The sequence below is a fragment of the Scomber japonicus genome, chromosome 17, assembly GCF_027409825.1.
Source record: "Scomber japonicus isolate fScoJap1 chromosome 17, fScoJap1.pri, whole genome shotgun sequence".
In the NCBI taxonomy this organism is placed as follows: Eukaryota; Metazoa; Chordata; class Actinopteri; order Scombriformes; family Scombridae; genus Scomber; species Scomber japonicus.
This window is the reverse complement of record NC_070594.1, coordinates 900,204-972,292: the sequence shown is the minus strand read 5'-3', so window position 1 is coordinate 972,292 and position 72,089 is coordinate 900,204. Positions and strand designations below refer to the sequence as shown.

General features: G+C 41.3%; 1 protein-coding gene across 1 annotated transcript; it reads left to right on the top strand.

Moving 5' to 3' along the window:
- Positions 1 to 19,888: 19,888 nt before the first annotated feature.
- Positions 19,889 to 70,808, top strand: LOC128377449 (NLR family CARD domain-containing protein 3-like). Its single transcript, XM_053337401.1, is given in 13 exon segments — positions 19,889 to 20,062; positions 20,414 to 20,467; positions 20,650 to 20,881; positions 24,179 to 25,490; positions 30,396 to 30,406; positions 51,235 to 51,243; positions 61,887 to 62,352; positions 63,430 to 63,603; positions 64,363 to 64,536; positions 64,674 to 64,847; positions 64,985 to 65,158; positions 69,864 to 69,910; positions 70,142 to 70,808. Coding segments are annotated over 13 exon segments (3,546 nt in total). The 3' UTR covers positions 70,687 to 70,808.
- The last annotated feature ends 1,281 nt before the right edge of the window (positions 70,809 to 72,089 follow it).

Sequence of the window (72,089 nt, the reverse complement as noted above, 5' to 3'; positions counted from 1 at the left end):
ATGATCAGTGCAGCAAATAAACTAGTCATACTGATTTGTTTGTGCACTCTTGACCTTATGTATGTTTCATAGGCTGTAACCACATTGTTCTGGTTTGAGTCAGATGTCTCACTAAGTTCAGAATACACATGATGATTTTAAGAAGTGGTTGTCAGAAGGAGGAACTGAATGTGAGAACAGGAAGCTGAACAGAGACACGTGACTCTGTATGTGGTAGTGAAACGTGTCTGCAGACAGTGATACATGACTTTACATGAATGTGTACGTGACAGGCTGAACTCTTGAGGTAGCTGCTGTTTGTGGAGACTGAAAGTATGAAAGGTTTGTGTGAGCGAGGTTTTTAGAGAAACTTTCCACTTGCACATAGAAAAGAACATTTAACTGTAGGAACAAGAAGAAAACCCTTTTTTAAGTGGAGGGGAAGAAAAAAAGATGATGATGATGAATCCAGTGTAGAAATGTGTTCAAATGATCAATTCTGTCTTCAAAGAACATGATGACCTCTTGACCTTATGCAGAGCTGTCAACTTTTCAGAAAATCTTCGAGTGAGATTTGAAGGAAGTTTTCTTCAATCTGTAATTTGAGTAAAGAAACATGATTATGTACATGGACATAGGAAACATTTGAAATGTGGGTGGTACATTTTTTACTAGAGTAGATGCCTTTTTCTGTATTCTGGAGCCTTTAAACAGGTGTTTTGACACTTTGATCTGATTACGTTGTGAGAAAAATGATGGATACATTTTATAATTACATCCAGAGGAAGAGTTTGGTCCCAGATCACACATTCATTTCATACATCCAAGGATGCTTCTCCTTCAGTCATTGAGCAATGACTGAAGCCTTTGGCCAGGAGGTCCATATGTCACAGTAAATTAGAGTAATATACAGGTGAGATAGTCACTCGCAAATTCAGGTTTTAAGTGACAATGAATTTAAGGGTCCATTATTGATTCAAAGATTGAAAGTGAGCATAGCATAAGATGGTTCACCTGGGAACAGTATGATATTAAGTTATCACATTTTCATATACGTGATACTCTTCTGACTTTATTGGACACATTATTCTAAACTGTCAACTAGGGCTGGGCAGTTAATCAAAAAATAATCTAAACCGACATTTAGACACTCTAATGGACTTAATCTTGCTCATGTCAATTAATCGTGTTCACTGTTGCCATGGCAGCAAAGGTTTCATATCTTTAAGGATCATTTGAACCCAAACATGATCTTTACATAGTTCTAACCAAGTAAACTTGATATTAACCACAGCGTCACACCTTAGAACATCTTTATCTTCTCTCCCTAAAGATACTCATGTTTGAAAATACTAAACAATCATTGTTCATCAAGGAGATAATCCTTCATTAATCCTAATCCAGGTTAAAAATTTCAATGAATGGTGATTTAGATTTTTGCCGTAATCACCCAGCCCTACTGTTAAATCCCTTTCATCACTCACCACAGCATAGATCTCTGCTCTGTCTCTGCATCCTGCTCCTGTCTCTGACTCTCTCTCATACACATAGATGTCAGGAGAGGAGGAGTGATCATTATTTAGTGAGCAGTGTCTATTCTTTCATGTTTATCAGAACAAATGATGCTGAATATAAATACTGAATATAAATACAACTGACTGTAAAGTACCAGTCTGTGAAACTCAGCAGCAGGTCAAAGATTGCTCCTCATGAAGTAGAATAATTATCAGTTTTATGATCCAGTTTATAAATGAGTCAGCCAGGCTTTTATTAGTCAGCTCCTCCATCAGAGACTCAGCTGTAGTTAGCTGAAGTTAACTGATTACTACCAGTGATGACTCACTGACTTAAAAACAACCTTAAGTCCAAGTTAGCACTTCTTGACAGTTTGCTAACTGAGCAGTCTGTAGAAACAGAAACATGAACAATATTTAGTTTCAGTAAGTTAATAATGTCCTGAACATGTTGTTGTGACAGTGTTTAACCCACCTTAAGCTTCACTGTGTGTGTGTGTGTGTGTGTGTGTGTGTGTGTGTGTGTGTGTGTGTGTGTGTGTGTGTGTGTGTGTGTCTGAAAATGGCCATTTGCGTGAATCTGACTCTGATTGCGTGAGAGTTGACAGCTCTGACCTAATGTATGTTTTATAGGCTGTAAGCACTTTGTTCTGGTTTGAGTCCGATGTCTCACTAAGTTCATGCAGTTTGTCTGGTGGAGATGAAATGAGTCTCATCTGTTAGGAAAGAAGAAACAGAAAAGTTCAGAATAAACATGATGACCACGATTTTATATTTAACGGTAAGAGGGAGACCTGAATGCAAAAATAGAAAGAGGTGAAAGACATGACTCCATATGTGGAGGTGAAACGTGTCTGCAGACAGTGATACATGACTTGACATGAATGTGTACATGACAGGTTGAACTCTTGTGGTAGCTGCTGTTTGTGGAGTCTGAAAGTATGAAATGTTTGTGTGAGCTGTTTTTGTTTTTTGTTTTTTTTTAGTCGCCTTTAGCATGATACAGCAAACATGTCTGTTTGAAAGTGAAATGTGACTTTACATCAATGTGCACGTGACAGGTTGAACTCTTGTGGTAGCTGCTGTTTGTGGAGACTGAAAGTGTGAAATGTTTGTGTGAGCTGTTTCCAGACTGCAGGACAGAAAAGAGTCTTAACTGGCTCCAAAGGGACCAAAGGAGGTCCAGGTAGTTGGTGCTTTGGTCTGTGGCTTTAAAGCCACAGTGGTTTCTGGTCTTACAGGTAATCTGGGCCTGTAGACGTCCGGATGACGGATTCCAGTCCCGGACCATCTGGCTCCATTGTTGATTTTCATTGTGCTTCTCTCCTCTATCCTTCCTTTCTCTCCTATCAACCCCAACCGGTCGAGGCAGATGTCCGCCCACTTCTGAGTCTGGTTCTGAGGTTTCTTCCTGTTAAAGGGAGTTTTTTCTCGCCACTGTTGCTCATGTGGGAATGTTGGGTCTCTTTAAAGGTAAAACCTGAAGAGTTGGTTTAGAACCTGCTCTATGTGTAAAGTGCCTTGAGATAACTTTGTTGTGATTTGGCGCTATACAAATAAAGATTGATTGATTGAAAGATTCCCTCCAGATCAGATTTAAGATGTAAAATACTTAGAATCAGAATTTGTGTCTGTTGTGATTTTTATACAAAACAAAGTTAAATCTTCTTATTAAAATCCTGAAAATGTATGTATATATTTTATTAAAATACATCTACTACTACCTTATTAAAATGTACAAAAATCTGTGAATATGCACTTTTTAAAAAAAAATTCATTTAACAGCTGGACTGAAGTAGGAAATGGGACAGACAGATAACGTTACTTTTATAAAGTTATTTTAACTTCAGTTTCTCTTTTAAATGTGTTTTTGAAATATTTGTATGACGCAGAAACCAACATACAGGCGTCTGATAAACTTGTCATCATCCAGCTGAGCATATTTATTCAGACTATATCAATGATCATTTATTATACTAACATTGTAATGTCTGAGCTGTGCATTAAAATGCTCCTTGATGTGAGATCATTGTGATTATTCCTGAATAACATTCAAACTACATCAGCTAGTGTTGAGAGAAGCTCCCAGTAGAACCAGTGTGTCAAATAAAGTGCTGGGACTGGAGTTAGTTGTTGTGAGGCTGTTTGTATTCTGCTGCTCTTAGACTGTGAAGATGCTCTTTGTGAGTATTGAGAACAACAGCCTGCAGGTTTAACATGATTTATGACGAGTAGTCTGCAACCTGCTTCCATTTTAAGCTCTGTAATGTTTTTATGAATATAATTTAAATATGAAATCTCCATTGTTTGATAATGACTTCCTGTCCCGATCCACAGTTCTGATCTCAGCAGTGTAACTCATCTAGACTAGAGCAGCAGGCTGTTTGTGACTTCATCAGCAGGTCAGGTGGTTCAGAGATGCTCAGAGTTGATCAGAGTACAGCCAGCCAGTGTGTCTCAGTTCAGGAGTCACAGCCTCCAAAAACTGTGAGGTGTTCATGTTTTTTTGTCCCTTTGTCCTCCAGCTGCTGATCAACACTCTGTTAAACACATGATAGAAATAACAGGCTGACTACTCTGATAGTAAATACATCATCCTTCATTATTTAGAGTAAAATAAATCTGCATTCAAAATTAAATACAGTGGATGGATCATACTGGGCTCTTAGATGGTTCCTGTTTTCTGTTCCACAGATTTGTTCTTTATCTGCAGTGATGCTTCATAATCTCCAGTCTCAGAGCAGATGACACAAACAGAAAAGTTCAGAATACACCTGATGATTTTAATAAGTGTTTGTTAGAAAGAGAACCTGAATGTGAGAACAGGAAGCTGAACAGAGACACATCTTGTGGTAGCTGCTGTGTTGGATGGAAACTGAAAGTATAAAATGTTTGCGTGAGCTTTCTAGAAACTTTCTACTTTGAGATGAAAGTGAAAACAAACGTAAAACATTTAACTGAAGGAACAAGAAGAAAACCTTTTTTTAAGTGGAGGGGAAGAAAAAAAAGATGATGATGATGAATCCAGTGTAGAAATGTGTTGAACTGATCAATTCTGCCTTCAAAGAACATGATGACCTCTTGACCTTATGTATGTTTTATAGGCTGTAAGCACTTTGTTCTGGTTTGAGTCCGATGTCTCAATAAGTTCATGCAGTTTGTCTGGTGGAGATGAAATGAGTCTCATCTGTTAGGAAAGAAGAAACAGAAAAGTTCAGAATAAACATGATGACCACGATTTTATTTGTAACAGGTTAGAGCGAGACCTGAATGTAAAAATAGAAAGAGGTGAAAGACATGACTCTGTATGTGGAGGTGAAACGTGTCTGCAGACAGTGATACGTGACTTTACATCAATGTGTATGTGACAGATTGAACTCTTGTGGTAGCTGCTGTTTGTGGAGACTGAAAGTATGAAATGTTTGTGTGAGCTGTTTTTTTTTTTGTTTTTTTTAGTCGTCTTTAGCATGATACAGCAAACATGTCTGTTTGAAAGTGAAATGTGACTTTACATGAATGTGTACGTGACAGGCTGAACTCTTGTGGTAGCTGCTGTTTGTGGAGACTGAAAGTATGAAATGTTTATGTGAGCTGTTTCCAGACTGCAGGACAGAAAAGAGTCTTAACTGGCTCCAAAGGGACCAAAGGAGGTCCAGGTTGTTGGTGCTTTGGTCTGTGGCTTTAAAGATTCCCTCCAGATCAGATTTAAGAGGTATGTAAAACACTTTGAATAAGAATTTGTGTCTGTTGTGATTTTTATACAAAACAAAGTTAAATCATCTTATTAAAATCCTGAAAATGCATGTATGTATTTTATTAAAATACATCTACTACTACCTTATTAAAATGTCCAAAAATCTGTGAATATGCACTTTTAAAAAAAAATTTCATTTAACAGCTGGACTGAAGTAGGAAATGGGACAGACAGTTAACGTTACTTTTATAAAGTTATTTTAACTTCAGTTTCTCTTTTAAATGTGTTTTTGAAATATTTGTATGACGCAGAAACAAACATACAGGCGTCTGATAAACTTGTCATCATCCAGCTGAGCATATTTATTCAGACTATATCTTGTGGTAGCTGCTGTGTTGGGTGGAAACTGAAAGTATAAAATGTTTGCGTGAGCTTTCTAGAAACTTTCTACTTTGAGATGAAAGTGAAAACAAACGTAAAACATTTAACTGAAGGAACAAGAAGAAAACCTTTTTTTAAGTGGAGGGGAAGAAAAAAAGATGATGATGATGAATCCAGTGTAGAAATGTGTTGAACTGATCAATTCTGTCTTCAAAGAACATGATGACCTCTTGACCTTATGTATGTTTTATAGGCTGTAAGCACTTTGTTCTGGTTTGAGTCCGATGTCTCACTAAGTTCATGCAGTTTGTCTGGTGGAGATGAAATGAGTCTCATCTGTTAGGAAAGAAGAAACAGAAAAGTTCAGAATAAACATGATGACCACAATTTGATATTTAATGGGTTAGAGCGAGACCTGAATGTAAGAACAAGAAACTTTACTGGAAGGTGTGACTCCATATGTGGAGGCAGGCCCGTCGCAACAGGACAGGCAAACCAAGCAATTGCCTGGGGCCCCGAGCTGGCCGGGGGCCCCCAGAGAACGACTGGTTTTGAATTGAATGCAACGACAAACTGTGTGCGCGTCCCTTTAAATGCTGTGATGGTCAATGCAGGAAAGTGCAGCGACACTGTTATCGGAATCTACCTCAAGGGGGCCCCCCACACCGCACCTATGTTCCCCGGGTCCTATGTTCCTAGTTCCTAGTTGCTAGCTCAGCGGCTAACTCCGCTGTTAGCTCGACGGCTAACTCGGCTGCTAGCTCGGCAGCTAATTTGGCAGCTAGCTCGGCGGCTAGCTCGGTTGCTAGCTCGGCGGCTAACTCATCTGCTAACTCGGCTGCTAGCTCGGCTGCTAACTCGGCGGCTAACTGAGCTAACAGAGCTAACAGGCTAACTGTAGACGGGATCATCCCTATGTTCTCCGGTCACATACAAAGCGGAGAACATAGGACCCGGGGGAAAACATAGGGATGATCCCTGTTTATGTTAGCTACCTACTGACTCTCCCTGTGACTGTCGCCTCAGGTGAGAGGAGCTTTTCAGCTTTGAAGCTGATAAAGACATATATGAGGTCCACCATGAGCCAAGAGAGGCTCACAGGACTGGCCGTTACGTCAATTGAACGTGATGTTCGCTTGTCTTTGGACATGGAGGACATTGTGGTTGCCTTTGCTGAAGCCAAGGCTCGCAAACAGCAGATTTTGCATATTTTGCATATTTTTTAAAGGTTAATCTTATATGTGTGTGTGTACTTTTATCTATGTTGGATTTTATATTTAATACCGAATTTGCAGTTTGTTTATATGTTGATTGCAAATGTTCAAATAAAATAAGTAAAGATATTATGTGTGCAGTAGCCTATATGCAACATTTGTAAGCAGTATTTGCAATGTTAAGAAATATTTTATTGATATAATGTGTGGTTGAACTTCAACAGTGTGTCTATGCTGTGGTTCCTGTAGGCTTTGGGCGGGCGGGGTGGGATGGTGAGGCGTAGGTTTTTTTGCTGTGGTCCAGGCAGTGTCGGCGTCGGCGGGCGGTGGTGGTGGGGGGGCCTCCAAGTCCATTTTGCTTGGGGCCCCCAAATTCCTTGAAACGGCCCTGTGTGGAGGTGAAACGTGTCTGCAGGCATTGATACATGACTTTACATGAATGTGTATGTGACAGGTTGAACTCTTGTGGTAGCTGCTGTTTGTGGAGACTGAAAGTATGAAATGTTTGTGTGAGCTGTTTCCAGACTGCAGGACAGAAAAGAGTCTTAACTGGCTCCAAAGGGACCAAAGGAGGTCCAGGTTGTTGGTGCTTTAGTTATTTTAACTTCAGTTTCTCTTTTAAATATGTTTTTGAAATATTTGTATGACGCAGAAACAAAAGTAGGAAACCAAACCAACATACAGGCGTCTGATAAACTTCTCATCATACAGCTGAGCACATTTATTCAGACTATATCAATGATCAGTTATTATACTAACATTGTAATGTCTGAGCTGTGCATTAAAATGCTCCTTGATGTGTTCATGCTTCTGGCATCAAATTCTCCAAGGACATTTTTTTAATATATATTATTATTATTATTATTATTATTATTATTATTATTTATTCATTTTTATCAATCACTTATAACAGGTCTATAATACAGCATGTAGATAAAATGTCCCCATTGAAACCCATTATTACTTCATTTTTGACCCTCCAGCCAAGAAATGACTCTTTCATACATTCCTGTGTTCTGATCATTTTAGAGACAGATATCATGATTTAACTGTAATCTACAGTGCTGTGTTCCTCAGTCCTGCTCGTCCTGTTTAATGAAGCACAGCAGACCAACATGACCACAGGCCTGTACTATCTATCTATCTATCTATCTATCTATCTATCCATCCATCTATCCATCTATCCATCCATCCATCTAGACCCTCCAGCCAAAAAAATTGACTCTCTCATACATTCCTGTGTTCTGGTCATTTTAGAGACAGGACTTCACCAGATATCATGATTTAACTGTATTTTACCTCTATGGGAGAATATAATGCAGTGTTCCTCAGTCCTGCTCGTCCTGTTTTATGAAGCACAGCAGACCAACATGACCTGTGTGTTGGTCTGTGTGTCAAAGTGTGGTGTGTATGTGTGTATTGGAAAATTATACGTATGTGTGTAGCAGCTGTAAGACAGTTGCTCACAGGCTGAAGAACACCAATCACACCAGGAATCAGGATCTGGGTGTTTATTCTATAAGAGCAGCACAGGACACAGTCAGCATAGAAACACATACACACACACTGTAATAAAGAGTCTCATAGAAAGATGACTGGCTTCTCTGTATCGCAATCGCGAAATGTGCGTCGGTCAGAACGCAGCTTACAATGTTCCCCCAAGACAAGGATAAGACAGTTGATCAGGTTGTGGCGCTTTAATTCAACTGAAAGTCACCCTTACAAATATGGTTGTTCAGGTGTGTATGTGTGACTTTCAGTTGAATTAAAGCGCCACAACCTGATCAACTGTCTTATCCTTGTCTTGGGGGAACATTGTAAGCTGCGTTCTGACCGACGCACATTTCGCGATTGCGATACAGAGAAGCCAGTCATCTTTCTATGAGACTCTTTATTACAAATGGTCCTTCGAGCCGGATAAGGTAATTACGAAGTGAAAATGGCTTATGTTCCCCTAAGTGAAGATGTTTGTCCACGCCGCAGAGTGCGCCAACCTGGATGGATGGAAGAATATGAAGGGTACGCCCTACCACAGGTTGCTAGCTACACAGGACATGCTTCTGCTGTGAGTGAGGAGTCTAACTGGGGCAGGGAGAGAGAGGGATTTGCCGAGATGACACCCACCACCCAGCGCCCTACTGATTACATGGGGACACCTCCCAGTCACATAGGAGCTGCACCACCTGTGTATGTGAGCACACCACAGCCATATCATTGCCCACCTGCCATAATGGATGTGCTGCAGCGCATACAAGAGGATAATAGGAGGTTGCAGCTGATGGTGACAGACATGAAACGCCAGATGGAAAGGAGTAGCGCAGCACCACCAAGCTTGCAGCCTGCACTGCCGCATCATCTACAGGACAGTCATCCACAGCCAGTAGCCCAAGATAGCTGGCCGATACCACCACCGCCACCCCCCTCACAGGCTGCACCGACCCACCCACGAAGGGTGCTGCACCTCCCGCCTGTAGTCCAGGCCACTACACCAGATGACGACTGGCCGTTGCCTCCCCCACCAGTAACGTTTCCCAGTGATGCTGATGAGCCCCCAAGGGTTCAGCCCACACCCTCTGTGCAGCCCAATAGTCTTGTAGAGGATCTTAGAGAACGTCTGCAGCAGCTGGAAGCACGCCTGTCCCCAGCTCCATCCATGCTATCAGACGCTGATCAATATGATAGTGTGCTACAGTCGGTTGCACCCCCACAACCCCCACAACGGCTAGCCTCACAGCCAAACAGTAATGAGAGGATATACAGGGCCCGACGCCTCCGATCCCTAAGTTCACACGCAACGATCCAAGAGAGTTTGCCAGATTGAGGCTTGCACTTGACAATATCCTTCCTGCTGACGCGACGGAGATGTTCAAGTACCAAGTGCTCTGTGACCACCTCAAGTTTGAAGAGGCCCTCCTAATAGCTGATTCATACACCAACTCCTTATTCCCCTACTCCGACACCATGACCTCGTTGACCAAACATTACGGTCAGCCCCACCAGCTGTCTCTACAGCGGATCGCAGAGCTCATGGAGGAGCTCGCTGTCCGGGTGGGTGACACAGTGGCATTCAGGAGGTTTGCCTTGAGAGTCCGAGCTCTCGTCGGGATGCTGGAGCAACTGGGTGAAGAAGGGCACATCGAGTTAAAGTGTGGGTCTCATGTGGCCAGATTAATGAAGAAGCTCCCCCAAGATCTCCGTGCCACCTTCCGCCGACACCTCCACGCGAGAAAGGCGGGAATCCCGTCACTGATGGACTTTGCAGAGTGGCTGGAGTATGAGTTGGAAATTCAAGAGGGCGGAGACAGGCTTGATAAAATAGAGGACGTCCAGAGAGGGAGAAGCGGGCCAAAGAGGGAAGGCGACAAAGATAAGAGAGCCACTAGGAAGACCATGAACGTGCTGCATGGTACTGCACATGACACGGCACCCCAGGGATGTGCAGCCGAGGCTTCAGATCACCAAGAGGCCCCAGATAAGCCCAGACACTACTGCCCTTACTGCAGCAATACGCTACACTTCCTAGACAAGTGCCTGAACTTCAAGCAATTGACCAAGGAACAGAAGACGACCTGGGTGAAGTCGAATAACCGCTGCTGGCGCTGTGGACGGCACCACCAGGCCGCCTAATGCCGGTTGAGAGTCCTATGCAAGATGTGCAAAGGAAAACACCTCGAGGCCTTGCATGATGTCAATCTCCGGTCTGGCAGGAATGAACGTGCGGCAGGGAATGGCACCAGTGCAGAGTTGAAGCCAGCAACAGATGTTCTGTACCTGGATCGGCGTGCTGGCTGCAATCAGGTCCTTCTGAAGTTCAGTAAGGTGATACTACGGAATGGCAACCACACTCTGGAGACATACGCCATATTAGATGATGGCTCAGAGAGGACGATCCTTCTCCAGGAGGCTGCTCAGAGGCTGCAACTTCAGGGAACTCCAGAGAGCCTTACCCTGAGAACAGTTCGACAAGATCTGAGGACTCTACATGGTTCATCAGTGGCATTCAAGATCTCCCCAGCTAGCCAGCCAACAAAGACATTTAGGATTGAGAGGGCCTTCACTGCAGGGGAGCTAGGTCTGGCTGAACATTCTTATCCAGTGAAGGGACTGCAGCGCAGATATAAGCACCTCAAGACACTCCCCCTGCAGCCGTTCACAGACGCCCACCCACTTCTCCTGATAGGCTCAGACTGTCCACACCTGGTGACGCCTATTGAGCCAGTCCGTCTCGGTCCGCCAGGGGGCCCAGCTGCAGTAAAGACCAGGCTTGGCTGGACACTACAAGGGCCAGTCAAGTCTCTCCAACAGTGCAACCGCCCACAGCAGTGTCTGTTTGTGTCCACCACCTCCCCAGCAGCTGAGCTCTTTAACCAAGTGGAGAAGCTCTGGCAATTGGATACACTACCGTATAGAAATGAGAAGTTGGTGACTAGATCACGGAGGGACCAAGAGGCCATAAACCTTCTAGAGGTAAAGACTAAGAGAGTCGAAGTAAAGGGAGTACTCAGATATGCCATCCCACTGTTGCGTGTGAGTAATATGCCTACGCTCACAGCGCAACCTGAAGCGGTACTCCCCAGCCTACGTGGTACAGAGAAGCGCCTCAGCAGAGACCCAGTGAAGGCAGAGGCGTATCAAGCTGAGATCAGGAAGCTGGAAGAGGCAGGCTATATCACCAAAATTAGTCAGGAGCAAGCAAAGACCTCCAAGGAGTCGTGGTTTATTCCCCACCACCTGGTGACACACAACGGGAAGAACCGTATGGTGTTCAACTGTTCCTACTCCTATAAGGATGAGAACCTAAACGAACTGCTGTTGTCCGGCCCAAACTTAGGGGCATCTCTCCTCGGTGTCCTGCTGCGGTTTAGGGAACACTCCATTGCGGTCAGCAGTGACATAAAGGGAATGTTTCACCAGGTGAGGTTGCTTCCTGAGGACCGGCCCCTGCTGCGCTTTCTCTGGCGCAACCTACAGAGAGACTCCCAGCCTAGCATATATGAGTGGCAGGTCCTTCCCTTTGGGACTACCTGTTCACCATGTTGTGCTATATACGCTCTACAGAAGCATGTGCATGACCACACCAACCCAGGGGATGCAGTCCGTGAGTCCGTCGACAACCACTTCTATGTGGATAACTGGCTACAGAGTTTCCCTTCTCCAGATATGGCCAAAGACGTCACAGACAAGCTGAGGGGATTGTTAATGGAAGCGGGCTTCGAACTGCGACAGTGGGCCAGCAGCACACCAGATGTCATCAGCCACCTGCCCAAGGAGATCAGGGCAGACAGTAGTGAGCAGTTGCTGAATCACACTGACATGGACCCACAAGAACCCGCCCTGGGGCTGCGCTGGTTATGCCACTCGGACACGCTGTGCTATAAGTCACGCCTGCTGTGGAGCTCCCCTCCCACCATGAGGAACATTTATAGAGTATTGGCCAGCCAATATGACCCCATAGGGTTCCTCACGCCATACACTACGAGGGCTAAAGTGCTTGTTCAACAGTTATGGGACAAGAAGCGGGAATGGGACGACCCCCTGCTGCCTGGTGAGTTGCTCACGGCATGGCAAGACTGGGAGAACGAGTTACAGTATTTGGACAACATCAGACTGCCTCGCTGCTATGTGAGCTCAGCCATGGACCGTTCAGCCAGTAAGCAAGAAGTCCACATCTTCTGCGACGCATCTCAACGTGCGTATGGTAGTGTGGGATATCTTCGCACAGAAGATGCAGAGGGGTATGTAGAGGTGGCATTCCTGACAGCCCGTTCCAGAGTGGCCCCAAAGCGCCAGCTTTCCATGCCACGGTTGGAGCTGTGCGCTGCACTCACTGGCGCTCAGCTCGCAAACCTGTTAACCAGAGAGCTCACCCTGCAGATATCCAGAGTGGTCATGTGGACAGATTCCACAACAGTTCTTGCATGGATCCAGTCGGACTCCTGCCGCTATAAGGTGTTTGCAGGAACCCGCATAGCGGAAATTCAGGAGTTAACTGATAGCCAGGCCTTGCGCTACGTGGAGACGTCAGAGAACCCCGCGGATGACCTCACACGAGGGAAATCACTGCAAGATCTCACTGGTGAGGATCGTTGGACCAGTGGACCCCCGTTCCTGTGGCTGCCACCCAACCAGTGGCCAGTGCACCCAATCACGACCAGTGAAGACATTACGGAGGAGCTACGAAAGCCTACAATGTGCTTGGTTGCTACGGTAATAAGCACCGACCATTCCTTGCCTGATGCCCAGCAGTTTAGTACCTACAGTGAACTGGTGAAGGCAACGGCAAAGTACCTTCACGAAGCGGCTCCTGACGCTAGTGGGACTCCTACAGCAGAGGAGTTTAAGGAGGCGGAACTCAGCATTCTACGGTCCGCTCAACGAGACAGCTGCCCTGAAGAAATCCAGTGCTTGGCAGTTGGGAAACAAGTCCCTTCCTCCAGCCGCTTAAACACGCTAGCTCCAGAATATGATGCATCTTTCCAGCTGATACGAGTAGGCGGTCGATTACGGCGCTGTCAAAATTTGGAGGATGATGTGATCCACCCTGTACTCCTTGACCCGAGACATGCTGTAACCAGAATGCTCATCCGACAGGTCGATCATGATCTGAAACATCCTGGTGCAGAGCGGCTCTTCGCGGAGCTGAGGAGGAAGTTCTGGATTCTCCGTGGCCGTGAGGCTATAAGGAGAGAGCAGCGCTCATGTCCTGAGTGTCAGAGGTGGAGAGCCCAACCTGTCAACCCCAAGATGGCAGACTTGCCCCCTGCACGGCTCAGGCTACATCAACCAGCCTTCTTCTCAACGGGGATTGACTGTTTCGGTCCGGTGCAGGTTAAAGTTGGCCGTCGGAATGAGAAACGCTGGGGCTTGCTCTTTAAATGCCTCACAACGAGAGCAGTCCATATTGAAGTGCTTTCCAGCATCAACACTGACTCTTTCCTGATGGCCTTGAGGAGGTTCATATCACGTCGGGGGAAACCGTCGGAGTTGCACTCGGACCAGGGCACCAATTTCCGGGGTGGAAATAGAGAACTACAGGAAGCTTTCCAAGCCCTCCATCCTTCTCTCCAAGCCCAGCTGGCAGAGTACCAGATCAAGTTCTGCTTCAACCCGCCTAGTGCACCTCACTTTGGCGGTTCCTGGGAGCGGGAAATTAGGTCGATTAAAGCTGCCCTGACTGCTACCCTGGGCTCCCAAGTTGTCAGCGGAGAAGTGCTGACCACCGTCCTGATAGAGATTGAGGGCATTCTCAACTCCAAGCCCCTCGGCTACGTATCATCTGACGTAGCAGACCCAGACCCGGTCACCCCCAATTTGTTGTTGATGGGGCGGCCAGACCCCTCATTACCTCAGGCAGTGTACCACGACTCAGAGCTGCTCAGTCGTCGCCAATGGAGGGCATGTCAGGTGTTGTCTGATCGCTTCTGGGCACGGTTCCTGCGCCACTATCTGCCAACGCTACAAACCCAGTCCAAATGGCAGGCAGACACACCCCCTCTTCAGTTGGACACTGTCGTAATGATTGTCGACCCTCAACTGCCTAGAGAATTGTGGCCTGTGGGGAAAATCAGCAAAGTGTTCCCTGGTGCCGATGGTCTGGTTCGTACAGCGGAGATCAAAGGCAGGGACCGCACATATGTTCGACCGGTGAGCCGTCTCATCAGACTCCCTGCTGTACCGGAGGAGGATGAGCAGTGATGGACTGAGGACTGCAAATTTGCTGGAGCAAATTTGGGGGCGGCTGTTCTGAAGACTGTATGACAGAGCAGGTGATGAACACTGCCCGACCACTAGGGGCGCTGCCGCACCCGGTCAAGCAGTGTACTGCTGGGTTTTGAGAGAGAGAAGTGGAGACAGTCGGGAGCAGTGTTATTTTGTACATAAAGTGGACAAAGTTGTTGCTCTGAATTAGTTGGTTGTTATTTGATGTGCGTCCAGAGAAATGTGAGTTGAGTTATGTTTGATTACCAAATTGTTGTGCTGCTACCTGTTACCGGTTAGATTCAAGTTTATATCTGGTGCTAATGAGCGTGTCTTGGTAATGATTAAGGGTGCTAATTATCAACAGTAATGACACAAACGGTCATTTATTTTATATTATACCGTCTCTTTTCTTTCTCACTTATCTTTATGTGATATACACATAATTCTGGTGATTGTGTATGTTAGCTTTCATTTGCTTGAGGAAGTTATTGAGATGCTAAGGATAATTATTATTATTGTGTATTTTGTTATTAATGGTTATTATTATTTCTGCTTATTTCAGAACCACACATACACACCTGAACAACCATATTTGTAAGGGTGACTTTCAGTTGAATTAAAGCGCCACAACCTGATCAACTGTCTTATCCTTGTCTTGGGGGAACATTGTAAGCTGCGTTCTGACCGACGCACATTTCGCGATTGCGATACAGAGAAGCCAGTCATCTTTCTATGAGACTCTTTATTACACACACACACACACACACACACACTGCAGCAGGTCTGTCTGTATCTCCAGCAGCGAGTCACACAATATGCAATAAGAAGGACTGTCATTAGATTCAAATAGAGCTGCAGCCGTTTTTGGTTACATGCAGTTTCTTAAAGTGCTTAACAGATAAACAGAGAGCATCACAACACATGTCTTACCAGGGTGGTTTTCCAGAAAGCAGGTTATATGGAAAACTCAGAGTAAGTTAACCCTGAGATGAGGAAAGAGAGGTAACTGGAACTCAGAGTCAGTCACCATGGTAACTGGAACTCTGAGTCAGTCACCATGGTAACTGGAACTCAGAGTCAGTCACTGTGGTAACTGGAACTCTGAGTCAGTCACCGTGGTAACTGACTCTGTGAACATAACCTGCTGGCTGAGTTTCTGTCTCCTCCTTCCTGAAGCAAGCTGCCAGACATGGATGGTCTGATAGATATCGAGGCAGAATGAATTCACAGTGCCTGATGTTGGGAGATGTATTCAGAGCTCAATCAGCTGCTTTTATTCTGAGATGAATATCTGTTAGAACGGTATCACTGTTCATTACACTCAATCATTCCTTAACATTCTCCGGCCATATCTGCCTTCTTGTTCATCTTATTTAGAGGAAGTATTTTATTGTACACATCGTCACATTTCAGTCTTAAAATCAATGACTCCAATATGTATAATAAGTAAAATAGTGTAAAATGATAATCTACTAAGCAGGATATTAGATGAGAGGACATATGTGTTAAACAGCTTTTTGTTGGGGGTTTAAATTACTACATGTTGAAATTACCATTGAATTAATATTTACTTTGTTTAATAGCCTACGTCAACTATGAATAAAATCAAAGTGAGGTACAATCATAGTCCAGCAAAATGTGCCTTACTTTCTTTATTTCATTTTTAGCTGCTTCCAAACACTTTTTCACCTGTATGCTACAGTTTGTTAAGTTAATGGAGTGGTGCATTAAAACTTAAGCATTGACTCAGCAGCATTTTCCTCCCATGAGTGTGTGTGTGAGAGATAAAGAGAGACCGACATTTAGACAAAATGCTATAAATGGAGTCAATATGAAATCTCCATTTGTATCTGCATGTACACATATTTATTTTTCAATACACACATAAATTACACACTCTGACACACATACCAACACATCCAGGTCATGTTGGTCTGCTGTGCTTCATAAAACAGGACGAGCAGCACTGAGGAACACTGCATTATATTCTCCCATAGAGGTAAAATACAGTTAAATCATGATATCTGTCTCTAAAATGACCAGAACACAGGAATGTATGAAAGAGTCATTTCTTGGCTGGAGGGTCATAAATGTAGTTATAATGGGTTTCAATGGGGACATTTTTGTCCTTAAGGATCTGAGAGGGAGTTTTTTTGAATGTGACACTGTACAAAAAATAATGATAAATTATAATAAATAATAATTATACACATCATATTGTGATGTGTTTTAAGGATGTTTCATATATATAAATTGTTTGTCCTTGTTCAAATATTGTATGTTAATCCGATATATATATAGATATATCTATATATATATATATATATATATATATATATATATATATAGATATATATATATAGATATAGATATATATATATATATATATATATATATATATATATATAGATATATATGAGACTCAAAAGTAAAATGCAACCTGTGTCAAACGGAGTTTAACTACCACCAGAGTACGTGGAGTTTGTGTTAGCACCTCCACGCTAAACACCCAGGTGCAGCCAAGCGTTTTGGAGTGTGCAGCAGAGCCGTGATTGATTCCCAGTTAAGACACTCTGGTAAGAAATGCTTTACATTATGGGCTTAAAACTGCCTTGAAATGTAAAATAAGATGATTTAAACTGTTCAACAGGCAGGGATGGAAAATGAGATGTAAGTAAAATATTTCCACTCATATTTTTAATATATTGTAACGTCCCTCAATAAACACCGAGACGTTAGCCGGTTTAGCTGGCTCTTTATTCCTTTTTATTACACAGGCTACTGTGGGCCGTAGCCAACACCAAAACAACCAAACCTAATGTAGTAGCTCTTTAGCCACACACGTGCTGCCGTCTTCTTCTCAGAGGCTAACAACAACAACACACGCTGCAAGTCTCACTCTCAAGACGCGTTCACAGACACTCGGGAAAAACAGCACTTTAACTGAACAGAACAGAAACTGGCTTAAACTCTCAAATTTTATAACACAACACTGTTTAAGGGTTAAACATGCAATTAAAAATGTGATTAATCGTGATTAACTATGGGAATTCTGCAATTAATCGCGATTAAAAAAATTAATCGTTTGACAGCCCTAATATATAGATATCTGTGTAGCTGTTGCATGCAGTACACCGTGGTTGCCCAACGAGAGAAGACAGTGATGAGTAAAGGAGACAGTGAGGGGCTTTCTCAGCAGTGACAGTGAAATGTTTCTGAATGCTAACTGATGATGGCCCGACTGGGTTTTCACCCTCATGTGCAATGGTTGGTTAATTGTGGGTATGAAGACCCACAGAGGAGGAATTATATGATGTTGTAAAAGGTTCATTCTGGTAAAAAGTTAAGGAACAGAGAGTATGTGCAGTAATACACCTGAGAACAGGACATCACATGGGCGTAGCATGGGAGTGCTGGACATGGAGGACAGGTTTGGGAGCGTATGCTAGGTGTGTGGGAACATCTGTAACCTGATGTGTTTTAGCAGATGTAACTTTGCCGATATAAGATGTCATCTTGATGCTTTTGGACTTTGACTGTGAAGTTATGAGAGTGTGACAGCGTCCTCAGATTGATGATGAAGGACTGATGAAGGAGAATCAGCTGCAGCTTCTCTCTGTGTTTCCTCTACAGGTGAAGGTAGAACCACTCTGTGACCACATGTGGATCTGAATTCACCTGGTGAGTATTTTCTTCTTTCTGACACACAGCTGGATGAAAATAGATGCATGTCATCAGTTTTTAAACACAAGTGAACTATAACTTGCTGCATATGAGCTCTGTAGTGGACAAAAATACAACTGTATGAAAAGGAATCTAGTTAATGCAGTTTCTTCAACATGTATCCACAGTGGAAATCTTACAGTAATGACTAACTGTGGCGCCATCTGGTGGTAGAATAAAGAATGACAGTGTGATAGACAGCAGTGTGTGTGTGATGTGCAGCTGGTTGTAATGAATGAGCATGTTGTTGTGTTTGTGTGAAGGTGTTTCTCTGCTATGGATCAGAGTGAGGACAGAGAGGAGGGAGTCCCTCCCTCTAAAAGCTCTCTGTGTGGGGAACATGACAGCCAGACCAAAGCTCAGAGGTGAGATGAGGATCTCTAACTGTCCATCACTGTTCTCCACTCACATCACTCCACCATCATTATTCACACTCAAAGCTCTGTGTGTGTTGTGTTGAAGGACAGAGAAGCAGCACAGACCAGACTCTGATGAACTCAGCCTACCTGAACCTAAGAAGTTCAGTGATGAACATAAATCTGCTGATCAGAGGTAAGAATGTAAAATCTTTGTTTCTGTTAGTTTCCATCACACCTCAGAAAATGTTGAAGTCTTTGTCATGAAGTCATGAACCACTTCTCATTCTTTCTCTGTAGTGTTAAAAACATGAAGTACAGCACCACATCATCAGATCTCAGTATGTTTTAAGGTTGATATGATCGTTCTGACTGATTGTCTGACTGCAGGTTTCTTCTTACTGATGTCACTGTGGTCCCACATTTCAGAGTTAATTTAATGAGTCCAGTGTTGTTAGTTCTGATAGAAATGAGACCAAACTCAGGAGATCATGTTTGAGCAGACTGTGTCCTGGAAGATCAGAGATGCATCTGTGCTCTCTAAGCTAGTTAGCCAAGCTAACAATGTCAGTTTGTTGTAGCTGTGTGGATCAGTTTCTTACTGCAGGTTTATGTAGAAACACCTGATGTGTCGTAGCTGTCGTCCAACAAAACACACAATCTTCAGGATCAACACTGTAGTTACACTTGTTTTATCTCTTCTCTGTTTCCATCAGGATCCATCAGCAGAGACCAGATTCTCCTGAACCCAGCTGTGTGTCCATGAAGAGTGACCGGTCTAAGGGACGACTTATTAACTTCAAACATGGACATCAGTCAGCTGATCAGAGGTCAGACTGTAGGAAGAAGTTTGATTGATGTAGAAATTAATTCTTGACCTCAGTGATACATAACTGCAGTAAAAACTCTAAACAGTTTTACTAACTTAGTTCATTCCAGAACTTTCTGTTGTATCCCATGGTCTTCCTCAGTGAATGAGACTTACTCAGGTATCATCAAGTCACATGTGAATGTCCTCTTTGATCTTTCTCTGATTGTCCATTGACTGCAGGTCAATGACCTTTGACCTCTTCCCAGTGGATACTGTGGAGTATTGTGTGTATTAAAGTCTCATATATCTTATTATTCTGATGTTGTTCAAAAACTATTAAAACAGGTCAGTGAGCCACAACTTCCCAATGCAGCTTTCAGCTTCACCAGCTCGTTGTGGCTCTGCACGAGATTTCTTGACAATGAAAAATATAGAAAATAATGACCATACCTGAACAAATCCATTATGTGATGAAGGCTATGGGATACAGTTGAGAGCTGTAGGAATGACAACAGATGTTGAATTTAGAGTATTTACCACAGAAGAGGCATGAGAATAATTATGACTGGGTTTTTATTTCCATCAGGATCCATCAGCAGAGACCAGATTCTCCTGAACCCAGCTGTGTGTCCATGAAGAGTGACTGGTCTATGGGTCGATTTATTGACTTCAAACATGGACATCAGTCTGCTGATCAGAGGTCAGACTGGATAATGTTTGTCTGTTATTATCCAACTCTCATAAGAAGAAGTTTGATTGACTGAAACAGTTTTTACACACAATGTCCTCGTAAACACAAACACACACACTCCTCCTACAAACACTTTTCTAGAAACCACAAACTTTATGTGTGTAACAGTTTTTAAACAGAGGTACAAAGTCTTTACAGAGACAAATGATCAGAGGTCAGACAGAACAGCCTGTGAGTGTTTTACCTGGATCCACTGTGATAGAACACAACACCTTTAACACTGAGTGTCATTATTTATTCTGAGACTTCATCTTTTCTTCACAGAGTTCATCAGCAGAGCTCAGAGGTTCTCAGTGGTCAGTCTGTCCAGCAGCATCAAACACAGCTGGACTCCATATTTATGGTGTGTAAATGTAAAGCACAGCTACTACTGCAAACTACAACAGCCACAGACTAAATACTAAACTACCATTCTGGTCCTAACAGTCTCCATGCTGCACTCTGTAGACCAGTAGCTTTTCAGTCTGTCACTGATCATCTGATGTTGACTTCTACCAGTTACATTTACAGTTGATTGTGTTCCAGCTGCTGGAGGAGAACATCAGCAGGTTTGTGAAGAACGAGCTGAAGAAGATGCAGAAGGCTCTGAGTCCAGATGACCCAGAATGCTTAGAGAGTCAGAGTGAGGATGAGGAGGTGTTGGACGGTGAGGAGGAAGAGCAGAGGAGGAGCAGCAGCAGAGAGGCATTTCTGAAGATCACAGTGCACTTCCTGAGGAGAATGAAGCAGGAGGAGCTGGCTGAGCGTCTGCAGAGCAGTAAGAGGATTTTAACAGATTTAACATGATGGAGAGGAAATGGAGGCAACATGGGAGAGGTTTATATTTCAAACTCTTCTGTTATTTCAATTAATTTAAATCCAATGCCTTTATTGTAGGGCTGTCAAACGATTAATTTTTTTAATTGCGATTAATTGCAGAATTCCCATAGTTAATCGCGATTAATCGCATTTTTAATTGCATGTTTAACCCTTAAACAGGCAGCGTGCATCAGGAGATACAGAGTCTTTAACATCATGTTGAAGCTTGTGGTAGGTCTATACTTTGATAGAATTTATAAAAATCAGTTAAGAAACTAGTATGTGTGATATTAATGACCAGATTGTATCACTTTTCTATGTTAAATAACACTTGTAAGTGTTTTTTATCATTATCACCATTTTATACCTTAATAAGGGCAACGCATCCTGGTGGAGATACAACTCATAAAATCCAAAATATTGTAACAAAATGGGCATGTTACTGTTTTGTGTTATAAAATCTGAGAGTTTAAGCCAGTTTCTGTTCTGTTCAGTTAAAGTGCTGTTTTTCCCGAGTGTCTGTGAACGCGTCTTGAGAGTGAGACTTGCAGCTTGCAGGTGTGTTGTTGTTGTTAGCCTCTGAGAAGAAGACGGCAGCACATGTGTGGCTAAGGAGCTACTACATTAGGTTTGGTTGTTTTGGTGTTGGCTACGGCCCACAGTAGCCTGTGTAATAAAAAGGAATAAAGAGCCAGCTAAACCGGCTAACGTCTCGGTGTTTATTGAGGGACGTTACAATATATTAAAAATATGAGTGGAAATATTTTACTTACATTTCATTTTCCATCCCTGCCTGTTGAAGGGTTTAAATCCTCTTATTTTACATTTCAAGGCAGTTTTAAGCCCATAATGTAAAGCATTTCTTACCAGAGTGTCTTAACTGGGAATCAATCACGGCTCTCCTGCACACTCCAAAATGCTTGGCTGCACCTGGGTGTTTAGCGTGGAGGTGCTAACTCAAACTCCACGTACTCCGGTGGTAGTTAAACTCCGTTTGACACAGGTTGCATTTTACTTTTGACTTGTCAACTGAAGCGTCTGGAAGTGTTTTAAAGTTAAACAAGCCGTTCAAAAGTCCAGTAGCTCTCTTACTTTCCATCAGCGCGGTAGGTTTACTGCAGGAGGCCACTTCAAAGCATAGCGCTACAGCTAGAGGAGCCGTCTACGGGGGAGTAGAAGGGACAAAAAGGCTTGCAAAATTGAAATGCGATTAAAAAATATTAACGCGTTATGGATTGTATTAATCTAATTGCGATTAACGCGCTAACACTGACAGCCCTACTTTATTGTCATTGCACAGCAGTACAACAAATTGTGTGTCCCCATAGCTAATACACATAAAAACAGCAACAGACAATAAAAATAAAAGAACAGACAATAAGACACTATGGATAATAAAGAGAATATAAAATAGCACTAATAAATATAGAAGCAGTAATAAATAAGAACAGTTGTTACTTAATTGTACATCCGAGGTGCATATGGAGGGTGTTCAGATTTCTGATAGTTTTGGGGGAAAACTATTGCAGAATCATGTAGAGCTTGTATGGATACTCTGGAGCCTCCGTCAGATGGCAAGGTGGTGAGAGGTATTGGATGGGTCAGTTATTATCTTGGTGGCCTTTCAGACACACCAGTCTGTGTAGATGTCTTCTATGTAGAGAAAAGAGACATCTATGATCTTTCCAGCTGCTCTCACTGTTTGGTCAGCAGCTGTACAGTTCCTGTACTACTGTACCAGACAGTGATGCTGTGAGTTAAGATGCTCTTGATGGTTCCTCTGTAGAATATTGTCATGATAGATGGAGGGGAGTTCACAGGAAGTGGAGACACTGCTGGACTTCCTTAGTGAGGGCTGTGGTGTTGATGGACCAGTGTTATGCCCCAGTCTAGGGGTGCCTAGGGCATAACCTGATTTGGCCCCATCTTCCCCAATTCCCAAGTAGCCACAGGCAAATAATTGTGTGTAAGGAAAAATGTATTTATACAAAGTAATAAATAAATTTAATACATATAAATAAAATACAAAATCGAACTTCAGGGTGGACCAAGTCCAAAATAACAATCAAAACAATCCTATCTAAAGAAAATAAGAAACTTACTCTAAGAAAACAAATGACAAGAACTTAGCTCCCTGCCTAAATAAACAGGAGAAAACAAGGTTAACAAAAACTGGCAGTCCCTGAATACCAGCCAGGTATGTTGTCTGGCCCTGCAGCCTTACAGGGCTTGATCCAGGACAGGACTCTCCTCACACTGGTTGGGTGAGACTCAAAGCCTGTTCACTGGGCTGAAGTCATTCAACTGGTTAGGGAGGGATCATTTCCACATTGTCACCGACCTGTTTGGGAGGGCGGGGGCAGGAGGGCTTTATAGTCCATGATGGCCTGGATTCCCTGCCACAGTTGCCACACTTTATGTTGTCAGTGAAGTTGTTGTTGATCCTCTGGGTGTACTGTTGTTTCACTCTCTTTATTCCATGGGACAGATTGTTCCTTGCAGATCTCAGAGCTGCTTCATCATCTGCTCTTAAGGCTGCATCATGGGTCTTTAACGGAGAATGAACTTCCCCAGTCATCTATGGTTTCTGAATGGAGCACACAATGATTGTTCTGGTCTCTGTGGCATAGTCTGTGCCCTTGTTGATGTAATCCATCACAGTCTCTGTGGACTCTTGTATGCCAGTGTGGTGGTTACAGGAAGCTGCTTCTACAAAAAATGTCAGTCAGTAATTTCAACTTTCATCAGTGACCGGTTGGTTAAAAAGTCCTTAACCCAACTGCGTGTCTGCTGGTTCACACCCAGGTCCAGCAACTTGGTTTCCATACTGCTGGGGATGTTTGCATTAAATGCAGAGCTGAAGTCCAAAAACAGCTGCCTCACAGATGTTCCAGGGTTTTCCAGATAGGAGAGTGCCGTGGGCAGGACTGTGTTTGTGGTGCTGGTCTGAAGTCATTAAGGCTGCTGATGGATGTTTTCTTCAGGACAGGAATGATGGGGGTAGATTTAAGGCATTTGGGGACAGCACATGTAGACAGGAAGAGGTTAAAGATTTTGCTGTTAATATGATGCACACATCTGCATCAGATCTATGAATTATTCTGAGCTGAAAACAGTCAAACTGTTTGTCATCAACTGATGAGCTGAATAGATTTCATAGTGGAGGAAAATATAAACATCTGCAGTTTAATGTTTACATTCTACCAATTTACTGTAGAATCATCTGATTGATTTCATTTGTTGTTTGTTCATTCAGGAACTCCTGCTGCAAAGTGTCGACGTAAACTCAAGTCTAACCTGGAGAAGAAGTTCCAGTGTCTGTTTGAGGGGATCGCTAAAGCAGGAAACCCAACCCTTCTGAATCAGATCTACACACCGCTCTACATCACAGAGGGAGGGACTGCAGAGGTCAATGATGAACATGAGGTCAGACAGATTGAAACAGCATCCAGGAAACCAGACAGACCAGAAACAACAATCAGACAAGAAGACATCTTTAAAGCCTCACCTGGAAGAGATGAACCAATCAGAACAGTGATGACAAAGGGAGTGGCTGGCATTGGGAAAACAGTCTTAACACAGAAGTTCACTCTGGACTGGGCTGAAGACAAAGCCAACCAGGACATACACTTCACATTTCCATTCACTTTCAGAGAGCTGAATGTGCTGAAAGAGAAAAAGTACAGCTTGGTGGAACTTGTTCATCACTTCTTTACTGAAACCAAAGAAGCAGGAATCTGCAGGTTTGAAGAGTTCCAGGTTGTGTTCATCTTTGACGGTCTGGATGAGTGTCGACTTCCTCTGGACTTCCACAACACTGAGATCCTGACTGATGTTACAGAGTCCACCTCAGTGGATGTGCTGCTGACAAACCTCATCAGGGGGAAACTGCTTCCCTCTGCTCGCCTCTGGATAACCACACGACCTGCAGCAGCCAATCAGATCCCTCCTGAGTGTGTCGGCATGGTGACAGAGGTCAGAGGGTTCACTGACCCACAGAAGGAGGAGTACTTCAGGAAGAGATTCAGAGATAAGGAGCAGGCCAGCACCATCATCTCCCACATCAAGACATCACGAAGCCTCCACATCATGTGCCACATCCCAGTCTTCTGCTGGATCACTGCTACAGTTCTGGAGGATGTGTTGAAAAGCAGAGAGAGAGGAGAGCTGCCCAAGACCCTGACTGAGATGTACATCCACTTCCTGGTGGTTCAGTCCAAACTGAAGAACATCAAGTATGATGGAGGAGCTGGGACAGATCCACACTGGAGTCCAGAGAGCAGGAAGATGATTGAGTCTCTGGGAAAACTGGCTTTTGAGCAGCTGCAGAAAGGCAACCTGATCTTCTATGAATCAGACCTGACAGAGTGTGGCATCGATATCAGAGCAGCCTCAGTGTACTCAGGAGTGTTCACACTGGTCTTTAAAGAGGAGAGAGGGCTGTACCAGGACAAGGTGTTCTGCTTCGTCCATCTGAGTGTTCAGGAGTTTCTGGCTGCTCTTCATGTCCATCTGACATTCATCAAGTCTGGAGTCAATCTGCTGGCAGAACAACAAACAACATCCTGGTGGTCTTGGTTGTCTGAAGTGTTTGGAGGCAAATCAACACGTTTCTACCAGAGAGCTGTGTACGAGGCCTTAAAGAGTCCAAATGGACACCTAGACTTGTTCCTCCGCTTCCTCCTGGGTCTTTCACTGCAGACCAATCAGACTCTCCTACGAAGTCTGCTGACACAGACAGGAAGTAGCTCACAGACCGATCAGGAAACAGTCGAGTACATCAAGAAGAAGATCAGTGAGAATCTGTCTGCAGAGAGAAGCATCAATCTGTTCCACTGTCTGAATGAACTGAATGATCGTTCTCTAGTGGAGGAGATCCAACAGTACCTTAGATCAGGAAGTCTCTCCACAGATAAACTGTCTCCTGCTCAGTGGTCAGCTCTGGGCTTCATCTTACTGTCATCAGGAAAAGATCTGGACGTGTTTGACCTGAAGAAATACTCTGCTTCAGAGGAGGCTCTTCAGAGGCTGCTGCCAGTGGTCAAAGCTTCAAATAAAGCCTTGTAAGTGGATGAAACACTGCATATTTGAACAATATCAAATATATTTAATTTAAAATATGATAAATTAAACATTTTTTGTTTGTTACTAATCCTTTCTTCAGGCTGACTGACTGTCACCTCTCAGAGAGAAGCTGTGCAGCTCTGTCCACAGTTCTCAGCTCCCAGTCCTCTAGTCTGAGAGATCTGGACCTGAGTAACAACAACCTGCAGGATTCAGGAGTGAAGCAGCTTTCTGCTGGACTGGAGAGTCCACATTGTACACTGGAAACACTCAGGTCAGGATATAGTATCTATAATTTCTTTGTCTTGAACAATGGCAATAAATCTGATTCTGAGACTTTTATACAGTTGATCATTTGCATTTTGTTTTACATTCAGATTAATGTAAATTGTTCTTCACAGCTGTAGGATTGTGGTACTTACATGATTAAAACAATATGTTATCAACTTTTTTTTTTTTGTGATCAAATTTTTCTTTATTTATTGATCAGTCCCTGAATACCAGCCAGGTATGTTGTCTGGCCCTGCAGCCTTACAGGGCTTGATCCAGGACAGGACTCTCCTCACACTGGTTGGGTGAGACTCAAAGCCTGTTCACTGGGCTGAAGTCATTCAACTGGTTAGGGAGGGATCATTTCCACATTGTCACCGACCTGTTTGGGAGGGCGGGGGCAGGAGGGCTTTATAGTCCATGATGGCCTGGATTCCCTGCCACAGTTGCCACACTTTATGTTGTCAGTGAAGTTGTTGTTGATCCTCTGGGTGTACTGTTGTTTCACTCTCTTTATTCCATGGGACAGATTGTTCCTTGCAGATCTCAGAGCTGCTTCATCATCTGCTCTTAAGGCTGCATCATGGGTCTTTAACGGAGAATGAACTTCCCCAGTCATCTATGGTTTCTGAATGGAGCACACAATGATTGTTCTGGTCTCTGTGGCATAGTCTGTGCCCTTGTTGATGTAATCCATCACAGTCTCTGTGGACTCTTGTATGTCAGTGTGGTGGTTACAGGAAGCTGCTTCTACAAAAAATGTCAGTTTGAACAATATCAAATATATTTAATTTAAAATATGATAAATTAAACATTTTTTGTTTTTTACTAATCCTTTCTTCAGGCTGACTGACTGTCACCTCTCAGAGAGAAGCTGTGCAGCTCTGTCCACAGTTCTCAGCTCCCAGTCCTCTAGTCTGAGAGATCTGGACCTGAGTAACAACAACCTGCAGGATTCAGGAGTGAAGCAGCTTTCTGCTGGACTGGAGAGTCCAAACTGTACACTGGAAACACTCAGGTCAGGATATAGTATCTATCATTTCTTTGTCTTGAACAATGGCAATAAATCTGATTCTGAGACTTTTATACAGTTGATCATTTGCATTCTGTTTTACATTCAGATTAATGTAAATTGTTCTTCACAGCTGTAGGATTGTGGTAGTTACATGATTAAAACAATATGTTATCAACTTTTTTTTTTGTGATCAAATTTTTCTTTATTTATTGGTCAACTGCAATCCCACAAAACACAACACACATTTTTACATCCCACAGAAATAAAAAAAACAAAAAAAAAACAAAAAAACAAACCAGAGAAACATCAACATAGATACAAAAACATATGCAAGACAAAAAGTGTTGATTCCAGCAGCATGTGGTAAAGACAAGCATACTTTACTGGAGCACGAAGGAATGCCAGGACCAGCCTAGGCCCTCCCCTCGGGTCCCCTCAGGTGTCAGAACACACCTTCAACTTAACAGTAGTGTCCACATGTCACACACAATTTCCAATCCGCAACACCTACCCAGTCCACAGGAGCCACCGAACCAACCAAAAAACATAAACCAAAACAATAATTGAAAAAATTATATATATATACACATATACATATAAAAATAATAAAAAAATAAAATAAAAATAAAATAAAAGTAAATGAAAAAACAAATAAAATAATAATATATAAACATATAGTGAAAAGAAAAAGAAAAGGAGTGTGCCACCTCCCCACCAACCCACCCACCCAGAACCCAGATACCATACATCGTAGTATAGAGGGAGATTCTACAACCACACAATCATATACACTGGGTACAAGAATAAATGGACAGTATCAGCACATGATCATATTACTAAATCCTTTAGTGAGTTGGCCGCAGCCCGCCAACTGTTCAGGGTGGATTCCTTTGCACCATTGATCCTAGCAGTCGACATTTCCATGAACACAACATCTAAAAAAGTAAGAATCCAGTGTTTGGAGGCAAGAGAGTGAGGAGGCTTCCACCGCAACGCAATCAGCTTCTTAGCAGCTGTGATACCGGCGAGCACTAACCGCCTTGCCGCCCCCCGACAGACCTATCCCAGATAAGTCATTCAGTAATAGAACAGGAATAGTTAATGGGACAGTTACAGATGTTAAGTCTGACAATTGAGAGGCCACGTTAGCCCAGAACTGCTTAACCGGTGGACACTCCCACATCATATGAATAAAAGTACCTGGAGAATTCAGATTGCAAAGGCTACAAGACGGATCGTTTATCAGCTTCATAGCATATAACCTGCGTGGGGTGAGGTAGGTTCTATGGACATAATTGAAGTGAATCTGTTGGTGATTCGGGTTGCGAGAAGCCTCCCTGATACTCGTCCACACCCGCCCCCATTCAAAGTCAGGATCCAAACCAGGGAAATCACTCCTCCATAACCTATCCAGTGGTAGATCAGAATAAGAAAATCTCTGAAAAAAAGAGTATAATTTGGAGACGATGCCGCTGCTATCCCTTCGTGTGACAAACAAATTATAAAGAGGGTGAACAGGTAAGGCTTGCTGTAGGGGAATACTGTGTGCAGTGAGAGCATGTCGGAGTTGTAAATAAAAAAAGAATGAAGTGGGCGGCAAGGCAAAGGTATTGGAGCCATTTTTGCATATTTTGTTTGATTATTATTTTCCTTAACAATATTAAAGAGTAGCTGTTTAGATATTATTTAATTAGACTGTGTGAGTATTCAGCGACCTCCCAGGAAATGAGGATAAAAGGGAGGAGGGAGACAGGTGACTCGGATGAGACAGGGGAGAGCCATAATGTTTTTAGACCGCTCTCTTTATTCATTTTTTTGTCCTTTCTGTAAGTATATTCGTGACTTTGAAATTGTGTATGGACAAATAAAACGCTGCTCATAATTGAAGAGAAGCAGTGATTGTTTTTTTATTGGAGCGCGTCTAGACCACAGCAAAACCCCTGAACAAAGGAAGGCGGCTGGTTAAAATGCCGCCACAACTTGTCTAAAAACAATGCAACCTGTGGAAATGGGGATGATCCAACGCATCGGAACAGGCGCTGGACCTTTATGGACTTAGACACAGACATCGGCCTCAGCGGATTTGTGAGTAAAAGCCACGCTGGAAGTTACGGCTGGATGAAATGTTACATTGTAACATCAATGGAAATCAATTAATCGGGCAATCAATTAAGTGTGCACACTGACAAACAAAACGAAATCCAAATCCACTGATGTCTTGAATAAAGCTTTGAATGGAAAATGGAAATAAATGTGTTGTGGAGAAGCTTCTCATGCTTTGGGATCGACATGTGGTGAAATGAAAATGTTTATGAATGAGTTTTACAAACGCGGGCTGAAGTGTGTACACGAGTTGAACTAAACTTATGAATAAAGACGGAAAGAATAATGGATGTTGATGAAATACCGGCTGAGGCTGGCGCAGAGAAGAGATTTAAATCGCTCAGCGCATCGCGCAAAGGGAGACTTGGAGCGTGCACGCGCAGAATGAATGAAATAAAAACCTTAATGGAAACTGAAGGGAATGTTGGAAAAGTGAATGAATCTGTTGTTTTGTTTCAGAAATCACTTGAAGATTTTAATGATATTCATGAATCAGTCCAAATGTTTTTGTCCGGGGAAGACAAGGAAAAGGAGAGAATTGATTGGTATGCACCAAAAATGTCCACATTTGCGGATTTCCTTAAGGATGTGGAAAAGTGGAAAACTTCTCAAACAGATCCTCAGTCACTCATTGGACCCCAGGACAGCATTTCCAACGTTTCAAAAAGGTCACAAGTCTCCAAACGTTCAAGATCAAGTACTTCTTCTGTTGCCTCAGCTCGTCTTAAAATTGCCACAGAAAGAGCTGCTCTGCTGGCCCGGGCAGCAGCTTTAGAAAAGAAACATGCCCTGGACATGGAGAAAGCTCAATTAAAAACCAAAATGGAACAAATGGAGCTGCAAACGAATCTGGCTGAATCTGAGGCAAAATTAAAAGTGCTGGAAAACTTTGAATCTCAAAATGGACAAATGCAAAATGAACAACAATTACCAACACAAGTACCACAAGCACAACAGGGGGATGGCATGAATGAATACCTGGAAACTTACCTGGAAAACACTGATGTAACAGTGAGAACAGAAACATCTCCAGTTGAATTTGCTGAGCTTGGAGCAATTCCCAAAACACCACTACAAAGGTATTTAAACCAACAAACCAAACCATTAATAAGCTCTCCAGCACAAGATAAAACAGTAACACACATTACTCTACCACAGCATGGTCCTACTATTCAGAGTTCTCCACAAACAGCAACAGGTGTTGGGATTAAAATGACAAACAATGAAGACAATATCCTGACTGTAATGCAGAAAATGATATTGCTGATTTATTGGTTTTGCAGCATAAGCAATTATCACTTCCTGCACGTGAAATTCCAGTTTTTGATGGAAACCCTCTGAATTATCAAATCTTTATGAGGGCATTTCAGCATAACATTGAGGAGAAAACAAATAACTCCCAAGACATGTTATACTATCTGGAGCAGTATACATCAGGATCCTGCCAGGAGTTGGTCCGTAGCTGTCTTCATATGGATGCTGTAGCAGGCTTTGTGGAGGCCAAGAGACTATTAAAAGTGCATTTTGGAAATGAAATAAAGATTGCAAATGCCTATATGGCTAAAGCTCTGAACTGGAACAATATAAAGCCAGAGGATGGAAAGGCATTGCAAAGTTATGCACTTTTCTTAAGAGGCTGTTGTACTGCCATGAGAGGTTTACAGGACATGGAGGAGCTTGACCTACCGTCCAACTTAAAGCTCATTGTGTCTAAACTTCCTTATAAACTGAGGGAGGGGTGGAGAACTGCAGCTTGTGACATCTTGGAACACAGAAACACACGAGCAAGATTGCAGGACCTTGTGGCATTCATTGAAAGGCAAGCTAGGATACTACAAGATCCTCTTTTTGGTGATATTCATGATCCTCTCATGCATATTAGGGCTTTAAAGGCCAAAACTACCGCAGACACAAAACCAAATAGATTTAAGAGTAAAGGCAGCAGTTTTGCTACCACAGTGGCAATGGTGTCTGACAGTAAAGAAGAGAGATGGACACAAGAGAAATCACCCATTAAAGTCAACTTGAACACCAGCACTCATGACACCCCATGCTCCTTTTGTGCTGGTAAACATCATTTAGCTGAGTGTCGGAAAATAAATGTACAACCTCATGAAGCTAAAATTGAGTTTCTTAGAGAAAATGGATTGTGTTTTGGATGTTTGAAAGTGGGACATCTGAGTAAAACCTGCAAAAGAAGAATGAAATGTCAGAGTTGTCAGGCCAAACACCCCACTATTCTGCACATAAAGAGACCTCCAAAGCCTGAGATATACACTCACCAGGCAGAGCTACATGGTATAGCAGCGAAACCTGAAGAAACATCAATCAGCAGTGCTCTTGTGTCACTTGGAGAGGGTGAGGGAACTGGGGCTGGTAGAGACTGTATACTGGCCATAGTTCCAGTGCTGGTTAAACTCTGTAATGGAAGTAAAAGTGTGCCTACCTATGCCTTCCTGGACCCCGGCAGCACTGACACATTTTGTACAGAGAACCTCATGAGGAAGCTCAACGCTAGAGGACGGAGAACTGAAGTTCTTCTACAGACTATGGGAACAGAAAAAATAGTTAAGAGCTATGAGCTAACAGGTCTAGAGGTTGGTCATATAGAAGATGGTACTTACCTGACACTGCCAAAGTTATATACTCAGAACAAAATCCCTGTCACAAAGAAAAACATTCTCACCCAGGCGGATTTAAATGAGTGGCCTTACCTGCAGGAGATCAAGGTAAAGGAAATAGATGCTGATGTGGAGCTTCTTATTGGAGTGAATGTGCCAAAGGCTATGGAACCATGGAAAATAATTAACAGCCAAAGAAATGGACCATATGCAGTTAGAACACTGTTAGGATGGGTGGTCAATGGTCCGCTCAATGTCTCTACTGCTATGGAAAAGGAACGCACTGTGGCACCCGTGAACCGAATCTTCATTGTGCACATTGAAAGACTCCTGGAAAGACAATATGCACATGACTTCCCAGAGAAAGACTATGAGGAGAAAATGGAGATGTCAGCTGATGACCGACAGTTCATGCAGATTGCCTCAAGTTCAGTTATTCTCACAGATGGTCACTACTACTTACCTTTACCTCTTCGTGATAGGAACATCAGTATGCCAAACAACTATCAGATGGCAGAACAACGAATGTTACATCTCAAAAGGAAATTTCAAAAGGATCAGGTTTATGCAAGAGAGTACAGAGACTTCATGAGTGACATCATCAGGAAAGGTTATGCTGAGAACGTACCACCAGAAGATTTAAACCCGGAGAATGGTAGATTGTGGTACATACCTCACCATGGTGTGTACCATAAGCGTAAAAAAACCCTCCGTGTAGTCTTTGATTGTGCATCAACCTTTAAAGGCGCATCACTCAATAGTGTACTCCTACAGGGCCCAGACATGGCTAACTCTCTTTTTGGTGTTCTGCTCAGATTCCGGCACGAGCCAGTTGCAATTATGGCAGATATTGAGAGCATGTTTCACCAGGTGAGAGTTCATGAAGAGGACAGAAACTTGCTCAGATTCCTATGGTGGCCTGAAGGAGACACAAGTAAAGAATTGGAGGAATATAGGATGACAGTTCATTTGTTCGGAGCTGTATCTTCTCCAACCTGTGCAAACTTTGCACTGCAAAAAACTGCAGAAGATAACAGTAACACATTTGATGAAGGAGTATCTGGAACAGTCAAGTCTAATTTCTACGTTGATGATTGTCTCAAGTCAGTTCCAACAGAGAAACAGGCAATATGCCTTGTTAAGAACCTCAGAGAAATGTGCTCCCTTGGAGGATTCAAGCTGACCAAGTGGGTTAGTAATAGTCGTACTGTATTGGCATCCATCCCTGATGATGACAGAGCAAAACAAATTCTGAACTTGGATCTGGACAGGGAGAAGCTGCCTAATGACAGAGCTTTAGGACTGTACTGGGACATTGAGAAGGATATATTCAGCTTTCGTGTCACTGTTAACAACAAAAGCCCCACCAGAAGAAACATACTTTCTATTGTTAGCTCTGTGTATGATCCTCTTGGTTTTCTTGCCCCTTTCGTATTGAAAGCCAAGCAAATCCTTCAACAACTTTGTGAAGCAAAGTATGGATGGGATGAAGCGATTCCTGTGGAATTGTTAAAACCATGGCAACGGTGGCTTAAGGATCTGGATGAGCTGGCCAGATTCCAAATTAACAGGTGTGTGAAACCGAAGAACTTTGGCCAAGCAAGAACTGCACAACTGCATAACTTTTGTGATGCAAGTGAACAAGGTTATGGAACTGCAAGTTACCTAAGGTTTACAAATGACTCTGAAGAGGTACATGTTGCATTTGTCATGGGAAAATCAAGAGTAACTCCACTCAAAACAACGACTATCCCAAGACTGGAACTCACTGCTGCCACACTGGCTTCACGAATAGACAGAATGCTTCGCACAGAACTTAAAATTGAACTCCAAGAATCCACTTTCTGGACTGACAGCCAGTCTGTCCTGAAATATCTTCAAAATAAAACACGGAGATTTCGCACCTTTGTGGCTAATAGGATTGCAGTGATCCATAACCTGTCAAAGGTGAGTCAATGGAGGTTTGTAGATTCAAAACACAACCCAGCTGATGATGCATCTCGAGGCCTGAGCATTGAACCCTTTCTCAGCTCCAAGAGATGGCTTCAAGGACCAGAGTTTCTGGAAAAATCAGAAACAGAATGGCCAAAGAACTCTGGAGAGCTCAGCTCCATCCTCCCAGATGATCCAGAGGTGAGGAAAGAAGCTACAGTAGGTACCACTGTTACCTCTACCTCAGAGAAAAATCCCACAAGCAGGCTCATTGAGTATTATTCATCATGGGACGACTTGAAAAGAGCTGTAGCCTGGATGATGAAACTAAAGAATCTTCTTCTACAGATGAGCAGGGAAAATAAAAATAAAAAGGAAAGTGCACTGACTGGCCAAGATAAAGGAAAATCACTAAAAGATCAGATGCTCTTTCTTAAAATGCCTGCAGTCACAGGTCTTTCAGTAGAGGACATTGAAAATGCAGAAAATGCCATTATTTGCTATGAGCAGAGACAACATTACAAGGAGGAAATCGCCACTCTGAAGCAAGGAAAACTGTGCAAAAGAGGAAGCTCCCTGTATAAGTTGGACCCTGTCATTGATTCTGATATCTTGAGAGTGGGGGGAAGGATGAGGAAGATGGCTATGCCCACAGAGATTAAGCACCCCAAAATCCTACCTAAACACTCTCATGTGTCACAGTTAATACTGAGTCACATTCACAGACAGGTTGGTCACTCGGGGCGAGGTCACATGCTCTCCAAACTTCACCAACGATATTGGCTGTCTGGTGCTAACTCTTCAGCAAGAAAAATTATCAAAGTTTGTGTGTTTTGCAGACGGCAACAAGCTAAAGCAGGTGAGCAGAAGATGGCTGATCTCCCTCTAGACAGAATTACACCAGATCTTCCACCCTTCACTCATGTCGGTGTAGATTATTTTGGACCTATTGAGGTGAAACGTGGCCGTGCTCTGGTTAAGAGATGGGGAGTGATATTCACATGCCTTGTAAGCCGTGCTGTTCACTTGGAGGTTGCCAGTCACCTGGATACAGATGCATGCATAAATGCTGTTCGTCGATTCATCTGCCGTCGAGGCTCGGTGAAAACCATCAGATCGGACCAAGGCACCAACTTCATAGGTGCACAGAGGGAATTGGAGGAATCTGTGAAACAGCTGGATAATGACAGAATCCAAAGATCACTTCTCAAAAGAGGAATTGACTGGACATTCAACCCCCCCTCTGGAGCACATCACGGTGGTGTCTGGGAAAGGTTAATTAGACTGGTTAAAAAGATCCTCTACTCCGTCTTAAAGGAACAAACTCTGGATGATGATGGTCTACATACAGCTCTATGTGAAGTGGAAGCGATTATGAATAACAGACCAATTACTACAGTAACCAGTGACCCAAATGACCTCGAACCACTGACTCCAAATCATCTGCTTCTCTTAAAAACAAATCCCATCATCCCCCCTGGACTTTTCCAAAAAAGGGACATCTATTCAAGGAAAAGATGGCGGCAGGTGCAGTATATTGCTGACTTATTCTGGAGAAGATGGGTCAGAGAATACATCCCACTTGTGCAGGAGCGACACAAGTGGAACAACATTAGAAGGAACTTCTCTCCCGGAGACCTCGTTGTCATCGTTGATGACAATGCCCCGAGGAACACCTGGCTCCTAGGACGAGTGTTCAAGGCTCTTCCAGGATCCAAGGGCCTTGTTCGGAGTGTTTTAGTAAAGACCAAAACTAACACGATTCAGAGACCTATCACCAAGCTCTGTCTGCTTCTGGAGGCGGCTGACTGAATTCATTGGTCTCTCTCAGTCAATGCATGAATGCAGCAGAATGGACTGATACACAGGAGTGTACCCTTATATGGATATGGACTATTGATAAGAACTTTTGAACTATGAACTAATGTCTTGCATTATTGTAATGGCTCTATTATTATTTAATTTGGTAATTGTTAAGTAGTAAGCAATTAGGGGCTGGTATATTGGAGCCATTTTTGCATATTTTGTTTGATTATTATTTTCCTTAACAATATTAAAGAGTAGCTGTTTAGATATTATTTAATTAGACTGTGTGAGTATTCAGCGACCTCCCAGGAAATGAGGATAAAAGGGAGGAGGGAGACAGGTGACTCGGATGAGACAGGGGAGAGCCATAATGTTTTTAGACCGCTCTCTTTATTCATTTTTTTGTCCTTTCTTTAAGTATATTCGTGACTTTGAAATTGTGTATGGACAAATAAAACGCTGCTCATAATTGAAGAGAAGCAGTGATTGTTTTTTTATTGGAGCGCGTCTAGACCACAGCAAAACCCCTGAACAAAGGAAGGCGGCTGGTTAAAATGCCGCCACAAAAGGTATCTCTCACATCCTGAAAGGAGCGTAAGCCTGAGTCATTAAAAATGTCACCTAGATGACGGATGCTACTGTTACTCCAAGGACATGCTGTTATGGGTCTACCTCCAATCAAAAGACTCCTGTTGTGAAATAACGGAGAGAAAGTGTGCCACTTACAGGATATCCCGGACAGGGACTCAACTGTGTGCCAGGTCTGGATAAGATAGGAGACTATTGGACTAAAACGGAGCTTACATTGTGAGTTGGACATGTTAAAAAAAAGTACCTCATGCAACGTCAAAGGTCGAACAATATCTTCCTCCATTTCGCGCCAAGCAACAGATATATCAACATTAGCCCACACACAAAGAGGCCCCCGTCCCCTCTACCTCTTTGCAAGGTCGACAGCTTTAGGCGAGCCCGCTTTTTATTCCAAATAAATTGTGAAATACTGGAGTGAATTTTCTTCCAATAATTGGCAGGGGGTGCAAGAGGAATCATTGAGCACACAAAGTTAATTCTGGGCAAGATATTCATTTTCAAGATGGAAATTCGGGTTTGAAGAGAGTTTGGGAGGCTGGTCCATCTGTCCAGATCTGATTTGACTTTATTCCAAATTTCCAAGTAGTTGTGGGAGACAATGCGATTCAAGCTTGGGAAAATATGGACTCCCAGATATTTAAACTGCTGTACGACAGGGATATTAGGTGGAAATTGTAGTGTTTTAGCTATATCGTTAAGGGGTAATAAGGCTGACTTATTCCAATTAATTTTGAAACCAGATAAATCACCAAAATCATTACAGATGGTGAGCAGAGTATCAAGGGATTGGACCGGGTTTTCCATAAACACCAGCACATCATCAGCATATAACGCCAGATGATGAGAGGTACGGCCAACTGAAATGGGCTGCATGGTGGTGGATTGGCGGATCATCTGAGCTAAGGGTTCTAAGGAGAGCGCGAACAAAGCCGGACTCAAGGGGCAACCTTGTCGAGAAGACCTGGAGACAGGAAACAAAGCAGGTGACAGCTGACCAGTAAGAACCAGAGCAGAAGGCTTTGAATACAGAACCTTGACCATATGTACAAAATTCTGACCAAATCCCATTTTTTCCAACACAGCCCACAAAAAAGGCCATTCCAGTCTATCAAAGGCCTTCATGGCATCCAATGAAAGAACTGCTGATGGTGTATTATTACCCGTTGCGGAATCCACTATATGAAGGAGGCGTCTAACGTTATCAGCAGCCAACCTGCCTTTAATAAACCCTGTCTGGTCGCAATGAACTAGTGTGGGCATGTGATCTTGAATGCGTCTGGCAAGCACTTTTGCATAAATTTTTAGATCAGCGTTCAGTAAACTGAGAGGCCTGTAGCTGGCGCAGTTCACTGGATCCTTATCTTTCTTTAGCAATAAAGAGATTAGTGCAAGGTTAACATCTCTTGAAAAACCTCCATCTATTGATGCTCTCACCATATCTAACATTAGTGGGCCAAGTTTGTCCCAAAATGTGACAAAGTTCAGGAGGTATCCCATCGAAACCAGGAGATTTATTCCTTTGCATAGCAAGTGCCGCCCCTTTCAATTCTTCCAAGGAAATCGGAGCGTCCAAACCTGCAGAATTGTCCTCCGAGAGCCTTGGGAGGTCTATCTGCTCAAGGAAATTAGCACACCTATCACTATCCGCTTGAATCTCTGACTGATATAAGTTAGAGTAAAAGGTTCTGAAAGTTTCGTTTATTTGTTTGGGATCAGTTGTGACATTACCCGTACACGTCATAATAGATGGAATATCCGCAAAAGATTCATTGGCTCTAATTCTAGAAGCCAAAAGATGGCTGGGCCTCGAGCCTTGATAATAGTATCGCTGTCTTGTCCTGTGTATAATAAACTCAGACTGGTGTTAAAGGATATTATTTATTTCCTTCTTGATAATGTCACGTTGTATTTCAATCTGTCTGGAATAATTTGTTTGCAATATTGAATCCAATCTAGCAAAGTCTGCCTCTAAGTTTTGTAAGGTAGCAGCTCCAGCTTTGCGCATATTTGAGGAGAATAAAGTGGCATTACTTCTGATAAATCCCTTTACAGCGTTCCAAAGAACTCTGGGATCTTCCACTGAGCCCACATTAATGTCCAAAAAATCCTGCAATTGAACGTTAAACTGTGATTTATAAGAATCATTTTCCAGTAATGAGGAGTTAAAGCGCCGTCGAGCTGCTTTTCTAGATAGACCACCAATTAAAACATTGCCAAAGACCCCTTTGTGATCATAAAGTGCCATAGGAAGAAGAGCGACATTATTAATATTCTGAAACAGCTGAGGTGAAGAGAAAAGAAAATCTATCCTCGAGGAGGTTTTGTGCCTGGCCGAGAAGAAGCTATAATCTGTCAATGTGGGATTAAAAGTACGCCAGACAGGGGCGGGCTGACCATCGGGAAATTCGGGACTTTTCCCGGTCTATTCCAGGCCCTAACCGGCCGGTGGTCGGAGCGTTTTTTTTTTTTTTTAAATTACTAATGTTAATGAAGCGGAGCCACAGCAGGCTGCCCTCACAGCCCCGGCCGCAGGTAGCACAGAGTCGGTGGGACGTCAGACCGGATCAATCTAATGTTTTGCAAATTAAGGGGGGTAAACGAGCGGCCCCTCCCAAATTGAACTGATCCATGTTTCCAGACATGCATGTTTCTGTCAGAGGCTAAATATGATTGGCTCGGCTGCTCAGTCAGTCATTAAACTATTTTCCTGTTTTGTTAGAAAAAAAGAGAGAGAAGGTCCGGATGGTATTCAGCAAGCATGGCGAAAAGAAAGAGACAAGAAAAAGAAATGGGTGGAGCGGAGAAAGTAAGGGCTAAAAAGAAAAAGTTGTTAGTACAGGATGCAGCCAAATGTGCGAAAATAACGGATCTTTTCCGTGGAGGGGCTGCAGTCAGCCAGGCCGCTGACGACACGGGTCCGAGTAGCACGGCCACAGCAGGTTAGCAAGTGCAGCCGACATAACCCTATCATCACAGACTTGGCATGTCACGTGCTTGTGTTTTTGGATGTGTTAAGATAACTTTAAAGGTAGTAGCTATCAATGTTACACCATATGCATCACTAATCTGCTTTATCAATTAAAAGAACATAGATACATTTCTTTATTGCAAGTATATATTTTAAATTACTCAACAAACATATTTCAGGAGAGTCTCTGTGTTCAAAGTTAAAAAGATAATAGCCTATTTAAATTCAGGCTGTGCATTATGTTTTCCTGTTCTGTTTCTACATTAATGTATTGCCATGTTACCAGCTCAAGAGAATTACATTAAAGTGAGTAATTATTTTACAAAAAAAACTATGAGCAGATTATCAAAATCAAAACAAAAGAGTGAGTGTGTGTGTATGTTGAATGTATGTGCTCTAACACTGTGAATTCTTTACAACAGTGCTTTAACATTTATCATTGTTGCTGTTATTGTTATTATTAGCAAACACAGCCAGTATAAGTCAGGACAAAGAAACAGATGTGGAGGGACAGGAGGAGAAGGTGGAACAGGAAGAGGAGAAGGAGGAGGAGGAGAAAAGACCAACAGTGTCAGGTACAGGTGCACTGCACAGGACTGAGTTGTGAATTGGTCTTTGCATGGAATAGTATCAAGATGTTATATATTGATGTTCCAACTCCAGTCACATAGAAACAATAAGCCCATCTACTCCTGCAGTTATGTTCTGAAATAGATATCTGTTTTTCCCCCCAATATTAATGACTTATGGCTAATTTTTGTTATTACCTATGTTCTTTTCATGCAGATGTACAGGGAAAGGCAGGGCCCAGCACAGGGGAAACAGAGGCATCAGTTGAAATTGAAGATGAAGGTTTTGATTTTTATGCACGCCCAGCCTCCAAAGATTTAGATCTCTTTTTTTCTTACCATCCTCAACAACCCCCCAGAAAAGGCATGTGTATTTATCAAACCAAAGATGGTAATATAGTATTTTTACACTTAAATTAAAGTTGTAGTGTTAAAATCACGGTTCCACTTGCGTCCTTCTTGCGGTCGGATAAAAGGCCTCTTGACACCAAACTCCCGGGCTGAATTTAAACCCCAGTCCGCCCCTGACGCCAGACATCCAACAGTCCTAAACTCTCCACCCAGCTCTGCAAAGCTGCAGTCGCCAGTTCCTGGTCCTTATTAGCAGTAGATCTCTCAGACGCTTGCCAGACAGCATTCATATCAGCACCAACAATAAATGAGTATTCAGTCAATTTCAACATTTCTTGGGTGAGTGTGCTATAAAATTTCTCATCAAATTTGTTAGGAGCATAGGCTGAGACAATAGCTATCTTCCTCCTGTACAGTTCTACTTTAGCAATTGGTATCCTCCCATTACTATCCGCCCACGTGTCCAAAACTTTAACTTTCAAATTACGCTTACAAACGATGGCCACACCTCTGCTTTTTGAGTCTGCTGAAGAAGATGCTATGGTGTGATAAAATCTATTGGCCATACGAGCTGAGTCTTTCTTCAATAGGTGCATTTCCTGAAGCAAAGCTATGTCTATTCTCCTTCGTTTCAACAGAGTTAAGACACTGGTTCGTTTGTGGGGTATATTCAAACCATCACAATTCCACACTAGGATTGATAACTCACCCATTGAAGTGCATCATACTCCAAATACTGCTCACCGATCCAGATAGAGTAGTTGGTAGTAGGTATAGGTTGGACCCCCTCATAATAACCAACCCCAATTCCTGTGTACATTCCCTGAAATATAAAAAAGACACATCCCTCCCAATATTCCCAAAAATCCCATGGTGGCACCATAACCCCAGAAACAAACCAAACACACATACAAAACATGATATTAACATACACAAACCAATACAAAACAAAAAACACAAAAAAAACAAAAAATAAACACACTTATGTTGATCCGCGATAGGTATGAACATAGGGCCGCGAGAGAGCAGAACCCAACTCAATACTTAACTAAAAGTGAACCGTTGAGTGATTATAATAGGCACATAAAAAAGAGAGAACAATAGAAGTAATCATCCTTATCAAGAAACGAATATATCAGTCAAGCCTCTGCATGTTGACTTATTAAAGTAAACAAAAACAATGGGAGAAAAAGCATCCCAGTCTCACATCCTCAGAAAAAAAAAACACAAACAAAGTGCAAAAGTCTGTACGTGAGGCAGCATTTCAGTCAGTAAATGAGACAAACATAGAATGAAATAAAATGTATCCAACGAGTCATTTGAGACTTCAGATCCACGAAAACTGTCCGCATATCAATAGCCATGGGCTGGTTAACGTGCCTCGTAATGTCAATAAAGGAAGCCGACATGGCATCGGCAGCTACGAGTGGCTTGCAGTTCTCCCATGGCTACCGATCAGTAAACAAACAAGCCGCATTGTAGAGCAAGCATGTAGTGAAAAACAAACTGAGTAATGTGTAGCCGTTAAAGCTGGCCATGGATATAGTTACCAGTCAATTATCCGCATCACCACTCTCCTCCCCGGCCTGTCCTCTCAGCAGCGACGTAACGTATGCCTCAGCTTTCCTCGGAGATTGAAAGACTTCCACGGCGCCAGCTTTGGATTTGATCTTGAGGGTAGCCGGATAAATCAGGAAGAACTCGATGCCACCGGCTCTTGCTTGGTCCATGGCCGCAGAGAAGGCCAAACGACGCCTCATTGTATGAGCGCTGTAATCCGGTAGAAAACGTAGTTTCCGACCACCGATGACGGGAGGATTCCTTCTTGCAGCAGCAAGGATATCTTGTCTGACCGTGTACCGGAGGCAGCAGAAAATCAGAGTGCGGCCTGTCACGTTCACAGCCCCTGTACCGCTGTAGATGCGGTGCGCCCTCATAATTTCTCCCTGTAGGTTGTTAAGAGAGGGGAACCACTTTGGCAAGGTTTGAGTAAGAAATTGGATGGCATTGGATCCCTCCGTCCCCTCCGGAAATCCGTGAATCCTCACATTACACCTCCTACTCCGGTCCTCCATGTCCGCCAGCTTAGCGCGCATTGCTTACAGCCTGGTGTCATGCTCAGCTAGCTTGCCGGAGTTAGCTTCCACGTTAGCTCGCATTGCGCTAACCTCGTTTCTGAAATCTAGTCAGCCATCTTGTGCACCCGCTGCCGGGAATAACTTTGTTATATTTCCAGAGTGTCACGATGTCTGATCACAGAGGAAGGCTGTGCTTCTCTGGCCTCAGCTCTGAGCTGCAACCCCTCCCATCTGAGAGAGCTGGACCTGAGTAAGAACAACCTGCAGAATTCGGGAGTGAAGCAGCTTTCTGCTGGACTGGAGAGTTCACACTGTACACTGGAAACACTCAGGTCAGGATATAGTATCTATAATTTCTTTGTCTTGAACAATGGCAATAAATCTGATTCTGAGACTTTTATACAGTTGATCATTTGCATTCTGTTTTACATTCAGATTAATGTAAATTGTTCTTCACAGCTGTAGGATTGTGGTACTTACATGATTAAAACAATATGTTATCAACTTTTTTATATTTCCAGAGTGTCACGATGTCTGATCACAGAGGAAGGCTGTGCTTCTCTGGCCTCAGCTCTGAGCTGCAACCCCTCCCATCTGAGAGAGCTGGACCTGAGTAAGAACAACCTGCAGAATTCGGGAGTGAAGCAGCTTTCTGCTGGACTGGAGAGTTCACACTGTACACTGGAAACCCTCAGGTCAGGATATAGTATCTATAATTTCTTTGTCTTGAACAATGGCAATAAATCTGATTCTGAGACTTTTATACAGTTGATCATTTGCATTCTGTTTTACATTCAGATTAATGTAAATTGTTCTTCACAGCTGTAGGATTGTGGTATTTATATGATTAAAACAATATGTTAACCTTTTTATATTTCCAGTCTGTCAGGATGTTATATCACAAAGGAAGACTGTGCTTCTCTGGCCTCAGCTCTGAGCTGCAACACCTCCCATCTGAGAGATCTGGACCTGAGTAACAACAACCTGCAGGATTCGGGAGTGAAGCAGCTTTCTGCTGGACTGGAGAGTCCAAACTGTACACTGGAGAGACTCCGGTCAGAATCGAGCATCTATAATTTCTTTGTCTGGAACAATGACAATAAATCTGATTCTGAGACTTTTGATACAGTTGATCATTTGCATTCAGTTTTACATTCAGATTAATGTAAATTGTTTTTCACAGCTGTAGGATTCTGGTACATATGTGATTAAAAACATTGTCCCATCAACCTTTGTATGTTTCCAGTCTGTCAGAATGTCAGATCAAACAGAAAGGCTGTGCTTCTCTGGCCTCAGCTCTGAGCTGCAACCCCTCCTATCTGAGAGATCTGGACCTGAGTAACAACAACCTGCAGGATTCAGGAGTGAAGCAGCTTTCTGCTGGACTGGAGAGTCAACAATGTAAACTGGAAACCCTCAGGTCAGGATAGAGCAGCTATAATTTCTTTGTCTTGAACAATGACAATAAATATTAATGTTAATTATTCTGTATATCTGTCTGATTCTGGTACATATGTGATTAAAAACATTGTCCCATCAACCTTTTCATATTTCCAGTCTGTCAGGATGTCGGATCAAACAGAAAGGCTGTGCTTCTTTGGCCTCAGCTCTGAGCTGCAACCCCTCCCATCTGAGAGAGCTGGACCTGAGTAACAACAACCTGCAGGATTCAGGAGTGAAGCAGCTTTCTGTTGGACTGGAGAGTACAAACTGTGAACTGGAAACTCTCAGGTCAGAATAGAGCAGCTATAATCCTGATATACTGAACAATGACAATAACTATTAATGTTAATTATTCTGTACATCATCTGTAGGATTCTGGTACATATGTGATTAAAAACATTGTGTTATCAACCTTTTTATATTTCCAGTCTGTCAGGATGTCTGATCACAGAGGAAGGCTGTGCTTGTCTGGCCTCAGCTCTGAGCTGCAACCCCTCCCATCTGAGAGAGCTGGACCTGAGCTACAATCATCCAGGAGACTCAGGAGAGAAGTTACTGTCTGCTGGACTGGAGGATCCACAATGGAGACTGGACACTCTCAGGTAGGTGTAGAGAACTTTAAAATATAAATAAATGTACAAACATGAAAGGAAGTGTGTTTCCTGTAAATTACAGATAGATTCATTCAAAGACTACATTTACCATAATCATTTGTTTTCTTCTGGGTTTCTGTCCTGTTTGTTGGGTATGTTCAGTATGTTATGAGTGTTGTAATCTAAACCAATCAGAGATCACTTTAGGGGAGGCAGACTGTAGCCACATGTGTGTGAGGAGAGCTGTGTGTGGGTGTGAAGTAGAAAACTAAGGGTGAGGCTGAATAGTGTTTTTTGTTTAGGAAGCTTCCTAACTGAGTGAAATGACCCAGAAGTATCTAAATGGCATCTATGACAAGAGCTGGTTGAATTCTCTAAATGCTAAGGAACCATGATTCAGTGCTTCCTTTCTAACCTCCTTTAGCACAGAGTACACCTGACCATCCTTTATGAAAGGAGAGGAGATAATACTGTCCCACAATTCCTTGTGGCAGCAATATTTAACACGACCAAGTGACGCAGCATTCACAAACTCAAACCATTAGACTCACATTAAATGTCCACAGTGGTCTCTGTGTGTCCTCTGTCCAAAGCTGTGTTCAACATGTTTAATAACTGGATAAACTAATATTAGGGGAGGGGAAATATATCCATTATACGATGCATCACGATGCGGATGTAGTCGACTCTGCATCGATTCAAAAAAGTCAAGAATCGATTATTTAATCGTTAATAACTTGACGTTGTTTAAATGTTAGTCAATAACTTGATGTTGAACCAAACAGTGAAGGCAGCGCAGCAGCAGGACAGTCTTATAGAAAAAAGAAGAAGTTAGTTGATAACTTTATGTTGACGGTATGGACAGACAGGTCTCAGGTACGGACTAGGGCTGCAGTTATTTAATCTATCTATCGTTTATTTTTGCAATCGAATATTCTATCAATTATTTAATTGATTAATCGAGTAATCTAATAAATGATTTTGCCTCATTAAATAGCAAAAGTAAAAATGAGAAAAAGGACAAAAAAGACAATCAAGTGGGTTTTATTCCAAACTAAACCCATTTATTGCATTTAACTTCAGTACCTTCTGAAACAAATACATGAACTTACTTTCAGTGGGACTGATTTTAATTTTTGCATCATTAGGCCGCCGTACATTTTAACCCTTTTTTGACCCCTCAAATATTGTTTTAGGAGTCATCTGGTGTAGAAATGAAAGAGTCCTCAATACATTTTAGTAAGTTTTAAGGGAAATGTTGGGAGCAGGATTTTAATTCAATTTAATCTCATGTGGGCCGGATCACTAAAAGGAAGCAAGGAAGGAAGGAAGGAAGGAAGGAAGGAAGGAAGGAAGAGATATGCAGGGTTGATTGCTTACTTAGCCCCATAACAGTATATATCATCAGTAATAATCACACATCAATCATAATTTTATGAATAAGAAGTTATTGATAAAAATACTGGAAAAAATTGTATTTACAAAACTTCTTAGCCATGTTCACTTTCAATGTGGTTTGAACGAAGGTTGTCTCAGTCCCAGTCTATGTTGACTAGCAGTGATAGTATTCTGCTCTCTACTTATCATACTAAAAGGAACACATGCATCCCCCCAGAGCGCTTACAGGTTCACATTCAGGACCATTCGCAAGGTGCTACTTCAGCAAACCCTCAGAAAAATAGCTCAGAATCATTTAGAAGTTAAAAAACTGAAAATCACATTTAAAACTTGAATCATGAATCATCTAACACTTTAAATTTCTACTATAATTAGTTTCAATTAGTGAACGTGTGAGAAGTGCAGTGTCCTTATGTAATGTGTAAGGAGCACAGGCTAGTTTGACTACCACAACATAGACATAACAAGCTCTAATATTATGTGGAATAAAATACCAGATGGAGTTTGGTGCTTAATCCACTTTATTTTGAAAGTATTGTTTAAGTCAATAAAATGTAATAATTCAAATCCTTCTTTTTTAGGTGATGGTGTCATCTCTTGAAAAATAGAAATATCTTGTATGTTGCTGTTTAAAACCTGAAATGATATTAACTCTTCAACTCTCAAGCTAATTATTCCTTGTTTCATCGTTGTTGACATTTCTTCCTTATCGATACATTCAAGTAAAACTCAGTTAAACCATCAATCTCAGGTATGAACACACAGGTGGACACTCTCAGGTCACATTTAAGGGTTCATTTTAACAGTAAATGTAGTTTTAGTCATAATTGAGTCATGTACATTGTTTTAGTTTTAGTGGACTAAATATCATTAGATTATAGATTATAGTCTATATAATATAATAAAGTTTAAAGGATAATGCTTTTTTAAAGTTAGTGTTGAATGAGTGAAGTGAAGTCATTATTCCTACTAGATGAAATGAATGTTATATTCATCTGTTATTGAATGGTAGGAAGGTTTGAATGGTTCATATACACAGACATATCTTTATTTACCTGGCTTTGGCCATAAAAGAGCAATCTCAATAACAATAATCAGCTGCAAGCAGCGATGATCGGGCCCAAGCTCCCCCGCCCCGCCACTACTGAGCGAGACCTGCTGTGACACATACAGAGTCAATATAAAGTTGGTTGGATTAGGAGGAATTCATTAAAGTATGTGGTGTGAAAATTCTATCAAACCGCGCCAAAATTGCAAATTCACTTCAAAATGGCCGACTTCCTGTTGGAGTGAGGGTATGGGTCTAAGAGACTTTTTTGTGCGTCTTTAGATGATACATATATATACCAAATTTTGTTCATCTATGTCAATCTGGAGGGAGGGGCTCAATTTCCTTAATCTTCTACGGGGTGCAGTACCCCCATTTGGCCAGCTGTTCCTGTTTAATGGCGAAACATCAAAATTCCTCACATCGCTACGAAGCAACCAAATCCCTAATCAGAAAGTTTTTGAAAACTTTTCATCTCCAATGTCTCAAGATGTTTCTGAGTGAATTTGAAGTCGGTCGGATTAAATCCCTAGGACAAGTTCGTTAAAGTATGAGGAGTGGAAATCGCCAAAATGGCGCCAAAAACACAGATTCGATACAAAATGGCCGACTTCCTGTAGGAGTGAGGGTATGGGTCCAAGAGACTTTTTTGTTCGTCTTTACACGATACATATGTGTACCGAATTTACGACAAACTCAGTCGAGGGGCTTGATTTTTTTATTTTCTAGGGGGCGCTATTGAGCCATTTTTTCTCGCCCATTTTCGTGATCCTTAAAATATCAAATTTTTCGGGCACGTTTAGGCTGTCAAAATGGGGCCTTCGCACTGTTGAGTGCTTGGGCCCTAATAATCAGCTGCTAATGTTGCTTCAAGTTTGAAGTGGAGACAGATGACAGAATAAAGTCCAGTGTGTCTCTCTGTTATATTTAGTTTTCTGATTCATCATCTAGTTAAAAATCTGTTAATTATCCGTCTGATCAACAAAAGAAACAGAAACAACTTTCTTCATTTATCAGACACATTTTTCTTTTCATGTTATTTCCTCCATTAACTGTTATTATGGATGGATATTATATGTTGTTATGGATCAAATGAACATAAGGAAGAGTTTGTCTGTCACATTTTAAACATATTTATATTTGACATAATGTGTCATCATTTCCATGTGAGCGTCTGGTTTGATATGAGTTTACTTAGTTTATTGAGTTACATCATATCAATTATTCCTGAAACATTCAACCTAATAAAACAAATCACTATTTAAAAACACTCTGGTCATATTCAGAGTTATTAAATAATTAATTCACAATCAGAATATCAATAAATAGCCTTCAGATACAAATAATGAATAAATAACATTCTGCCAGTAGTAATGTTTCATATGTTTCTGAGCAGCACACAGTAGATACACAGCAGGAGTGTTTGTTAAATAGATATAATATAATATAATATAATATAATATAATATAATATTAACGTTCATGATCTCCTGATGTCCCTGAACTCATCAGAGTCCATCTGTTATTTTATTATTGATGCATTTACTGTTTATTATAAAGAAGTTCACTTGTATCATGAACTTTATTTAGAACGTTTTAACTTGTGGTTGTTTCTTCTTATTGTGTCTTTCAACTATTATTATTATTATATATTCAAACCAAATGAATGAACACATGGAATAATTACAGTCAAATGTTTTGCTGTCTTATAGCTGCATTTATTCTCTGATCACTTCAAAAATGCTCCCTTTGTCTCCTTTTGATATTGAAGTGATGACTGGCTCTATCCTCAGGACAACATGCAGAGATCAATATTTAATCTAGTGATTTATCATGTGGGAGGACATATTTGTTCATCACATCTTCTTCTTCAGGTCTTTTCCTCTCAGACTTCAGTGAAAGAATCCAGCAGACAGTTGAGACAGATGAGTTTCAGCCTGTTTCTGTGTCACTCTGACAAACTGAGGAACACTGCTTCATGTTGAACAGCAGTTAGGACTCATGTTGGATAGAAAATCATTCTGACTGTGTTTCTTCCTCCAGGGTGGACCATGGTGGAGAGCACAGGTTAAAACCTGGTCTGAAGAAGTGTAAGTGTGGATTGAATTTGATTCATGACAACTAAACAGCACACAGTCAGTTTCTCTTTAAATACAAAGTTGGTCTTTGTGGTATTTATTCATTAAAACATTACTGACAAAATGTGTCATCATGAAACTTTATAGAAATGAACAACAGATCAGAAGTTAAACAGAGAATAAATCCATCAGGTGTGTCAGATGATAAACTGCTGCTGTGTTGTTTCTTCTTCTCTTCATCAGATTTCTGTGAACTCACACTGGATACAAACACAGTACACAGAAACCTCAAACTGTCTGATAACAACAGGAAGGTGACAAATGTGAAGGAGGATCAGTCATATCCTGATCATCCAGACAGATTTGACCACTGGGTTCAGCTGCTGTGTAGTAATGGTCTGACTGGTCGCTGTTACTGGGAGGTAAGGTGTAGAGGAAGAGTTGGTATATCAGTGAGTTACAGAAGAATCAGCAGGAAAGGAAAGAGTAAAGACTGTGTGTTTGGATATAATGATCAGTCCTGGAGTCTGAGATGCTCTGATGATGGTCGTTACTCTGTCCAACACGATAAGAGAGAAACATCCATCCCCTCCTCCTCCTCCTCCTCTGTCTCTAACAGAGTAGCAGTGTATGTGGACTGTCCTGCTGGCACTCTGTCCTTCTACAGAGTCTCCTCTGACACACTGATCCCCCTCCACACCTTCAACACCACATTCACTGAACCTCTGTATGCTGGGTTTGGGTTTGGGATCAGCCCTGGTTCCTCAGTGTCTCTGTGTCCTCTGTCTGAGTGAGAGTCTCTTCCTGTGTGTGAAGATGTAATAACTTTGAGAAGTTTGAGTAACATTATTTTCATTGCTGGTTAAAATTCAAGCAGAAGCAAACACAACGAGCTTCTGTAACACTGATCTGATTATTAAAATAAAAAGCAGTTTGAACTTGAAGCTTTTGGTTTTCTGTTTGTTTTTGACACCAGCAGGACTCCGTACATCTCAGCTCTCTGTTTTTACTTTATTGAACAACAGCAGAATATACAAACATACAGGTAAACATTAATATCAGTTAAATATGTAATAATATGAGGAAATGAACAACATGAGAGGAAATATTAAAACAATGCAAACATACACACATACACACACACACACACGCTAACAAACAAGCTAACAGCAGACAGAAGCAAGAACAACATGAAGCAGATTAGCAATAAGAAGCTAGCAGGACAAAGACAATAAACACTTTATAAAAAGCCACAAAGCAACAATAAGGCTTCTGTGGCTTCAAATTAAAATCATCTGTGAGCTGTAGAAAAACTTGTGTTTTATTCTTTCTTTGAAAAGTTTGTGTAATATTCTTCTTGTTAAACTTTTGATCTGTTAGTTCAGAGGCCTGTACTACGAAGCTGGATTTTCTCTTATCGAGGTAACTTCAGGGTTAACCCTGGGTTTTCCGTACTACGAAGCTCGTTCACTTCTTACCGGGGTAAATCACCATGGTAACTTATGCTGAACGGCTAACCTGCTCCGGAGCAGGTTATGTTCTGGATAAGAGATCAATGAGTATAAAAGCACCACCTCCTGACCAATCAGCTCTCTTAGAAAATGACCTGCCCATTCTTAAAACAATTAAACAACATTGGTGCGCGGATCGCGAGAGGAGCGCTTAGGAGACAATGAGCTTTTAGGGATAGATGCAATTTTTTAATTGGCCAAAATATATATTTAAAAAATAATCATTGAGGCACGTGGGGGATATTATTCTGTATGTTATACAGTTGGTTTGAAATCATTCACTCAAATGGTTGAAGCATAATAGGTTTGTATTTTGAATGTTGAATATTAAACTAACTTAATGTCTCTTATGAAAGGAAGGGCACTGAGGAAGCGATCTGCCCCAAACGTCTGTGCCGTAATAAAGTGACATTGTGTGATCAGAGTGCTGCCCGTTTATATTGTCTGATAAATTAATATTGTATGATCTCGTGAATTTACACATTAACAGAGTCGGCAATTTTCTGCCAGCATTCCTTCCTGGTTTTTGCTGCTGCATCATCAGTGTTGCTTTTGGTCTGGATGATGTGTTTGAATTCTTCATATTGTTGAAGAATAATTGTCTGCTCCTCCATGGTAAAGTAGTCTGCTCTGCAGAGTTTCTGCATGTTTGTGATTGGTCAGACGCTGCAAACACCACCCCTTTATGTGAACGCGCAGAGATCCAGATTGGAAAACCCTGGGTTGATTTACCGAGTTGATAACCAGCTTCGTAGTACCGCTTATCCTGGACTGCGAAGATCTGGTTAAGTCAACCCAGGTAACGGAGAGAGATCCTGGATAGGTTAATCCAGCTTCGTAGTACAGGCCTCTGGTGTGGTGTGGTGTAATGCAGTGTGGTCTGGTGTGGTCTAGTCTGGTGTGGTATGGTATGGTCTGGTATGGCCTGAGGCCTGTACTACGAAGCTGGATTAACATACCCAGGATATCTCTCCGTTACCTGGGTTGACTTACCCAGACATTCACAATCCTGATGGCTCTCTCCAATGGTATTGATGCTGTAGAAAAACTTGTGTTTTATTCTTTCTTTGAAAAGTTTGTGTAATATTCTTCTTGTTAAACTTTTGATCTGTTAGTTCAGGTCCATCTAACATCAGTGAAGGCTGATTCTTCTTTTCATCTTTACTTCTGTGACTTTTCACAAGTTGAATGAATTCATGGTTACAGCAGAAGTGAAAGAGTTCATATTACTGAATCATCACTCACATTATGAAACTATAAGAGACACAATAAACATCATCCATGACGTCATGTTTACTATTTAAAGTGTGGGTGACGTCACTCAGCGCGCCTGTGGGCGGGGCATCGGGTTTCTCTTCCTGTGTGTGAGCAGGTGAGACACACCTGATGGTTTGATGAGAGACTCACATGGGCGGTGCATATTCAAAATGTGATGGATAAATGTAAAAAAGTCTTAAATGTGATGAGGTGTTTGGTGGGGTATGCCTGGGGGGCAGACAGGAGTGCGCTAAAAGCCATATATTGTGGGTTGATTAGGTCTATTTTAGATTATGGGGCAGGCACATCCCTGAGAAAGCTAGACATTATTCAATATCAGGCATTGAGGCTATGTACAGGGGCTTTTAAAACAACTCCAACAGCAGTATTACAGGTGGAAATGGGGGAAATGCCATTAGATATGAGGAGGTTGCAATTATCGCTGGTGTATTGGGTAATTTGCAGGGTCATGTGACAGACCATCCAACAAAATGCACTTTAGAATCGTGTTGGGAAAAGGGAAAAAGGGACAGTAAAAGTTTTGGTTGGACAATAACAGACGAAACAGAAGAGATTGAAATAGCACATTTAGATGTAAGTCAGACAGTACCATTATCAATCGTTCCACCATTTTGTTTTTTTTGTTTTTTGTTTGTTTAATGTATTATTTATTTATTCATTTATTTATTTAGTTATTTTGTGAGGGTGTTATGGCCATTTTGATCCACATTCCATACCAGTAGGTGGCGGTAATGCACCAATTCGTTGTTTGCCAACCGCCATTAAACAGCAGCAGCAGAAGAAGAAGAAGCAGCGACACACCTGAGCAGCAGCAGACAGCAGCAGACGCTTTCATCACTTTGTCTTTTAAACTTTACTTCATATTTTACATTAAAGTGATCCGCGCGGAGCGGCAGCGCGAGACCGGAAACCGGAGCTACATCCGAGAGTCCGTGCACGCGCAGCAGCTGACGGCAGGTGAGTCCGAGTTTCAGTTACCATGGTGACTGACTCAGAGTTTCAGTTACCTCTCTTTCCTCATCTCAGGGTTAAGAGCTGATAAAAGTCCTCACATTGTGTACTTTAGGAGAAGTTGTGATAATGTTTTAAAAAGACGAGTGAAGCAGTTATTAGATGTTTGGACTGAGCGCATCACTTCCTGCTGTGCTTTGTGTCGGCCAGCAGGTGTCAGTAGTGGAGCAGCTGAAGTCTGGAGAGGTGAACTCCATCTCAACACGACGGCTTTAAAAACCTTCATCCAAAACTCGTCCAAACCTCAGACTGACTGATCAGAGACTCACATGTGATCAAACTGCTGCTGCTTCAAAAGTCGCCCCCTGCATGGAGAGTAGACGCTTTTACCATCTGGGAGGCGCTTCAGTACTCCCACAGCTTTTAAACAGCGCTACAAAAATTCCTTTATCCCTCTTTCCATCCAAGCACTGAACGCACTTTACAGAGGGAGATAGTCCTCGTCCATCCTAGTCCCCCCCTCCCTGGCTTGGACTTATTTATTTATTCATATTTATTAGTTTTTTCTTTTCTAAATTCATGTTTTTAATTCCAATCAATGAATGTAGTTGTTGTGTTTTAATGTGTTGTGTGATCTGTGTTGTCTTTTCTGTATTCCTGCTGCAAACTAAGTGGACAAAGAATCAAATGAATCTGAATCTGAATCTTCATCACATCTGAGCTCAGCTGCTCTGACCTGTAGATGATCACATGGTTCGTTACCACCATCTAGTGGACAGATAGCACAACTACATGTGATGTGTGATTTCTGACAAGTGTTATTTGGACAAATTAGCGTCACATTGTGGATCTAAAGGGCTACTTTACTTTCTTCCTAAAAAGGTTAGACATGTGGATAAAGTGGTTTATTTACAGAGTTAGAGCTAAAATGAAATCAGCTTCAGCCTGATGATTTCAGCTCGGGTAGGAACGAAATGCATTGTGGGTCATCGTGTAGTTTACTACAGTGTAAACGGTCTGCTTACTATCTTAGAATCATAATTCAGTTCAGATTATAGAAATGTTTCATTAATGCAGCAAGATTACTTTCAATTAATTAGTTAGACATGGACTCTGAAGTTATAAGGGTGTGACGACTTCCTCAGATCATACACAGAAACAGTAAAAGGTCTCATAGAAGAGTTCATGCTCTTCAGATGATAAATGATCAAATACCACCATCTAGTGGACAGATAGCAGAACTACATGTGATGTGTGATTTCTCTGACACTGACTGGTTAGACTGGTTTTCACGTCACTCTGATGTTGTTTAGACTTGTACTGTGAAGTTATGAGGGTGTGACAGCGTCCTCAGATCAAATGCTCACAGACAGCAGGACTGACGAGGGAGAATGAGCAGCTTCTTCTCTCCCAGTGTTTCCTCTACACATGAAGGTGGAAAGTGTCTGTAAGTTGACCTGAAGTGAGTTCAGCAGGTGAGAATCCTACCAGAGAAATCTGTAAATGTCTGATGAACACCATCACTTTGATCACATTGTGTTGTATCACTGTTGGACTGCAGCTCAAATGTTTCTTCATGCTGATTGGCTGTTTAAAATACCTGTTTGATGCTTGCTGGTATAAATATTCTCCAGATATTGTAAAGAGGTTAAACTACATTTATATTATAAAGATTTACATGTATGACTGTTAGTGATTAACAGGTAAAACCAACAGCAGTTTGATTTTAATCTCATCATCAGTGAACAATGCAGGACGTGTCAGAACTGGTTGAACTTCCATCTTACAACACTGAGACTGACTCTGTTTAACTGAAGCACATTTAACACAGTTCATGTCTCTAGATGGACCAGAGCCAGCTGTAAGGGACCTTAGAGGCTGCTTAGGGCCCCTCAGCCTTCAGGGGCCCAAACTAACAGAACATGTGAACTATGTTTGAGTTTAACTGTTAAACTTCTGCCACAGTTTAAATATTTAAAGATAAATGTGAACATTTAACTCACAGGTCATCGTTTTCTCTTGGTGCTAACTGACATCCCAACATCCTTTTTATCTGTTCAAGATATAACAAAGCAATAAAGTTGAATATTAAAACAGTTTTGAGGATTTAAATAAATAACAGCTTTGGAGGACACATCATTATGTTTTGGGGACCAAGACTAAAACTAGAAAAATTGAAGGCTGAATAATAAATGCTAAGATTATGACAAAAAAACAAAAAACAAACAGATTTAATATTTTGAATTTGGGGATTGTAGGAAATACATTTTGGATGTACAAATTTTGGGAAACAGTTATTAGATGTTTGAACTGAGCGGCCTCCATCTCAACAACATCATTTCATCTTCCTTATTTTCACAGTAACATTTTATTTTGTAACAGAACTTTTCAGACTTGTCTTTTATTTCATGTTTTTAAGCAAACATCACATCAGGCATACAGCTCAGACATCAGTTACATATGAGGAAATAACGAATATGACATAATAAATCAATATAAACATCATTAAAGTCAAAGTAAATTAAAGGTGGTGTTCATATTCTAGTCAGAGGTTTCAGGGAGCAAAGTTTCATTGTTGTTTATCATTTATAGCTTTTTTATTATTTACTAGTTTGAGTGATTTTAATAGTTCAATTCTAGGAGGAAAGGTGCAATTTTCTCTTTATTAAGATTTCATATGTTTTCAGATGAGAAAGTAACAATGTAGATTCCCAAAAATATATCATATTATATTTATTATATTATATTATATTATATTTATTATATTATATTATATGATGAGGGTGACAGGATCTGAAATGATAGGATAATTAGTGAAAAAACATAACCACAACTGATCAACCCATGACAAATACACTGCTGACACTAAAATACAACCCAGTCAGTATAAAATGAATAATGAGTAAATATTGCTCAGCTGTCGGTGGCTTCAGCTCTGATCTGAACACATCACATAGAGACTCAAAGCAATAACACACAAACACGGTGACTGTTCAAATGTCCCTGCTCTTATATTATTTGCAGTAGGTGTAATGCTCTGTTGTTAGCTTGATCATTAGTTCATTAGCAGCACCTAGTCATAAATTATTTGATTTGACTAGCCAATAGTGTAAACCTTACTTATTTGGTCCTAGTTTTCATACTATAACTGATGCCTGTATTCAATGTGCTGTCTATCCTTTGGCTGCAGTAGAGAGACCTCTAGTGGACATTTGGAGCGTTACTTGTACTAATGCCCGTTTTCAGTAGCAGTCACGACGCATTCACATATATTATTATTCGTCTGTCAAAACGAACGCCTTTTTGACAGCCTAAACGTGCCCGAAAAGTCACCAAAATTTGCAATCATGTCCGACCCGGCAGAAACATCTTGACACATTGGAGATGAAAAGTTATCAAAAACTTTCTGATTAGGGATTTGGTTGCTTCGTGGCGATGTGAGGAATTTTGACGTTTCGCCATTAAACAGGAACTGCTGGCCAAATGGGGGTACTGCACCCCATAGAAGATTAAGGAAATTGAGCCCCTCCCTCCAGATTGACATACATGAACAAAACTTGGTATATATATGTATCACATAAAGAGGCACAAAAAAGTCTCTTAGACCCATACCCTCACTCCAACAGGAAGTCGGCCATTTTGAAGTGAATTTGCAATCTTGGCACGGTTTGATAGAATTTTCACACCACGTACTTTAATGAATTCCTCCTAATCCAACCAACTTTATATTGACTCTGTATGCGTCACAGCAAGTCTCGCTCAGTAGTGGCGGGGCGAGGGAGCTTGGGCCCGATCATCGCTGCTTGCAGCTTTAATTGTCTTTATTTCTTTGTTTATTCAGACCATTATAACTAATTATATATATTCTGTTGTTTAATATCCTTCAAATAACCAAAACTTCAAGAAGTCATAATTGGCTGATTATTCATTTTGGATAAGTACGATGTACCAGCTGTCTTTACTCCTGTGGGACTTTATTAAAGATTGTTGACCTAACTCCTGGATTTCTGCAGAGGTGTTCACACCAAAAGCGTCTGACACGACTTGAGCAGCAAGTCTACGTAGAAAGTCAATGTAAATGGTGCGATAACATGCAATTTCATATCAGGTGGTGCAAATGAAGTTGGAAAAATTTAACTTTTCAGGCGACATTGAGCAGCGACATCCCATCAGCGGCGAGTCAGATGCTTTTGGTGTGAACGCAGCTTAAAGTCAGACTCTTACACGCCAGTATTAAATCAGATATATTACACAGTGACCACTTTAATGGCAGGAAAACACAGGAGAGCAGCGAAAACCGGAGATGAGGGTTGAAGTCTCCCTCTATAATAAGGCTTTATTAATACAATAGAACAATAGAAGCATATTTTGACAGTCTGGTTGCTTTGGACTGTATGAACACTGACTGTAGACCATCAGTGTAAATATATAAATACACTGTTTGCTGAAGTGAACACAGCGAGCTGGAAGATGTAAAGATGTGGAGGGAAAAGATTCGATCTGCATCACAGAGACGTAGCAGGTCATCAGAAACATAGAGGGACTAAATATATCTTTAGAAATGTTTTTAAAATAGAGAACATCAGATATATTTATATAGTGATCATTTATTAACTGTTTATGTACCAAACAGGAAGTTTAACCCTAACCCTTTGAAAGGAGATCAATTATTAAAAACGTTTATTAACTGTTTATAAACCAGTTATGAATGCTTCATTAAGAGTTATAGTTGTTAACAAAGACATTAATAAAGACACATTTCCTTCAATCTGTTTATAACTACATTACAATGTGTTTAATAAATGTTTATATAACCAACATTGAGATTAACAGAAAGTGTTTTAAAGAGATCAAACTATAATAATTATCATTATTATTAATATGCAGTCAGTTTAAATGGTTTTAAATTCAGTTGAACTTCTGCTTGACACTGAAACAGCTGTCAGATATGATTTACTGAAGATGATTTTATCCCACAGACTTGTTCTCTGCTGTCATCAGATGGTTGAATATCGAAGGTGAGAGTGACAGCAGACGTTCAGCAGCACAGAGACACAGAGGCTTAACGTCTGCAGATGGATGAACAGGTAAGAACGTCACAGCTGTTTGATGCTTTTAGTTTTTGTCGAGCTCTGAGAGAAACAAACCTCTTTTTCTTAAGATTCAGGCTGAATACGGACATTCATACATCACATCTCTGTGGAAATAAAAGTCAGTCTTTTCTTCTGTAGTGTTTTCAGCCTCTCCCTCTGCTCATCCACTTGCATACACACAAAACCTTTGTGATGAAAAGTTATTAAAATCTAAAGCCTCAATCGAGCGCTCTGATCGTTGCGCCACAACAAACTGACGATTTGCCGTGAAACAGGAAGTTGCTGTAACTTTAACAGACATGTTCCAACCTGCACCAAATGTCTCACGTCCTGAACACATCTATGCTTCCATATTGTCTCTTAGTCATAGCGCCAGCTACTGGACACAGGAAGTGTTATTTCACCCCTCATACCAATGTCCCATTAAAGCTCAGGTCTGAAGACGTCTACGTGCTCATGATGTGAGCCCTTCGACTGCACCACGGCCCAACATGCGTGGGGGTGCCAGGGCCCATTCATCACTACTTGCAGCTTTAATTCATAATTATCTTTAATAATTATTAACTATTGTGAATAACTAAACCAGCTCCTAACTGAGCTGTTGATTTGACAAACTGCTATCAAAGCCCAACCTTAGTGTTTGAAGTGTTTCCTGGTATAAAATAACAGCGGTGGTGTTTCACAGATGAGAAGTCAACAGTTGGGATTACTGTAAAGTGTCCTGCATTTAATTTATTTTTAAGAAGATCTCTGTTTTCTAAAGTGCTTCTGTTGAACTCAGCACATCCTTCATGTTGATCTGTTGTGTGATGAAGTCAGGTTAATGTCCATTTCCAACAACAGTCGTTTTCTACTCACCGCTCTGAAGGTTCGCTGATTAATTCAAGCCACTGTAACGTTGTCGTCAATAAAAGTCGACAAATTCCTACACAGATGTTCAACATCATTTTTGGAAACTTTTAATGGAAGAGTGAGCAGCAGAGTGATGAGATGGGATGTGATGAACTGTATGTTTGTTTAAGATTTGAAAGGATTTCTTTGTTTCTGACAGGGAGGAAAAACAGTGGACTCTATCCCTAAAGAGGATCTCTTGAGAACTTTACAGAATTTGGGAGAAGATGACTTTAAAACATTTAAGTGGTACCTGGAGCAGCCTGAGGTCCTGGAAGACCTCCCAACAATCCCAAAGAGTCGACTGGAGAAGTCTGATCGGTGCGACACGGTGGATCTGATGGTCCAGACCTACAGTGAAAACACTCTGCAGGTGACCAAAAAGGTTCTGGGGAAGATGAATAAGCAATGGTCACACACCATCTCTAAACGTAAGTCATGATTAAACTGATAAGTCTCACATGACAGGGAGATCCAGGCACTCTATTTATTTATTTATTTATTTATATATTAAGATTTTTGTTGATTTTAGGCACCTTTATTTAGCAGGAAAGACAGACAGGAAACATGGGATTCGAACCGGGGTCGGCTGCGTGCGTGGCTCTAAACACTCCATCACCTGCGCGCCCCACTGAATGATTTTTTCAAATATAAAAGTTTTTCTGCACAAATATGAAATGTTTTTGTTAAATGTAGTGAAATTAAAGGGCAGCACAGCGAGGCATCATGTGACATACACCAGTCACACAGAAGTTGTCAGGCAGGCTTGAAGTACATGTGATAAATAGGACAGTGGTGTATCCTGAGATGTGTGTGTGTCGCCTGCAATGAAACACAGTGACCATAGAGGTTCAGGTCTATAGTTCGTCCGGGTTGGCAGTGTGACGCAATGAATTTAAAAAACTCTTTATCATAAGGTGGCTGTTAATCATATCTCCCTTCTGTTTTACATGTCCCATGTATATGAACGGTCTCGAAGCATACATTCCTGTAAGTTCAGGTGGAGTGACAGATTATTGCATTTAAAGGTTGGGTCTGCAGACACCTGACTGTGTGTTGTATGAAACCTTGTTTCATGGGCAGCTCCCTTTCGGAAGTCCCAGTTTTTTCCCAGGCTGACAGGCATGGGTGTGGGATTACTCATGAACCTATGTTGAGCACTGCTGTGTTTTCCCACAGTTTGGGGGGATTTGGCACATATGACATAGGACATTTTCAAAGTCTCTATTGCAGGAGCAGCTGTCCTGACTTCGGGCCAGAAAGCTGTTGGTTCCTACCTGAGGGGTTAGTCCTTTCACATTTGGTGAATCCTCTATTACGTCCAGAGGATGAAAGAGGCTAAAGGATACCGGGAGGCCAGAAGGGCTTAAGCTTCTGTAGTAAAAGAAGGAAAACTGTTGTGGGATGGTTCTGAGAGATCATGGAGAAGTTGACCTGAATGAGGTTCTAGCAAGCAATTGGAAGATATTACTTGACAAAGGCAGCAATGATTTCACAATCTCCTGACCCTGACTGACACCTCTCTACAGAGGAGACTGGGCTGAAACGTTTGAGCGAAGTCTCATCCAGCTCTTGGTTACAGGTACAGGTTATTAAAGTACTCAGAGGGGTTCACAGTGGTAAGGTGCCAGAGGTGGATGAGGTTTGTTCTGATATGTTGAAGACTCTGGACACTGTAATTTTGTCTTAGGTGACACATGGGACCAGATGTTGTGTTCCAATGATTTGGGAGGCACATTGCTCAGGCTATGCCAGAAACCAGTGTGAGAGTAATGGAGAGGAGGCCTAAACCAAACCTTAAATTCAGGAAAATGTTGTAGTGTTAATGGTTTATGACTGTTAAGTGATTCATCACAGTATGAAAAATGTTTCAATCTAAGGAAACATTTTGTTATGAATCAGATATCTGCACAATTATCAGGAAACTATTAGAACTTACTGTAACATTACTCTCTTGTGTATTTTCTCTCTTGCATTCTTTCAGATACTGTTGCCATGTGTCAGCATAAAGTCAAATCAAACCTGAGGGAGAAATTTCAAAATTTGTTTGAGAAAATCACAAAAGCAGGAAATTCAAAACTTCTCCAAGAGTTCTTCACCGAGATCTTCATACTAACACAAGAAACTGGAGAGGTGAACATGGAACATGAGGTCAGACAGATTGAAATAGCATCCAGGAAACCAGACAGACCAGAAACAACAATCAGACATGAAGACATCTTTAAAGTCCCACCTGGAAGAGATAAACCAATCAGAACATTGATGACAAAGGGAGTGGCTGGCATTGGGAAAACAGTCTTAACACAGAAGTTCACTCTGGACTGGGCTGAAGACAAAGCCAACCATGACATATACTTCACATTTCCATTCACTTTCAGAGAGCTGAATGTGCTGAAAAAAAAAAAGTACAGCTTGGTGGAACTTGTTCATCACTTCTTTACTGAAACCAAAGAAGCAGGAATCTGCAGGTTTGAAGAGTTCCAGGTTGTGTTCATCTTTGACGGTCTGGATGAGTGTCGACTTCCTCTAGACTTCCACAACACTGAGATCCTGACTGATGTTACAGAGTCCACCTCAGTGGATGTGCTGCTGACAAACCTCATCAGGGGGAAACTGCTTCCCTCTGCTCGCCTCTGGATAACCACACGACCTGCAGCAGCCAATCAGATCCCTCCTGAATGTGTCGGCATGGTGACAGAGGTCAGAGGGTTTACTGACCCACAGAAGGAGGAGTACTTCAGGAAGAGATTCACAGTTGAGAAGCAGGCCAGAACGATCATCTCCCACATCAAGACATCACGAAGCCTCCACATCATGTGCCACATCCCAGTCTTCTGCTGGATGACTGCTACAGTTCTGGAGAATGTGTTGAAAAGCAGAAAGAGAAGAGAGCTGCCCAAGACCCTGACTGAGATGTACATCCACTTCCTGGTGGTTCAGGCTAAACTGAAGAACATCAAGTATGATGGAGGAGCTGAGAGAGATCCACACTGGAATAAAAAGAGCAGGAAGATGATTGAGTCTCTGGGAAAACTGGCTTTTGAGCAGCTGCAGAAAGGCAACCTGATCTTCTATGAATCAGACCTGGCAGAGTGTGGCTTCAATATCAGAGCAGCCTCAGTGTGCTCAGGAGTGTTCACAGAGATCTTTAAAGAGGAGAGAGGGCTGTACCAGGACAAGGTGTTCTGCTTTGTCCATCTGAGTGTTCAGGAGTTTCTGGCTGCTCTTCATGTCCATCTGACATTCACCAAGTCTGAAGTCAATCTGCTGGAAGAAAAACAAACAACATCCTGGTGGTCTGAAATGTTCAGAGGCAAATCAACACCTTTCTACCAGAGAGCTGTGGACGAGGCCTTAAAGAGTCCAAATGGACACCTGGACTTGTTCCTCCGCTTCCTCCTTGGTCTTTCACTGCAGACCAATCAGACTCTCCTACGAGGTCTGCTGACACAGACAGGAAGTAGCTCACAGACCAGTCAGAAAACAGTCGAGTACATCAAGAAGAAGATCAGTGAGGATGTGTCTGCAGAGAGAAACATCAATCTGTTCCACTGTCTGAATGAACTGAATGATCGTTCTCTAGTGGAGGAGATCCAACAGTCCCTGAGATCAGGAAGTCTCTCCACAGTTAAATTGTCTCCTGCTCAGTGGTCAGCTCTGGTCTTCATCTTATTGTCATCAGAAAAAGATCTGGACGTGTTTGACCTGAAGAAATACTCTGCTTCAGAGGAGGCTCTTCTGAGGCTGCTGCCAGTGGTCAAAGCTTCTCATAAAGCTCTGTAAGTGGATGAAACACTGGATATTTGAACAATATCAAATATGTTGAATAAAACATTTTGTGTTTGTTACTAACCCTTTCTTCAGGCTGAGTGGCTGTCACCTCTCAGAGAGAAGCTGTGCAGCTCTGTCCTCAGTTCTCAGTTCCCAGTCCTCTAGTCTGAGAGATTTGGACCTGAGTAACAACAACCTACAGGATTCAGGAGTGAAGCAGCTTTCTGCTGGACTGGAGAGTCCACACTGTACACTGGAAACTCTCAGGTCAGAATAGAGCAGCTATAATCCTGATGTACTGAACAATGACAATAAATATTAATGTTAATCATTCTGTACATCATCTGTAGGATTCTGGTAAATATGTGATTAAAAACATTGTGTTATCAAACTTTTTATATTTCCAGTCTGTCAGGATGTCTGATCACAGAGGAAGGCTGTGCTTCTCTGGCCACAACTCTGAGGTCCAACCCCTCCCATCTGAGAGATCTGGACCTGAGTAACAACAACCTGCAGGATTCAGGAGTGAAGCAGCTTTCTGCTGGACTGGAGAGTACAAACTGTGAACTGGAAACTCTCAGGTCAGAATAGAGCAGCTATAATCCTGTTGAACTGAACAATGACAATAAATATTAATGTTAATCATTCTGTACATCATCTGTAGGATTCTGGTACATATGTGATTAAAACCATTGTGTTATCAACCTTTTTATATTTCCAGTCTCTCACAATGTCGGATCAAACAGAAAGGCTGTGCTTCTCTGGCCTCAGCTCTGAGCTGCAACTCCTCCCATCTGAGAGATCTGGACCTGAGTGACAACAACCTGAAGGATTTGGGAGTGAATCAGATTTCTGCTGGACTGAATAGTCCACACTGTACACTGGAAAAACTCTGGTCAGAATCGAGCATCTATAATTTCTTTGTCTTGAACAATGACAATAAATCTGATTCTGAGACTTTTTATACAGTTGATCATTTGCATTCAGTTTTACATTCAGATTACTGTAAATTGTTCTTCACAGCTGTAGGATTCTGGTACTTATATAATTAAAACAATATGTTATCAATCTTTTTATATTTCCAGTCTCTCAGGATGTCTGATCACAGAGGAAGGCTGTGCTTCTCTGGCCTCATCTCTGAGCTGCAACCCCTCCCATCTGAGAGAGCTGGACCTGAGTAACAACAACCTGCAGGATTCAGGAGTGAAGCAGCTTTCTGCTGGACTGGAGAGTCCACACTGTGAACTGGAAACTCTCAGGTCAGAATAGAGCAGCTATAATCCTGTTGTACTGAACAATGACAATAAATATAAATGTTAATTATTCTGCATATCTATAGGATTCTGGTACATATGTGATTAAAAACATTGTGTTTTCAACCTTTTTATATTTCCAGTCTGTCAGGATGTCTGATCACAGAGGAAGGCTGTGCTTCTCTGGCCTCATCTCTGAGCTACAACCCCTCCCATCTGAGAGAGCTGGACCTGAGTAACAACAACCTACAGGATTCAGGAGTGAAGCAGCTTTCTGCTGGACTGGAGAGTCCACACTGTGGACTGGAAACTCTCAGGTCAGAATAGAGCAGCTATAATCCTGTTGTACTGAAGAATGACAATAAATATAAATGTTAATTATTCTGCATATCTATAGGATTCTGGTACATATGTGATTAAAAACATTGTGTTTTCAACCTTTTTATATTTCCAGTCTGTCAGGATGTCTGATCACAGAGGAAGGCTGTGCTTCTCTGGCCTCATCTCTGAGCTACAACCCCTCCCATCTGAGAGAGCTGGACCTGAGTAACAACAACCTACAGGATTCAGGAGTGAAGCAGCTTTCTGCTGGACTGGAGAGTCCACACTGTGGACTGGAAACTCTCAGGTCAGAATAGAGCAGCTATATTCCTGTTGTACTGAACAATGACAATAAATATAAATGTTAATTATTCTGCATATCTGTAGGATTCTGGTACATATGTGATTAAAAACATTGTGTTTTCAACCTTTTTATATTTCCAGTCTGTCAGGATGTCTGATCACAGAGGAAGGCTGTGCTTCTCTGGCCTCATCTCTGCGCTACAACCCCTCCCATCTGAGAGAGCTGGACCTGAGTAACAACAACCTGCAGGATTCAGGAGTGAAGCAGCTTTCTGCTGGACTGGAGAGTCCACACTGTGGACTGGAAACTCTCAGGTCAGAATAGAGCAGCTATAATCCTGTTGTACTGAACAATGACAATAAATATAAATGTTAATTATTCTGCATATCTGTAGGATTCTGGTACATATAAAAAGGTTGAAAACACAATGTTTTTAATCACATATTTCCAGTCTGTCAGGATGTCTGATCACAGAGGAAGGCTGTGCTTCTCTGGCCTCAGCTCTGAGCTACAACCCCTCCCATCTGAGAGAGCTGGACCTGAGTAACAACAACCTGCAGGATTCAGGAGTGAAGCAGCTTTCTGCTGGACTGGAGAGTCCACACTGTGGGCTGGAAACTCTCAGGTCAGAATAGAGCAGCTATAATCCTGTTGTACTGAACAATGACAATAAATATTAATGTTAATTATTCTGCATATCTGTAGGATTCTGGTTCATATGTGATTAAAAACATTGTGTTTTCAACCTTTTTATATTTCCAGTCTGTCAGGATGTCTGATCACAGAGGAAGGCTGTGCTTCTCTGGCCTCAGCTCTGAGGTCCAACCCCTCCCATCTGAGAGAGCTGGACCTGAGCTACAATCATCCAGGAGACTCAGGAGAGAAGTTACTGTCTGCTGGACTGGAGGATCCACACTGGAGACTGGACACTCTCAGGTAGGTGTAGAGAACTTTAAAATATAGATAAATGTACAAGAATGAAAGGAAGTGTGTTTCCTGTAAACTACAGATAAATTAATTCAAAGACTACATTTACCATGATCCTTTGTTTTCTTGTGGGTTTCTGTCCTGTTTGTTGGGTATGTTCAGTATGTTATTAGTGATGTAATCTAAACCAATCAGAGATCACTTTGGGGGAGGCAGACTGTAGCCACATGTGTGTGAGGAGAGCTGTGTGTGGGCGTGAAGTAGAAAACTAAGGGTGAGGCTGAATAGTGTTTTTTTTTTAGGAAGCTTCCTAACTGAGTGAAATGACCCAGAAGTATCTAAATGGCATCTATGACAAGAGCTGGTTGAATTCTCTAAATGCTAAGGAACGATGATTCAGTGCTTCCTTTCTAACCTGCTTTAGCACAGAGTACACCTGACCATCCTTTATGAAAGGAGAGGAGATAATACTGTCCCACAATTCCTTGTGGCAGCAATATTTAACACGACCAAGTGACGCAGCATTCACAAACTCAAACCATTAAACCCACATTAAATGTCCACAGTGGTCTCTGTGTGTCCTCTGTCCAAAGCTGTGTTCAACATGTTTAATAACTGGATTAACTAATATTAGGGGAGGGGAAATATTTCCATTATATGATGCAACGCGATGCAGACGTAGTCGACTCTGCATCAATTCACAAAAGTCAAGAATCAATTATTTAAACGTTAGTTAATAACTTTATGTTGACGGTATGGACAGACAGGTCTCAGGTACGGACTAGGGCTGCAGCTATCGATTATCTTTGCAATCGATTATTCTATCAATTATTTCATCGATTAATCGAGTAATCTAATAAATGATTTTGCTTCATTAAATAGCAAAAGTAAAAATGAGAAAAAGGACAAAAAAGACAATCAAGTGGGTTTTATTCCAAACTAAACCCATTTATTGCATTTAACTTCAGTACCTTCTGAAACAAATACATGAACTTACTTTTAGTGGGACTGATTTTAATTTTTGCATCATTAGGCTGCCGTACATTTTAACCCTGTAAGACCCAGATATAGAAAAAAATGAGGAAAACATTTTTTTGACCTCTCAGATATTGTTTTAGGAGGCACCTGATGTAGAAATGAAAGAGTTTTCAAATTTATACATTTTAGTAAGTTTTTAGGGAAATGTTGGGAGCAGGATTTCTGTATTTGTCACTTTGTCTGAACAGATATACAGAACATTTAAGCATTCATTTGCAGGGTTGATTGCTTACTTAGCCCCATAACAGTATATATCATGAGTAATAATCATACATCAATCATAATTTCATGAATAAGCAGTTATTGATAAAAATACTTGAAAATTTGTATTTACAAAACTTTTTCTTTTTGCCACTTCTTAGCCATGTTCACTTTCAATGTGGTTTGAATGAAGGTTGTCTATGTTGACTAGCAGTGATAGTATTCTGCTTTCTACTTATCATACTAAAAGGAACACATGCATCCCCCCAGAGCACTTACAGGTTCACATTCAGGACCATTGGCAAGGTGCTACTTCAGCAAACCCTCAGAAAAATAGCTCAGGATCATTTAGAAGTTAAAAAACTGAAAATCACAATTAAAACTTGAATCATGAATCATCTAACACTTTAAATTTCTACTATAATTTGTTTCAATTAGTGAACATGTGAGAAGTGCAGTGTCCTTATGTAATGTGTAAGGAGCACAGGCTAGTTTGACTACCACAACATAGACATAACAAGCTCTAATATTATGTGGAATAAAATACCAGATGGAGGTTGGTGCTTAATCCACTTTATTTTGAAAGTATTGTTTAAGTCAATAAAATGTAATAATTCAAATCCTTCTTTTTTAGGTGATGGTGTCATCTCTTTAAAAATAGAAATATCTTGTATGTTGCTGTTCAAAACCTGTAATGATATTAACTCTTCAACTCTCAAGCTAATTATTCCTTGTTTCATCGTTGTTGACATTTCTTCCTTATCGATACATTCAAGTAAAACTCAGTTAAACCATCAATCTCAGGTATGAACACACAGGTGGACACTCTCAGGTCACATTTAAGGGTTCATTTTAACAGTAAATGTAGTTTTAGTCATAATTGAGTCATGTACATTGTTTTAGTTTTAGTGGACTAAATATCATTAGATTATAGATTGTAGTGGCACTCTGTTCTCACCACCTGTTGAAGTCAGTCCAAACTTTGCTCTTCTGCCTCTTCGCTCTTTGATATCGTATGCTTCAGCATGCCAACGTTTTTTCATTTGGCGTGCTTGTATTGCAGTGCATCGCCCTTGAAGACAGGCATATCCTTCATTGGTAGCTGAGATTGCTTCTGTTGTTTCACAAGGAGCTCAGTAATTACATTTTGATTTTGCATGACTTTCAGTATTTCGTCACCTCTGTTGGTTTGTGTGTTATAATTCAAGTCATGATGAACTACGGATTGCAGCATTTGTGGTGGTGTGTGAAAGTTTGCGTTGTCTGCTTGAAGAAGTGAAAAGATGGTTCCTTCTTGCTTCCGGTTCTCAACTCGCAGCTTTTTGGCTGATGTGTGGCTAGTCGAACCATCTTCAGATTTTTCATATTCTTTCAGCACTTTTAGTTTTGCACTGCTTTCCGCTAATGCAGTCTCTAGTTCAAGTTCTTCCTTTTGCAACCTTGAGTCTTGCCATTTCAATTTCAAGCTGCTGTCTTTTCTTTTGTGAAGCCGCACGTTCAAGCAGGGCCGCATGTTCAGCTTCTTGTTTAACTCGTGTTGACGAAACTCGTGATATGGTTGATGAGGAACTACCTTGAGATCCATTTGTGCGGATGTGCCGAGTAACATTGACACCAATCTGTGAAACACTGTCGCTTATTTTAACAGTATCTTGCAGGTCAACCTCGTCATCCTTTTCTTTTTGCAGTGCAGATTCATGAACTTCTGCAATCCATGTTTTAGTTTCTTTCATGAATTTTTTAATGGATGCCATTTTGGGTTCAAACCATTTCTCCTGATCAGATATTTTTTCATCTTCAGACAAAAGACTGGCAACTTCGTTGTTGAGGCATGTAAACTCATTTAAAGAAGGTGCAAAATCATTTTCCATCACCTCTTCCACATGTCTTAAATTTTGAGCTTTACTCATCATTGTCTCCACATCTTTCATTTTATTTGTCAGAGTTCCCAATTTCCTCTTGTGCTTTCTCTGTAAGCTTACGTGACCTTCTTGGCTCCAGTGTATCCTCTAGTCCTCCTTGCTCCTTTACGTTAGCCATCTTATTAGCAGAGTTGTCTTCAGTTGCTTGCAAAAACTTAAAAGCACTTTACTTCAAAGTCACTTTTCTTCATAAACGAGTGCCAAACAACTTCTCATATTATGTCGAACTCCACATCAATTGGCTCGAGGCATAGCGTATGAGCTTCCGTGGAAAAAATCTGCAACTAGCATTTCACTTTGCAATCCTCTATGAATTTCGGCAAAAGCTTCAAAATTATCCTCAAGGAACTGTTTTTCTTCTTCTCCTCCTTATTCATGTGGATAAAGGTAAGGATTTTGCAATACCTTGTCTTTCAGAAGATGACTCGTTTCTGCATCAGCGTCTTCGGTTGAGCTCTCATTCCTTTCTTCCGAGCAGCAAGCTTTACTCTCCTAGCATGCTGCAGCTATCACTAGCTAAGTCTTTTGACTAAATGTAGTGGCACTCTGTTCTCACCACCTGTTGAAGTCAGTCCATCAACACTCCTTTGCCACGCGTGCAATGAAACAACGAGGAGTCTGGTTTGATATGAGTTTACTTAGTTTATTGAGTTACATCATATCAATTATTCCTCAAACATTCAACCGAATAAAACGAATCAGTATTTAAAAACACTCTGGTCATATTCAGAGTTATTAAATAATTAATTCACAATCAGAATATCAATAAATAGCCTTCAGATACAAATAATGAATAAATAACATTCTGCCAGTAGTAATGTTTCATATGTTTCTGAGCAGCACACAGTAGATACACAGCGGGAGTGTTTGTTAAATACATATAATATAATATAATATAATATAATATAATATAATATAATGTAATGTAATGTAATGTAATATAATATAATATGATAAATATAATATAATATAATATAATATAAATGTTCATGATCTCCTGATGTCCCTGAACTCACCAGAGTCCATCTGTTATTTTATTATTGATGTATTTACTGTTTATTATAAAGAAGTTCACTTGTATCATGAACTTTATTTAGAACTTTCTAACTTGTGGTTGTTTCTTCTTATTGTGTCTTTCAACTATTATTATTATTATTATTATATATTCAAACCAAATGAATGAACACATGGAATAATTACAGTCAAATGTTTTGCTGTCTTATAGCTGCATTTATTCTCTGATCACTTCAAAAATGCTCCTTTTGTCTCCTTTTGATATTGAAGCGATGACTGGCTCTATCCTCAGGACAACATGCAGAGATCAATATTTAATCTAGTGATTTATCATGTGGGAGGACATATTTGTTCATCACATCTTCTTCTTCAGGTCTTTTCCGCTCAGACTTCAGTGAAAGAATCCAGCAGACAGTTGAGACAGATGAGTTTCAGCCTGTTTCTGTCTCACTCTGACAAACTGAGGAACACTGCTTCATGTTGAACAGTTAGGACTCATGTTGGATAGAAAATCATTCTGACTGTGTTTCTTCCTCCAGGGTGGACCATGGTGGAGAGCACAGGTTAAAACCTGGTCTGAAGAAGTGTAAGTGTGGATTGAATTTGATTCATGACAACTAAACAGCACATAGTCAGTTTCTCTTTAAATACAAAGTTGGTCTTTGTGGTATTTATTCATTAAAACATTACTGACAAAATGTGTCATCATGAAACTTTATAGAAATGAACAACAGATCAGAAGTTAAACAGAGAATAAATCCATCAGGTGTGTCAGATGATAAACTGCTGCTGTGTTGTTTCTTCTTCTCTTCATCAGATTTCTGTGAACTCACACTGGACACAAACACAGCACACAGACTCCTCAAACTGTCTGATAACAACAGGAAGGTGACAGACGTAGGAATAGATCAGTCATATCCTGATCATCCAGACAGATTTGACTGGTGGCATCAGCTGCTGTGTAGTAATGGTCTGACTGGTCGCTGTTACTGGGAGGTCGAGAGGAGAGGAAGAGTTTCTATATCAGTGAGTTACAGAAGAATCAGCAGGAAAGGAAACAGTGATGACTGCAAGTTTGGATATAATGATCAGTCTTGGAGGCTGTTCTGCTCTGATGATGGTCGTTACTCTGTCCATCACAATAACAGACAAACATCCATCTCCTCCTCCTCCTCCTCCTCTGTCTCTAACAGAGTAGCAGTGTATGTGGACTGTCCTGCTGGCACTCTGTCCTTCTACAGAGTCTCCTCTGACACACTGATCCACCTCCACACCTTCAACACCACATTCACTGAACCTCTGTATGCTGGGTTTGGGTTCAACATTGGTTCCTCAGTGTCTGTGTGTCCTCTGTCTGAGTGAGAGTCTCTTCCTGTGTGTGAAGATGTAAATAAATAACTTTGAGAAGTTTGAGTAACATTATTTTCATTGCTGGTTAAAATTCAAGCAGAAGCAAACACAACGAGCTTCTGTAACATTGATCTGATTATAAAAATAAAAACCAGTTTGAACTTGAGCTTTTGGTTTTCTGTTTGTTTTTGACACCAGCAGGACTCCGTACATCTCAGCTCTCTGTTTTTACTTTATTGAACAACAGCAGAATATACAAACATACAGGTAAACATTAATATCAGTTAAATATGTAATAATATGAGGAAATGAACAACATGAGAGCAAATATTAAAGTAATTACATTAAAATAAATAGATGAATAAAATAAATAATCAGCATTCAGATATATTTAGTCAGTATAGCCGATAATATATTTATTCTTTTTTTATTATTAACTTGAGAGTTCAGTTTAGGATTAAAGATGAGATCTTACATGAAGATTTAAACAATTTTGTTTGTGAATAAAAAACTTTTATTCCTCTGGGTTACCATGGTTACCACGGTAGCAAACGATAGCGATACTGGTTGAGACCAGATCAGTCCAAACAGTTTTAGATATTTAAAACAATCAGTGAGAAATAGTTTGTGTATGTTTTATGTTAGATTTTAAAGTGGACTTATTATTATTTATTAAAGGTTTAATGATCAGGGACAATGCACATGAATAAAACATTTGAACACATGTAAACATGAATTAGCCAAAAGGCTATTTTACATCTGCTGTCACTGGACTGATGTTAAGTATTCAGCCTCAAAGAAGATAAAAAGATTTAGTTTGAAGTATAAAAGTTATACATTAAAAAATAAGAAGACTAAATCTGAATAAAGATGAAAAAGCAGAAAACAAACATCCACACACACACACACACACACACACACACACACAAGCTAAGAAACAAGCTAACAGCAGACAGAAGCAAGAACAACATGAAGCAGATTAGCAATAAGAAGCTAGCAGGACAAAGACAATAAACACTTTATAAAAAGCCACAAAGCAACAATAAGGCTTCTGTGGCTTCAAATTAAAATCATCTGTGAGCTGTAGAAAAACTTGTGTTTTATTCTTTCTTTGAAAAGTTTGTGTAATATTCTTCTTGTTAAACTTTTGATCTGTTAGTTCAGGTCCATCTAACATCAGTGAAGGCTGATTCTTCTTTTCATCTTTACTTCTGTGACTTTTCACAAGTTGAATGAATTCATGGTTACAGCAGAAGTGAAAGAGTTCATATTACTGAATCATCACTCACATTATGAAACTATAAGAGACACAATAAACATCATCCATGACGTCATATTTACTATTTAAAGTGTGGGTGACGTCACTCAGCGCGCCTGTGGGCGGGGCGTCGGGTTTCTCTTCCTGTGTGTGAGCA